This window comes from Drosophila yakuba, unplaced genomic scaffold (genome assembly GCF_016746365.2).
Source record: "Drosophila yakuba strain Tai18E2 unplaced genomic scaffold, Prin_Dyak_Tai18E2_2.1 Segkk57_quiver_pilon_scaf, whole genome shotgun sequence".
Taxonomy (NCBI): domain Eukaryota; kingdom Metazoa; phylum Arthropoda; class Insecta; order Diptera; family Drosophilidae; genus Drosophila; species Drosophila yakuba.
In genome coordinates, this window is record NW_025048821.1 from 457,757 (window position 1) to 529,845 (window position 72,089).

At 39.7% G+C, this 72,089-nt stretch overlaps 2 protein-coding genes across 2 annotated transcripts; one reads left to right on the forward strand and one right to left on the reverse strand.

Annotated features, from left to right (window-relative positions):
• Nucleotides 1-2,612: 2,612 nt before the first annotated feature.
• LOC122319677 lies at nucleotides 2,613-20,537 on the reverse strand. Its single transcript, XM_043207271.1, has 2 exons — nucleotides 20,322-20,537; nucleotides 2,613-7,556 (listed from the first exon to the last, which is right to left on the reverse strand). The coding sequence occupies exons 1-2, from the start codon at nucleotides 20,535-20,537 to the stop codon at nucleotides 2,613-2,615; spliced, it is 5,160 nt and encodes a 1,719-aa protein (XP_043063206.1).
• Nucleotides 20,538-62,194: 41,657 nt separating this feature from the next.
• LOC120322323 lies at nucleotides 62,195-63,306 on the forward strand. Its single transcript, XM_039377364.1, has 2 exons — nucleotides 62,195-62,527; nucleotides 62,591-63,306. Exons 1-2 carry the CDS (start codon nucleotides 62,470-62,472, stop codon nucleotides 62,962-62,964), a joined length of 432 nt encoding a protein of 143 aa, XP_039233298.1. The 5' UTR covers nucleotides 62,195-62,469; the 3' UTR covers nucleotides 62,965-63,306.
• Nucleotides 63,307-72,089: the final 8,783 nt, after the last annotated feature.

Below are 72,089 nucleotides of genomic sequence, written 5' to 3' on the forward strand. Positions count from 1 at the left end.
AATTATAATTTCCTAATCGCCAGTAATCTGCAAGATCGGCCACCGGAATGACAGAAAGAACGCACTGTACACATCAGCGACCTGAAGCAACAGGATCCCTCCACATGATCCTGTTGCTTCACAATAGCGAAAACAGGGATGCGGATCTGCCGAAAGAACACAGTGGAAGTATGCGGCAAAGTCAACAGGACCCGAGAATGGACAGAGCAGGTCTACGGTTTAAGCGTCAGGCTAAAGCCGGAGTCAAACCTGATACTCCGTCATACAAACACACCCGACAGCGAGATCTGGGAAGGCAGCAAGGCAATTGTTTTTTCGTGTGGCTACCACCAGAGTCATCAGTATCTACCACCTAGAATAGAAAATAAGAACTCCACCGCTTGGAGTAAAGGAATCGACAGGACCCAAGAATGCACGGAGCAGGTGGACCGTTTCAGCGTCCCGCCAAAACCGGAGAAATCCAGCGAGCAAGCCGGAATACTGATACTCCCATACGAACATCAGAATACCAGAACAACTAAAAAAGAGGAACGTCAGGAACGGGCACATACAACGTATCCCAAAATACAAGTAACTGAGGCGACCGTTTTACCGTCAGGCCAAAGCTGCAGTCAACGGGAGCATTCCGCAAGAATGCACTCACCGAAGCCAGGTACCCGAAGGGATAAAGAGAAAATTAGAACCGTTTAAGCCCGCGTCCAGAGCTGGAATCGGACCTACGGAGGATGAGAGCAACCAAGGAACCTACATACTCCCATCGAAAGGGGAGGGGCGGTACCACAAGGCATGCAGAATGATAATGTAATGAAAATAAAGATAAACAATTTTGGTCATCAAACTTACCGGAAATCAATCTTATTTGTAGTTATCCAGTGCTTAGGAAAGGGGGCGCCACAATCACATGGCAGTCGAATGGCACTGGACGATCGATGGGAAAATGTATAGGAAAGTCATGTGCTGATCATTTGTGGGCGTGGCAGCTTTGGGCGGTTTGTGGGCGTTAGAGTGGGCGTGGCAAAAAGTTTTTTGACAAATCGATAGAAATTTACAAGACCAATACAAAAATGGAAAATATTAAAACAATTTTCAAAAGTGTGGGCGTGGCAGTTTTTGGCGGTTTGTGGGCGTTTGAGTGGTCGTGGTAAAAATTTATTTGGCAAATTGATAGAAATTTACAATACCAATACATAAATGAAAAAATATCAAAACATCACAAAAATGTTTACAGCGTGCGTGTGCAGACCCTATGCCTATATTCCATGAGATGTCCCTTTATATCTATAGTTTTTTCTGATTTTTTTAAATAAAACTTAATGGTTAAGTCGGCAAATGTGAGTTAATGCACTAAATGTTTTAAATGTCTATATGCTTTATGTTAAAACATATTACGAACATGGCAACCATAAAATAAACAAATAAAAATTTGTTTTCCACCTTTCTGTTAGTGCGTCCTCCGGGTAAAACGACGTAAAATCGTCGGTCCTTTAAAAGTCGCTATAACCGGATTCTACTGTAGTTATAAACTGAAAGACATGCATCAAGGCTAAGTATAACAGGCACCCCAAGAAGCAGAAATTGGGTGTCACACCAATCCCCTCATATGCGGGCGAAATGCTGCATATAAACATCTACTCCACGGGTAAAACGACGTAAAATCGTGGGTCCTTTAAAAGTCGCTATAACCGGATTCTGCTGTAGTTATAAACTGAAAGACATGCATCAAGGCTAAGTATAACCGGCACCTCAAGAAGCAGAAATTGAGTGTCACACCAATCCCCTCATATGCGGGCGAAATGCTGCATATAAACATCTACTCAACGGATAAGAAATTATTTTAATCTGTGTGGACAAGTTTTCAACGTTCGTGTTGGTACAGCCATTACCTTCTAGGGCCATAGTTGACGTAAGCAGCCCCATATTACAATTGGTAAATTTCTTTCCAAATACCAAAACAAAATACTGCGAAATTGAGGCATCCTTCAATTCGGAGACCGTAACTTCGTTATTGAAAAAGCAATATGAAATTGACATCGTTAATGCACCCCCCTTATACGACAGCTCCAACGGGCAAGTAGAGCGATTCCACAGCACCCTAACGGAAATAGCTAGGTGCATTAAAAATACAACTCAAATATGCCTTACACTCAGCCAACGAACCTCAGAGACTGGCAATTAGAAACAGCATCGAAAAAGCGCAACAGGCTAATCTAGATAGGTGCAACCCTACTAAACAAAATCGAATCTTTGAAGGAGAAGAAAAGGCATATCTCAAAAACAACAAAAGGTTAGTGTAAAAACAAGAGCTTTTTCTTGAGTATAAATGATAAGTCGGATGGTGCTAGTTTAATAGTTAAATTTTAATGACAATTCTTGATTATTTCTCCTCACTTAAACTCCTCGTGGCTTCAACTTCAATTTTTTATCTGTCCTTGTTCTATCCTCTCTTTTTTTCAATTCTTATCTGCCACTCGTTCGCTAGTACGAGTTGGCAGCCTAGCGCAACAGCTGTTATGTTAACATCATTCAAAAAACGCGGAATTCAAATATACAAGATTATTCTAATTGGGTTTTGACCCAACATACCGGCCCCCTTGAAAGTATGCGATTGACTTTCAAGAGACAGGTAATAAGGCGAGTTTCCGTATAGGGCGGCGGATGATTCCCTTGGCAGTGCGTACGTCGGCTACACGCACGATGTTGTCCGCTCCTGCAATCGTGCTGAATATACGCCCAAGAAGCCACCGTTGTGGAGGAAGATTATCCTCGTGAACGATTACCATGTCGTTGACAGCCAAATTTGGTGAAGTCTTCGTCCAGGTTGTGCGAACTTGGAGCTCGTTGATGTACTCGTGGCTCCAGCGACTCCAGATGTGATGTTTGAGTGCGCTGACCCTTTTCCATCGATCCAACTTGTCCAGGTTGTCGTCGATTGGTGGAAGTTCCGGTAGTGCTCGGAGTGCGTCACCCACTAAGAAGTGGCCAGGCGTGAGAGCGGCCAGGTCGTTCGGGTCTGATGAGAGCGGCGTTAACGGGCGAGAGTTCAGTATCGCCTCGACGTCAGCAGCTGCAGTGGCTAACTCCTCGAAGGTTAACCTTGTGTCTCGAAGAGTGCGATTGAGTAGTCCCTTGACACTTTTTACTGCAGCTTCCCATATGCCCCCGAAGTGTGGAGCCCTGGGTGGAATAAAGTGGAAGTTAATAAACTCTGAGCGACAGAAATAGTGGATTGTTCTTGTTGTTTCGTCTTTAAACAGAAACTGCTTCAACGATTCGAGCTTGTTGTTAGCTCCTGCGAAATTTGTAGCGTTGTCACAGAATATGTCCGAGGGAAGTCCGCGTCGGGCAATAAAACGCTTTAGTGATGCAATGAAGCTATCCGTCGTGAGATCCGATACCACTTCGACATGTATCGCCTTCGTGGCAAAGCAAACGAAGACGGCTAGGTAGGCCTTGGTAGGCGGCTTACCCCGGATGCGCAAATAGACGTTGATTGGTCCGCAAAAGTCTATTCCGCATCTTGAAAATGGTCTAGATGGTGTGATCCGCTCTTTAGGCAGTTGGCCCATTAGCTGCCTTTCGAGAGTTGGTCGATAGCGGCGACAATGTATACATGAGCGAACGACTTGTCGCGCCAAGTCCCTTGCATTCACTATCCAGAACTGTTTTCTAATTAAAGCGACGAGCGTCCGTGGCCCAGCGTGATAGTTCTGTAGATGAAGATGGCGAGCGAACTGTGACACAAATGGATCCTTAGCTGGGAGCAGCACAGGATGCTTTTGGGTTTTTGGGTAGTCTGCTAGCTCCAGGCGCCCTCCGACCTTTAGCATTTGGAAGCCATCTGTAACCTGGAGGAAGAGACTAAGATTTTTAAGGTTAGTGCGAATCGGATGGCCCTTCAGGACCGAGGACATCTCTTGAGCGAAGTGAATAGTTTGAATATTCCAGACGATGCAATGTAGCGCCCGCATCAGTTCTGCTGGCGTCGGCGAAGGTGATTGGAATGGCGTTAGTTTACGGCAGCGCTGAGTAAATCTGTACACCCAAGCGATAACTAGTAGGCAGCGATGATGCGAACTGATCTTGTAGATTCCTTCAAGTAGTTGATTACTAGTCGTGTGTACGGCAAAGGCTGATTTTCTCTTTTCCAGTTGGACAGTTTCCATATCAATGTCACTGTTGTCTCGACTGTCCTTTGGCCAATGTTGATGATCTTGGCCTAGGAACTCAGGTCCCTCGAACCATATCGATTGTTCCAACTCGGTGATAGTGCAGCCCCTGGACAAGATATCAGCCGGGTTGCAGTGAGTAGGAACATGTTTCCAGTGGCAATCTGACGTGAGTTCTTGAATTTCGGCAATTCGATTGCCGACAAAGGTTGATAAGGTGGCCGAGTGTTGGCGATTCCAATGTAGAACAATTTGAGAATCGCACCATAAGAACGAAGTCGGCTTTCTGTCAGCGAAGATTCTAATGATTTTTTTGTAGAGCTGTGCTAACAAATGTGCTCCACACAGTTCTAATTTCGGCAGAGATAGCTTCTTGGTGGGAGCAACTCTGGACTTCGATGTGATTAGCTGTACCTTGGTCAGCCCATCTGATCCGATTGTGCGAGCGTAGATGCAGCATCCATACGCTCGAATGGAGGCGTCACAAAAGCCGTGTATTTGAAAGGTATGTATCGCTGATTGGAGGCAATATCGTGGTATTGCTACAGACTCCAACGACGAAAGCGATGCAAGCAGGGACATCCAAGCTGTATGAATGCCTTGGGGTACGGACTCGTCCCAATGTAGTTTTAGGAGCCACAGCTCCTGGAGGATAATTTTTGCCACTATGATAATGGGAGTAACTAATCCCAACGGATCAAACAGCGAAGAGGCTATGGACAAAATCGAGCGCTTGGTGACGTGGTCCGAATCGAATCTTGGCGAGAACGAGAACATGAATGTGTCCCGTACTTGGTCCCATTTTAGGCCAAGCGTGCTGGTTAGCATTTCGTCGTCCAACTGCAAATGTTTGACTGTAGCGTCATCGACAAACTTGCAGTGATTTGAATGCCATTTTGCGAGTTCCAATTGGCCATCCTGTAGAATCGTTGTAACTTCCCTTTTGATTTGATGTAGCTCCTCTACCGTATCCGCTCCACCTAGGAAGTCATCCACATAGAAAGACGATTTGATGGCTTTAGCTCCAATCTCCAATTTGTCCATGAATTTGTCGGCTAGATATGACAAACTGCGTATGGCTAGATACGGTGCAGCCGCTGTGCCATAAGTTACAGTATTCAATTCGAAGGTGCTCAATGGTTGCGATGGCGACGCTCTCCAAAGAATGTATTGGAATCTGCGATCCTCGGCAAACATGTTGACTTGGCGGAACATCTTGACCACATCAGCAGTGATGGCATAGCGATGTATCCGAAAACGCAGGAGTAGTGTATAAAGATCTGGCTGAATGGTCGGCCCGACCATCAGAATGTCGTTGAGCGATTTCTGGGACGTCGTCTTGCAGGATGCGTCGAAAACCACTCTGAGCTTTGTTGATGTGCTATTAGGCTTGAGCACGCAGTGGTGCGGAATATAATAATGCGGAGTGTTTAACTGTGGATGGCTCACGGGACTCATGTGTCCCAGATTTTGAAACTCCTGCATAAATTCAACATATTTGGCCCCTATCTCAGGCCTTTTGCATAGGCTGCGTTCGAGGGAGAGGAATCTCCTTTTGGCAATGTCGAATGAGGCTCCGAGAACGGTAGGTTCATCTTTAAATGGAAGTCGTACTTCCAATCGACCATCTGAATTACGTCGTACCGTTTTGGTGTAGAACTCCTCACAGTTTCGCTGCTCTGGCGTAAGTGTGATCTCAGGAGGCTCCACATGATCGATGCGCCATAGCCGTTCCATTTTTTGGTCAATTTCTGTTAATGCGATGGATGAGTACTGATGGAGTGTTCTGGGATGAGCTCGACATCGACCAGACACTATCCATCCAAGTAGTGTTTTTTGTAGTACGGGCAGATCCTTTCCTAATTTAACTTGGCCGACTGCCAATATATCGAAGAAGGTTTCCGTCCCCAAAAGCAGATCGATCCGACGAGACTTGTTAAAGCTCTCGTCAGCAAGAGATGAGTGCTGCGGAAAGTTCCACGCAGAAATGTCAATTTCCGATTCTGGATGATAGGCAATGTGGGATGTCACGCAAAAATCAAGGAGCAACTCGAATCCATTGTGCCTCGACTTGATATTGGTGGTTGCATGGTGTTTAATTCGCGTTTGTGTCTCACCAATGCTACGAATCTCGAGGTTGAGCTTGCTCCGTGGCAGTCGAAGTCTTTGAGCAAACTCCTCGGATATGAAATTCACCTGAGAACATGAATCCAGAAGCGCTCTTCCTATTTTGTAGCTTCCAGCTGCATCCTTGACCAGAATCAGTGCCGTGGCCAGAATGACACAGTCGGAACGAGACTCCGTGTGAGTATGCGCGACTGCGTCCGAAACTTGTACAGGCTCCGCTTGAGGGAGTGGCAAGGGAGCTGCGGCCGATCCTGGCGATGGCCGATGAAGCAGCGAGTGATGCGGTAGTGCACATGAGTGGCACCTCCGCGTCGACGGGCAGTTGGCTACAAGATGACCCCTGCCAAGGCAATTAATGCATAGCTTGTGGCGCTTTACTGCATTAAGGCGACTATCTAAGGCGAGATTGATTAGTTCTGGGCATCTAAAGGTCTTGTGGTCTGTCTGTGAACAGATGTTACAAGTTTGTGTGGTGCAATTGAAGGACAGACTTGCCTGATTCCTCTGCGAGCGCGACCTATGGCCACCTGGTTGACTCATAGGGGCTTCAGCAGGAGGCTTCTTATCCGATTCCAAATATTGACAATGACGTTCAACGACTCCAACGCATTTGTCCCACGAAGGCAACGTAGTGTAGTCCAGCGACTCATTCCACTTCCTCTTAGTCTCCTGGTCCACTTTGCCCATAACTATGGAGATGAGCATGGCCTCGCAAATCTGTGGCTCGGTGCTCAACGAACGCAACGAGTTGTATAATGCGGATGCATTATCGATTAGGCTGCGCAACTGCTGACCATTTGACTTGGCGACAGTTGGCAATGCGAAGAGTGACGATATGTTATCCAAAAATACGAGAGTCGGGTTGTCATAGCGCTGCTTTAAGCGGTCCAGAGCCTTTGTGTAGTTGTCTGCGGTCACCTGGAAAGCTCGAACCGTTTCAAGGGCTGGTCCTCGAAGACAGTTTAACAACTGGTTGAACTTCTCGATCTTAGACATGGATGGCTGGTGGCCAATAACTTGGTTAAACGACAAGATAAAGTTTTGGTACTCGCAGTATTTGCCGTCAAATGTCGGCAATGATAAGCGCGGGAGCTTAACTGCAGATGTGTGCCCAAAATTAACCGTAGATTCATGAATGCCGGTGCTGTTAGCGTCTGGTCCAAGTTGCTCCTGAACGCAAACCTTGGCGTGGATAAACAGTTCCTCTATTTCGAAGCGAGTATTGCGCTGCGCCTCAGCTGGCTCCATCTGCTCTATGGCTTCCTGGGTAGATAAAGCAAGTTTAAAATACGATTCCAAAATCGACAAACGGCAAGATAATTCCAACGGAGATAAATTCAAACCAGGTTCCACTGATTTGCTCATACGTGTAAGGTTTTTTCGAGCACTCGTTCGTTGAGCTTTAAGTTGCTCCAGCGAAGACATTTTTGCAGATGTTTGTTTACTTTATTTAATTTCGATCTGGATATTCCTTGCTTGACAAGGTCTGTGAGAGCGAGCGAGACGACGAGATGTAGTGGAAAATTTTCGCTCGCCAAGCCTAGAGTGCAACCTAGAGTGTTGCGACAGAATGAGGTTATGTATGGGGGTGCTCCTGGGGGCAATATGTATAGATGGAGGACCGAGATGTCGACTCCAACTATGGCGATGACACTTGGAGGATGTCCAACGATGTCCAATGATGCGGCGGGAGACCCTTGAGTATAGCCGGCACCTGCGCCGCATGTAGTTGTGGGCAAATGCACTAGCGAAAATCCTATGCGGACGCTGGGTAGACCGGCAGCGAACGCGATGCGCGAATGTACGAGAGTTTGGCAGGGCAAAAGTCGTAAAGGCGCGTGCGAGACTTAGAGCAAAGTAAAAATGGGGGCGAACGTAACCACAATCATCACCACAATTAACTAAAACGTAGCACAAGTCCTGTCACGGTCGCCAAAATGTAAAAACAAGAGCTTTTTCTTGAGTATAAATGATAAGTCGGATGGTGCTAGTTTAATAGTTAAATTTTAATGACAATTCTTGATTATTTATCCTCACTTAAACTCCTCGTGGCTATATCTTCAACTTCAATTTTTTATCTGTCCTTGTTCTATCCTCTCTTTTTTCCAATTCTTATCTGCCACTCGTTCGCTAGTACGAGTTGGCAGCCTAGCGCAACAGCTGTTATGTTAACATCATTCAAAAAACGCGGAATTCAAATATACAAGATTATTCTAATTGGGTTTTGACCCAACAGTTAGGGAATAAACTAACCGCACTCTATACAGAAGAGCGTGTAGAAGCAGACATGCAAACGTCTGTTCTCATTAGAGGAAGGGTGGTCCATAAGGACGGTGTTGCACTGGTGTGGGAACAGAGAAATTTGCCTTGACTTTCAAGTAATCTGACCGTATTCCTAATGATGGTAAAAGAAACTAGTAGGTTGACCGATTTATTGCCAGAGTCGTATATGCGAAAATTGTTAAATGTCGATACCGACCATACATACCGAAGTTACTCATAGGATCGCCACGAGCCTAAACTTTCTAGTTTAGAACACACCAGATGCCTCCAATTTTGAAATGTTAAAAATGTCGGGATCCCGATTAATAGAGTCAAACAGGCAGTTAACTAAATCATTCAAACAAAACAAAATAATATGGTTGACACTCCTCACTTGTAGTAAATACTGTAGGCTGAAAATATAATTTTAATTTAATTTTTTTCAAACAAAAAAGGATGTATATATGCATCGCACAGGGCGTCCATTTCGCTTTATTTATTTTATTTATATTAATACCCATTTACTTCACTCAACTCAAACGATTTTATACGGAGCTTGATTTAAACACGTCAGGGACCGAACTCTAAATAAAGGTTGGATATTTAAAATTCATATACACTTTTGACACAAATAAGATTTACTGTTTACTATAGATACGAAATTGGAACTTAACTTCATGCTCACCTACGCAACCCCTCCCCTTCAAAAACGATTCAAATTTTAATCAGCAAATTCAACAAATCGAATATATTTGAGACAAACCAAATTTTAGATATACAAATGGCATTTTTTCATTTTATTTGCGCATGCACTTTTGGGCCTTAATTAATCAAAGGCCGAGCATAATGATAAACAAGCTACAAAAGCGAATGCTTTTAGGGGCACATAGATCTAATACCTCGATAAGATAATTTTCCTTTGAGCTTGTGTGACACCGTTCCAACGCAGTTACAAGCGACTTCGGACTCTGGTTTCGCGCAGAATGATATCCTGCTATGAGGAAACACTTTTTACAAAAGCTACCTCTTCTACGTTTCCATTTAATTAATTTCTAAGGGGAATCCTGTTAGGCAGATGAACATCGAAAACACGCGCTCCCTTTAGTCGCTTCTTTGTGTGGTGTTTTCTTTAAAGCTGAGAAAATAGTTTGCATAGAAACGGACGGACGGACTTGGCAATATCGGAGTCGGCTGTTGATACTCATATAACATTAATATACATATAGCTTATATGGCTTCAAATCAGATACCCGTTATTCAGCTAATGGAAGTACAAAGGAGAAATTTCCACACGGACAGTTTTTGGAGTGGGCGTGGCAAAAAGTTTTTTTGCAAATCCATTAGAAATTTACAAAAGTAATAAAAAAACAAGAGAGAACGCTATAGTCGAGTTCCCCGACTATCTGATACTCGTTACTCAGCTAGTGGAAGTGCGAAGGAGAGTCTTCAGCACTGACACTTTTTGGCACTTTAGAGTGGGCGTGGCAAAAAGTCTTTTGGCAAATCGATAGAAATTTACAAGACCAATACAAAAATGAATAAATATAAAATTATTTTTCAAAAGTGTGGCCGTGGCAGCTTTGGGCGGTTTGTGGGCGTTAGAGTGGGCGTGGCAACATGAATCGACAAACTTGCGCTGCTTCTATGTCTCTAGAGTCTGTATGCTTAATCTAGCTTTTGTAGTTCCTGAGATTTCGACGTTCATACGGACGGACAGACGGACATGGCCAGATCGACTCGGCTATTGATCCTGATATATACTTTATATGGTCGGAAACGCTTCCTTCTGCTTGTTACATACTTTTTAACGAATCTAGTATACGCTTTTACTCTACGAGTAACGGGTATAAATACTAGGCAAGCCATGTGACCACTCCTCGGTTGTAGCGATTTTAACGAATATTCAATGTTTAGCTTAAATCAATAATGCTTACCATAACATCAAAAATAGTCGCTCGATGAAGAGGCCAGCTTTTTATTAAGTTTAGAAAAGCTTTCTTAGCCTCCATTGGTAACATTCCTCTAAGACTTTGATGGTGCATTGCGACAGCTTCATGTGGTATATTTGGTACAAATCTTGGTGGTAAGCAATGACTAGCGACAGCCCTGTAATCTGTTATTAATTCACTACAGTCACCAAGCTCAAGTTGGCTCTGAAGAGCAGTTAGCATAATCGCTTCCATTTCAGTTATTGGATATCTTTCACTTCTTAGGCAATGCAGTATTTGATGGTATAATAGTTCCTTTTCAACAATATCCTCTAAATTAATATAGTTGTCAAAAAATAAGTGTTTTTTGAATAGGAACATATACTGATTCTGTCGTGAAATTAATGTAGTATTTATCTAAAAGTAAATAAATGGTTTTGAAATGTTAAAATTCATTTATTTATACTCTCAATAAAAATATGACATATTATTAACAAAGTCTTTGTAGTTAAAGAGATGCAGCATATGGTAGCTAAAAAGCGAGAACGCCTCAGTTAAATTTCTGAATATACCCGTCTCTAAGCTAGTCAGGGTGCAGGGGATATGGAGAAGGATAAAAATAAGAAACATAATAAACTAAATAGACTGCTTACTAGTAAAACCTGAAAACATGCATTGTCATTGGAAATTGTGGACCCTAATATGGCGGTCAAATGTAGTATTTGAAAGTTTTGCAATCACATCCGACTGGGCTGGGGTTAAACCATTTGAAACATGAAACGCAGTCAAAAATATTTTCCTTACAACTGGGATTTTAGAATAGTGGAATTGGATGTTTTTGTTTACTCAACCAAATTATTTTTATGTAAATATATGTAACAACGCTATGGTCGAGTTCCGCAACTGTCAGATAATGGGAGTGCAAACACGAAAGTTCAATTTTTTTGCATATTAATAGAAATTGGCAAAAAAATAATACAATTACAGAATACAGTTATATAAAAAAAATTGGAAAGGCAAATAATAAAATGAAAAAATGTCATCATCTCAAATTTTTTTCAAAAGTGTGGGCATACAAACGAACACGGCTAAATTGACTCATCTATTGTTCCAGATCAAGAATATAGTTTTTTTATATGGCCGAATACTTTTCCTTCTACCTGTTACACACTTTTAAACGAATCTAGTACACCTCTTGACTCTACGAATACCGGATGTAAAAATATTATTCAAAAAATAGGAAATGAGGTAATAAAATTCAATGATGCATTGCTAAGCTTATGCTTCACACTGAAAAGTATGCGTTGCTTTTTGTATACGAACATTAAGAATTTCCTTTTAAAATAATGACTTTCGGGTCTCGTCTTTCATTTTGCAAAAAAGCTAATAAAAAGGCTTCTTAGCTCAACATTTTGGTGACCCCGACGTGATATTATGGTGACATTTTTAAGGCGCAATGGAACTGCAATATATAATAGAGTGGAACGATTAGCAGATTCTTTTTTAAGTTCTGCCTTAACTTTGTTTGACGATTCCGTTCTTTATGTGAGATTGGGGCTGATCTATGAGTTGCAACAAAAAATTCGGAAAACTGAGCGAGCTTGTTTAGTATGAAATTAAAAGCGATTTGAGTAAGAAATTTTATGATGTTATCGTAACGCTTAAGTCCTTAGTTAGCGGGGAGATGTCAAAGCGCGCCTCACAAATCCACGCCCACTCATGCCACTGACGGCAATTCCCCGCGTGATTGTGGGCATCGGCAGCGTTTACTCCGGAATAGAGCACCATCGCTGCCCCCTTTTGATCTTCTAGAATTCGCTGAAGGCTTTACCAACTGGCCGGCTTTAGAATTGTTACAAAACAGATTTGCTGATCGGAGCTTAGTTTTTCAGGCGCATGTCAATGAGATGTTGGGGCTAAGGCAAGTTTTAATGCTTCGTGAGCTCTCGGATAAATTCAAAGCTCATATTCGTGCGCTGAATGGAATGAGTTCAATAAAACAAGCCGCTGGATGCATTATCGCCCAAGCTCTTGTCCAGAAGCTGGATCCGGCGAGTCAGGCGAAATGGGAGGAGAATTTAGAGGATCCAGTCTTAAAAAATTCAGATACTACGTGGGAATCAATGGCATCGTTTCTGGAGCGGCGATGCAGAACGCTGCAAAACATTGAGTTCGCCATAGCAAGCTATGCGCCAGGCATCAGGTGGGAAGCAACAGAGCTCTGATTTGCGTCGGTCAGCGCTTCGACCTGTGCATTCTGCAATGATTCTGGTCACTCAATATATGGTGCCCAGAGCTTTAAAAACCTGACCCCAGCTAATCCATTTCAAGAAGCAAAAGGCTAGCACTATTGCATAAATTGCCTCAAGACTGGGCAACAACTGAGGCAGTGACATTCCAGCAGTTGCCGTGCATGCTTTATCTGGGAATCTTGGCCTCGCCTTCACGACAAAAAAAACACAGCCTGGTGAAACGCTTGCATCTGACTCACATCATACCGAAGAACCCTCTGCATTATCTGCAGCGCCTGCTGCTCTTCTTGCACAGGATATTGGTAAAGATGTGGTGCTTCTTGCAACTACCACCGTATTAGTGAGGAACCGTTCTGGAATTTTCGTTTCTTGCCGTGCTCTGCTCGACTCCCAACTGCACCTTTAACATCCCAATTCGCACATAAGCTTAAGCTTGAGAATGCAAAATCGACAGCTTGTGCTACTGTAATAGGAGATTCTAGTTTTGAGACAGATGGTTCGACAGTCAAAGTCAACTCGGCCGGCATCACTGCTGTTATTGCCTCCAATATTATTGAAAGTCAGCCCTGCTTAGACATTGACACTTGCAACTGGAACTTACCCAAACTTACTGATTGGCGCCAGTCTCTTCTACGAACTGCTGTGCGTCGGTCAAGTAAAGCTTCTGTCGGGATTGCCGCTAATGCAACCGACTCAGTTAGGCTGTGTTGTTTCTGTCGAGGTTGCAGTCGGTGATTAGCCACCTACAGTGTCAACGGAGAAGTCAGTTCCGGAATTCCTCCCAAAAGCCTCTCTTGGAAAATCTCCGTGTTTAAATGTATAAGTTAACTGGAGTTACTTTTTGCTTATGTCCGGCTTAATGAAAACACTTTGGAGCTTTCGAGAGGAAAGCTAAGCTTTGCTGAAGAACGTAGCCAGCGACAAAGCCAACGACGTTGCCGGGGACAGAGACGAGAGCAGTCGAGATTTGGAGATAACAAGCGTCGGTCATCGCCACGCACTAATATACGAATTCGGCTCATCACGTGCAGACCGCACTAGTCTTATCATAATTTGTACAACTACTCGAATAAACATATTGAAATACTTCGAATTATAATTAATATATCTTTTTTTTCTATATCTTTTTGTTTTTTTTTTGGTTCTATGAAACTAAACATGAATAAAACCTTTTTAATATGTACATAAGGTACTATTTGTTTTTTACTCTTGTTTTTTAATATATCTATATTATCTCTCTCTTTTATATTATCTACCTTATAGGTGCCCGTACATTTAGATTCCAGTTTATGTGCTACTTCATTTCTTAATAAAACTTGATCTTCTACTATATATATACATATATATATAGTAATTAACTCTTGAAATAACCCTAAAAACCTTTAATCCCAGAGACAAGTATGTCATGGATTTTTACTTAATAAACAATAAAAAATTTCTATCATGGAAGGCTCTAGTTCTTCCTCTATTGGAATAAATAAAACGTTTAATAATATATCAAAAACCAACCGTATTATTTTTTTTATTAAACTCTCGGTCTGAATTCGTAAATGCATATGCATAAATAATTTTTTTGTGAAATCCTTAAGTTCCTTATTATACCCGTTACTCGTAGAGTAAAAGGGTAAACTAGATTCGTTGAAAAGTATGTAACAGGAAGAAGGCAGCGTTTCCGACCATATAAAGTATATATATTATTGATCAGGATTAATACCCGAGTCGATCTGTCCGTCTGTCTGTCCGTCCGTATGAACGTCGAGATCTCAGGAACTACAAAAGCTAGAAAATTGAGATTAAGCAAACAGACTTCAGAGACATAGACGCAGCGCAAGTTTGTCATGTTTCCACGCCCTTTCTAACGCCCACAAACAGCCGAAAACTGCCACGCCCACACTTTTAAAAAATAATTTGATATTTTTTTATTTTTGTATTGGTCTTGTATATTTTCTATCGATTTGCCAAAAAGCTTTTTGCCACGCCCACTCTAACGCCCACAAAGCGCTTAAAGCTGCCACGCCCACACTTTTGAAAAATGTTTTGATATTTTTTCATTTTTGTATTAGTCTTAAAAATTTCTATCGATTTTCCCAAAAACCTTTTTGCCACGCCCACTCCAACGCATACAAACCGCCAAAAACTGTCAGTCTCTCTCTTTTATATTATCTACCTTATAGGTGCCCGTACATTTAGATTCCAGTTTATGTGCTACTTAATTTCTTAATAAAACTTGATCTTCTACTATATATATACATATATATATAGTAATTAACTCTTGAAATAACCCTAGAAACCTTTAATCCCAGAGACAAGTATGTCATGGATTTTTACTTAATAAACAATAAAAAATTCCTATCATGTATTGACATTTATTCTAACTACGCCTCCCTGATAGAAGTAAACAGTAGAGATTGGCTTGAAGCTAAAATATCTCTTTTACGCATATTCAACGATATGGGTAAACCTACAGAAAAAAAGCCGACAAAGACTCCGCTTTCATGTGCGCTGCACTTAAACTCTGGTTAGAATCAGAAGGAGTGACCCTCAATATAACAACAAGTAAAAATGGAATTTCTGACATTGAGCGATTTCATAAAACTGTTAATGAAAAATTAAGAATAATAACAAGCGAAAATGAACTCGAAAACCAATTCACGAAGTTCGAAAAAATTCTTTACGTATACAATCACAAAACAAAGCATAATACAACCGGTCGAACTCCAGCTGACATCTTCATTTTTGCAGGAACCCCTGCTTATGACACTCAACAAAATAAAGTAAATAAATTTGACAAACTCAACGAGAAAAGACATGACTTCAGTATAGATACCAACTTTAGAGAATCCCCTCTAGTTAGATAAAAAACAACTAACCCATTCAAAAAGACAGGAAATTTAAGACAAATAGATGATAAACATTTCGAAGAAACAAAAAGAGGTAGAAAGACAATACACTATAAATACAAGTTTAAAAAGAAAAAGAAAATTAATAAGAGTAAATATAATAACGATATTTCCAGGCCTATTCCTGAGCATGATAATCATGTTACGCCTCCCATCGACAATTAACACACAATATCTAGAAGTAACCCCCCTCCAGGCCAAAAACGGTTACCTAAGCTTTCAAACCGGATCAATAGATCTCAGAGCTTGGTTATAAATAAATATAAACCAGGTCCCAGCTCAATGTAGATACAGTAAAACATTCTGATTTCGAAATAAAATATGTAGAGCCTAATATAATTACAACTTGGAACCTTCCCAAGACTATCCTTAGCCAAAATTGTATCAACAGAGCAACTATAATAGAAGGCAATAACATGATAAAAGCATTTAATTGTTCTGTTCAAATAGAAGAAATATTAATTAACAACACAATGTATCTATGTAAATAATAATGTAACAAATCTCGAACCACTCGAATACATTCAAACAAAAGCAATAATCGAACAACACAATCAGACGAATAATATATTTCAAGTAATAACACTTACAACATTAATCATAATTGTTATAATTGCATTATTGTACGCTATCTATAAATATAAGACTATACCCCAAAAATTAATTGTAAAATTCAAAAATCAAACTCTAAAAAACGAAAATATTATAAGTTCTGAAACAAACAATATTGTACCCATCCAATACCCCTGTATTGTACCCTAATCTTAACGCCTGAGGAAAGACTTTTTTCTTAAGGATGGGGAAGTAACATATCCATTCTACACCCACAACTCCCCAACTCACACACTCACATTAATGTCTAAGTACAAAACCACATACACTATTGTAACAATTCATGTCTAAGAACAAAATGTAATCAAAGATCAAGAGCCCTTCGATTAAGCTTAGCTGTTATTTACGAGCCAACGTCGTACCCTACACATTCGATCACTTGGCGAGGCCAACTAAAATAACAAATCGTAAACATTTGACCACTTGGCGAGCCAACTGAAATAACAAAAACTTCCGCCCCGCAATGGTCTCAGAATTCTCCAATTACTCCTATTTTTCGGGAGCTTCTCCTCTCCAAAGCTATCCCAATCTGCCTATATAAACGCAAACATGTCCCCATAAGGCAGTTACGTTCTCAGTATGCTATCAATTGCGATAGCTTTGCTAAAGCCCATTATAATTTCGAAATCCATTATCCAACTAAGTGATAATCCAAAGGCTCTAGTTCTTCCTCTATTGGAATAAATAAAACGTTTAATAATATATCAAAAACCAACCGTATTATTTTTTTTATTAAACTCTCGGTCTGAATTCGTAAATATATGCATAAATAATTTTTTTGTGAAATCCTTAAGTTCCTTATTATACCCGTTACTCGTAGAGTAAAAGGGTAAACTAGATTCGTTGAAAAGTATGTAACAGGCAGAAGGAAGCGTTTCCGACCATATAAAGTATATATATTCTTGATCAGGATCAGTAGCCGAGTCGATCTGGCCATGTCCGTCTGTCCGTCCGTCTGTCTGTCCGTCTGTCCGTCTGTCCGTATGAACGTCGAGATCTCAGGAAGTACAAAGGCTAGAAAGTTGAGATTAAGTATACAGACTCCAGGGACGTAGACGCAGCGCAAGTTTGTCGATTCAGGTTGCCACGCCCACTCTTACGCCCACAAACCGCCCAAAACTGCCACGCCCACACTTTTGAAAAAGGTTTTGATATTTTTTCATTTTTGTATTAGTCTTGAAAATTTCTATCGATTTGCCACAAAACCTTTTTGCCACGCCCACTCCAACGCATACAAACCGCCCAAAGCTGCCACGCCCACACTTTTAAAAAATGTTTTAATATTTTTTCATTTTTGTATTGGTCTTGTAATATTCTGTCGATTTGCAAAAAAACTTTTTGCCACGCCCACTCTAACGCCCACAAACCGCCAAAAACTGTCAGTGTTGAAATTTCTCCTTCGCACATCCACTAGCTGAGTAACGGGTATCAGATAGTCGGGGAACTCGACTATAGCGTTCTCTCTTGTTTTTCCTTTTATGTTCTTCAATTATATTCCTAGCTCTTGTATAAGCTACCTCTAACCTGAACTTACTTTCCTTAGCGTAATAATAATTGGTTCTACCAATACTAGCTCGTATGGACAATAATTATGTACCATAGAGAGGGCTGTATTAAAATAAAAAACAAAATAATGAAGCCAGATGTCCCAATCGATTTTGTCAACTGATATGTATGTGGATCGTATATATTCATTTAAAGTTCTGTGGCTTCTTTCGACTACTCCTACTGTCAGATGATGATGAGCATTGGAGGATATATTTTGTATTTTTAAGTATTTGAATAAACCCGAAATTATTAAATTTTTATATTCTGTTCCCACGTCCGTAATGAACGTATTCATCGGACCGTACTTCAGTATAACAGATTCAACAAGAGAGAACGCTATAGTCGAGTTCCCCGACTATCTGATACCCGTTACTCAGCTAGCGGAAGGGAGAAGGAGGGTCTTAAACGTAGCAGAAAGTTTTTTGGCAAATCGATAGAAATTTACAACACCAATACAAAAATGAAGAAATATCAAAACATTTTTCAAAAGTGTGGGAGTAGCAGCTTTGGGCGGTTTGTGGGCGTTAGAGTGGGCGTGGCAAAAAGTTTTTTGGCAAATCGATAGAAATTTACATTCTTATACAAAAATGAAAAAATATCAAATTATTTTTCAAAAGTGTGGGCGTGGCAGTTTTGGCGGTTTGTGGGCGTTAGAGTGGGCGTGGCAACATGAATCGACAAACTTGCACTGCGTCTATGTCTCTGGAGTCTGTATGCTTAATCTCAACTTTCTAGCTTGTGTAGTTCCTAAGATCACAGCGTTCATACGGACGGACAGACAGACGGACGGACGGACAGACGGACAGACGGACATGGTCATATCGACTCGGCTATTGATCCTGATCAAGACTATATATACTTTATATGGTCGGAAACAATTCCTTCTGCCTGTTACATACGTTTCAACGAATCTAGTATACTCTTTTACTCTACGAGTAACGGGTATAAAAATTGCCTTTGCTACGGTTTGCATTTGCATTTTGTTTGTTATATGAGAGTTACTGCATATTTAATGCCATTATCCGATTTTGGTAGAGGCCCTATTGTATCTACTATCACTTCATATGTAATTGTCATTGGAGTTTTCGTATGTTTTGTTATTTTTTAAGTGTGGCATTTTTGGCATTTTTTTATGTACTCTTTTCGTCTTTGTACTATCTTTCTGTAATTGTCATTGAAGTTTTCGTTATTTTTGATGTTTTGCGTTTTTAAATGTACTCTCTTATGTCTTTGGACATAAGTTTTCAATAATAACGTCTTTTCTAGAATCGCCTTCTAGAATCTTGAATAGGTTGCTTAGGAAATTCTATTTTTTCGTTTCGCTGCGTCGGCAAAACAATTTTCTTTGCCCTTTAGATACTCAACCGTAAAATTATGTACCTCATATTCGAGTCGCATTCGAATTAATTTTCAGCGAGGGATCGTCCATAAAAATGGGACCTTATGTTTACATAATCTGGTTATGTGCCGTGACTAGTCGGCGAAATTTTTGATAAATCTCCTGTAGTAGTTGCAAAATGCAACAAAACGCATTGCGCTGTCCGCATCATGTGAAACTATCCAATTCTCTATGACATTGAACTTTTTGTCGTCTGTTAAGATTTGATCATATAAGCATTTGTGTCCCAAAAATTTGACCTTACGCATGAAAAACGAACATTCTGGTGATGTAGCTTACGATTTTCTGCATCTGTCAAAACATCAGTTAAGTTCTTGATTATGTGTTTTTCGGAACAAGCTATAACTATTAGATCGTCCATATAAAGAAATGCTTGAGAGCGCTCCAGTCCAGAGAACGCGATAGTCATCATTCTTTGAAAAGTCCATAAGTCCAAAATGAGGTCGCGTGAAGAGGTATGAACCATTGTTCATCACCATTTCTTGAACTTTCTTCTAAAAACCTGACATTAATTTGAGGCATGAAAAATATTTAGAGTTAATCAAAACAGTCATCTATTCTGGGGAGTGGAAATTTATAATGGCGATAGTCAATTACCAATCGCCACTTCTTTTATTCCGAGCCCGTAAGGTTTTTTTTTTGGTATTAACAAAAGTGGGCTATTATATTCTGAAATTGATGACTTGACTATTTTATTATTGATTAATTTTTTAACTTGTGACGTAAATTCGTCTACTTGACTATGACGATTTTTATAAGTTTGTATGCATACAATTTTTGCTTATAAAACAGGCTCTGTTTCTAGGCCGATACATCTGTATATTTGTTGCACAGTTTTTCTAATTGCGCTTAGAATTTTTTTTTGCGACTTTGCTTTCATTTATTTAATTTTCTTGCTTAATAACTAAGAATAAGTTTAGAAATCTTAACAATAACAAATTTTTAAAAAGGTTTTTTATTTTTCTAACTGATTCGTTCGTCGTTTGGTCGTATAAACGAAATTTCTTCGCTGGGATGGTAGGTCCTTTCGACAAAGGCGGGTGCGAAGAAAGCTTGCTATGGTATTTTCCTTTAAGTGGACATGTGGAATATTTAAGTTTCTTTGGATGGTTTTATTCCAAACGTACCACGGTGATCGTCCTGAGGATCTTTGATTGTGCTCGCTGAATGATGTCAATATTGCTGTTGCTTGAATTGCCCCATATCTGTAAGCAATAGGTCCAGATAGGTTTCAATACGGAATTGTAGAGTAAGACCTGGTGGTCTAGGCTGAGGGTGGCCTGGATGAGCCAGTGTAAGTTGTCGGCATTATGTCTTTTGCCGAGATGTACTCCCAGGTACATTATCTCACCTGCTCTCGGGAGCAAAACTTTTTTAGCAAAAGTGGTGGGTAACCTTGTCTGTTTAGCGTAAACGTCATGTGCTTGCTTTTGCTCATTTACTTTTATTCACTATTATGAGGTACAATGCCAGCAGTGCTGTAGCTTGGATTGGGGACCTTAAACGGCTTGGGACCAAGAACGCTGCCTTAGGGACTCCAGCCTCGATTTTATGGTCATCGGTAATGGCGGTGTTGCACTGCACTGCGAAATTTGTATCGTAGAGGTATGACTTCAGAAGTTTGAACTTTAAGGATTAGGCCGTCAAGCCAGACTTTGTCGAATGCTTGGGATATGTCTGAAAATACGGCTGTACAGTTTTCTCGATTTTCAAGATCAGTTTTTATTTCCGCTGTTATTCGATTAACCTGTTCCGTGGTTTTCACGAAATGGTATTTTTTGGGATGAGATTGTCTTCAACAATTTTGGTTATTTCTTATGGACGGAATACAATTGAGGTGTGTTGCTGGTAGGTGTTAACGGATGAGGACGGTAGCCCGAAAGTGCTTAAGGCCTCGTTATATATGGTGGCTCTTTCTGCATCACTACGGGTCCAGCCGCCGGAAGGATTCATTATCGGCAAAACGGTTTCAGTCGGTGGACGAAGAGTCGAGTGGGCTCCCCACATGATGCCTGTTGGGGAAAGTTGCTCTACGTATCGGCACCCAACGTGTTCATCCTCCGTGTTTCCGTGTGGCTATTTTGAGCTTTTGTTTTGCAGATAGAGATCTGGAAGATTGCCATTTTCTACATAATCGTCGTTTTTCGTTAACGAGTTGCTCGATTTGTGCGTTAGTCTTATTCGGATTATGAGTAACGTTCGCGATTTTAGGTGTGCAATACGAGCTGCTGCCGTAAGAATAGATTCCAGTGTACCTGTGCAGCTCTCAATATCAGATTCAGTGTTGAGTTTTGGGTTTAGCCCAATGTGTGAACTTATATATTTTTATACCCGTTACTCGTAAAATAAAGAGGTATACTAGATTCGTTAAAAAGTATGTAATAGGCAGAAGGAATTGATCAGGATCAATAGCCAAGTCGATCTGGCCATGTCCGTCTATCCGTCTGTCTGTCCGTCCATCTGTTCGTCCGTATAAACGCCGAGATCTCAGAAACTACAAAAGCTATAAAGTTGAGATTAGGCATACAGACTCCAGAGACATAGACGCAGCGCAAGTTTGTTGCCACGCCCACTCTAACACCCAAAACTTCCACGCCCACACTTTTGAAAAATGTTTTGATATTTTTTCATTTTTGTATTGGTTTTGTAAATTTCTTTCGATTTGCCAAAAAACTTTTTGCCACGCCCACTCTAACGCCCACAAACCACCAAAAACTGTCAGTGTTGAAGACTCTTCTTCGCACTTCGAAGATAGTCGGGGAACTAAAGCGTTCTCTCTTGTTTATACGTGAGCCAGTTTTTTTGTGTGAAGTCGATCTGTCGGGTGGTTTTACGTTTACTACGTACTGACAGAGGTGAAATAATACAGACGAGGTATCAGATGCCAGGTATAGCAGGCATTCAGCCCTAACCAGACTGTGAGAAATATTTTTCGTGCGAAAGTCGATCAAGTCAGGCAGCTTATTGACTTTGAATGTCATAAATTGGATCCGGAATTCTGGGCATCACAGAACGGGAGCGTCACCACGTACCTCCCGCTTGCGTCTTTGTAGTTTGGGTAAAGTTCCCTCCGCAATAGGAATCAGATTCTTTTACCATCTTGACTGGTATATCCTCCACTTCCCAGAACTTGCTGAGAAGCTTGTCGATCGAATCAGGGTCTCCTATTTGGTGCACCTGAGTCGTGAAGGATGCAGCCCATTTCGGATTATAGTATAGTATAGTGCCTCCCTTAAGAGGTAAAACAACTGTGAGTGCTCGTGCAGTCACGTAGCTGATGGCCTCTCGCGAAACAATTTAGACAGAGCTGCTTCTTTTTGATGTAGCCGGAACGCGCGTCAACTGACATTTGGAGAATGCGCGAGCTCAATCTTACCGGATGGTTCTCCTTAAGGCATAAGTCACACCCTTTCTGAGAAGTTCTGGCCTTTGTCTCGAAGGATTGAAGTTTTTTTTGAACGGCCGGAGTCGGTTTCATATACTCGATGGTCTCCAATGTCTTTTACTTTTCGCTTAGGAAAGTGTTCTGTTCCCATAAATAGAGGGTCAGCTTTGGCAGTTTGCTCGCACAAAGGAAAACCAACACACAATCCCAGTTGTCATACGTGAGAATGAGCTAGCGCGGTTAAGCACCCCTGAATCGTGGACTGTAGCTCCTTTAGAGCATGACCCAATTCTTGGGATTTCGAACTTAAGCTGTTGAGTAAAAGTCGTTTGTTTTGGAACCAATCTAGAATCGCTTCCCACGCCGAAGCGGGAGAGGGTGTTTGCGCGTTTTTAGGCTTTGCTCTGTCAATAGTTTCGCAATTTGTGCTGCGCATTACTCGGATACTGAGTATCAGTACTCATATTTGGTTTAAAGAACAGGCAATGTGTCGAGGGATTCTTCTAGGGCAATGAGGTCCGAGCATATTTCGTACTCTCTGTGCACTTTGTCCCATAGGGCTCGCACTTGTTTCATACGGACTTACAACGTATGTAAGGACGGAGAAGCTTAATCAGTATTGCTGATCTTGGCTTCGAATAAGCTTATGCGTTGGGAATTCAGTCCCAACTGCAGAGAGATTTTCGGGATTTTTCGCTAGTAAAGACTCGCTTGACGCTTTCGTCAATGGTCGGTATATGACCATCTTCAAACTGCTGGGTGGAAGGTTCCTTTCTTTCCGAGTGGATTTCGCTGCTCTGCCTTTTGGACTAGTGAACTTGGGTGCTGTGGAGAGTATGGGTTTAGTTTATGTTCTCTTCATCTAAATGGGACCAAGCAACCCGGGTCTGGATGCACAAAAACCCGTCGGAATTCGAAAAAAATCGGGATTGGAAAATTTGAAACAAATTTCTTTAAAAAAATAGCTAAAATTAAGTAGCTTGGAAAAATATATGAATCTAGCAATTAATAGCTTAATTATTTATATTCGAATTTAGGAACATACGGAAAATCATGAAATACTACTGCAAAACACAAATAAATCAGAACAAACACTGCAAAAAACCTAGGCGAAAAAGCTGATAACTCCGAAGGAAAATATTAAATAATAATCGGAAACTATTTAGATTGGTTGGATTTTATCTTTAGGAACCGGACAAAAGATTTAATTATCCAGTTAGGGAAAACCGCTAAGAATGCCAGAAAATAACCAAATAATAGCTTGAAAAACTTTTTCAAAATTACCCTTAATTAATATATAATTAATTGGATAGACTTTTAATATTTTTGTTGTTGGAATTTTATTTTTTTGTGCTTCGATTGGAGGGTTTCGAATCGTCGGCAGTGTGTCGACGCTATTGTCAGTGCAGTCTTTATGTGTGTGTACCGATATGCGTTCACCTGCTGAAGAGCAAAGAGGAGACGAGAGTACTTGCAGTTAGGCGAGCATATGTAAATCACTTACGTATGTACATATATATATGGAACTGACGCTCAGCGGAGAATAGCGCGGGAGCTTGCGTCCCGCAAGAGATTGCTTGAAAACCAAGTACATTGGATGAATTGCCGGAAAGGCACAGAGCTTAGGAAATTTTTGTTATACACTGGCATTGTAGCTCTTAAAGATACCAGATGACCAGTATTACTTATTCCTTTTGCTGCACTGTGCTTACAGGCTGCTTTCCTCTCACTTGCAACGAGAGTCAAACATAAATAATGCCCAGCAAATGTTGAATTTATTTGTGAACAATTTTCCAATTATTTATGAAGAAAGTAGTGTTTCATACAATGTTTACGGTTTACTTTATGTAAAAGCGACGATGAAGCAAATCGGAGATCCGGATTCAGGCTCTTCTTACGATTTCGAGAACTATTTACAAACTCTTAAGAGATTTGTCCGAAAGCCGACACAAATATTACAACAAATTTATAGGAAGATTGTTGAGGATAGTGGGATTCGAGTGGACAATGATCCCGTAAATTTAGAAGGTAGTGTTTTGAAGTTGAAGGGATGGAATAAGGATAGGAATAAAAGGTCAGATAGTTATTGTTATGTACTAGAACACATCCCGATTGAAGTAGATTCTTTTGAACAGGATGCAGAAGGAAGCTTTTATAATGCGCCTCTATCCTCTTTGGCTCTAGGTATTTGCTTAGTAAGTGGGAATACAGCACTCGATTTAGAAAGATTTAAGGTTACTTATACATTTTTCGTAGGGTTTACATTCTCCCTTTGTTAATTTTATTTAAATTTTATTTTGGAGGTGTTTAGTCCGTAGGCGTATTTTTCAATATGAATCGGGAATACCTTAAGCGACGGCGTTTTAGGTATCTTTAGATAAATCACCTGCCTCGGTTCGATGTCCGAAAAAAAACGTATTTAATTATTACAATATCATTTTTTATAGTTTTTTAAGATGTTTGAAGAGCCGACAATCATCCCAAAGCTCACCCAATTTGTTTTCTCCCTTGAGGGTAAGTGAACCATATAAAAATATATCAGTACTATTTTTATTTAATAGAGGATGATCTTGTGTTGGAAACCCGGTAACCCCCGACAGTTAACGACCAATTGGCCGAGACTAGCCAAAAAATTCGGGCATTGGAAACTGTGTTGGAGGAGAACACGAAGAAGTTGGCGGAGACGACCGAGATCAGCCAAAGAGTTCGGGCATTGGAAACTGTGTTGGAGGCAAACACGAAGCAGCTGGCGGAGACCACATACCAGGCTGCGAGGATGACGGCCTTGTTGGAGGTTTTCGTGAAGGGGAAGGCGAAGAATGTGGCTGTGGAAGTGGCGTTCCCAGTCACAAAGGAAAAAGACCTAGTGGCTCTAGAGCTGAACATAAGCACAGGGTCCCAAGAACGCTACGTAAGTAAAGTATTTATGGTCTAAGTGATCGTAAAATTCATTCTGTGTTTTTATTTTTTTCTTTCAGGTGGAATCAAGAACACTAATCTGAAAGCGTAACAATTTGCCGAAGGCAATCAAGGTCGTTTTGTCTGGGAGATTTTTCTGGATTTACTGGTATATTCCTGAGGAATTTTTTTTTTTTTTTTTTAAATGCTTTGCTTTTATTTATTGAATCTTCTCATTTACGAGACTAACAATAAGTGTATCAAATCTTATACTATAACCTAACTAGGAGTCATGTAGACTGAGACAGTGGCCCTGACAAGTTATGACTGGGTTGGAAGGTCTGTACGTTGCAAGCGGGTTCGGCTGGAGAGCCGAGTCAAGACCCTTGCTAGAGGATTTGGGTGGACAGATAGTTTTTCATTGTACGACGCTTTTTGCTTGTCTATTTCATCTTTTACTGCGAGAATGCCGAGGTCCCTGTGGATGTTTTGGTTACGAATATACCATGGTGCCCCAGTGATAGTTCGCAGGATCTTTGATTGGGCTCGCTGAATGATGTCTATGTTGGTTCTGCTCGCGTTCCCCCACAGCTGGGAGCCATACGTCCAGATTGGCTTAAGAGTGGAGTTGTAGAGCAGGACCTTGTAGTCCAGGCACAAGGGCGATCGTGAGTTTATAATCCAGTGGAGGCTGCTGGCTTTCAGTTTTAGGTGCAGTTTCTTGCATTTGATATGTCTATGCCATGTTAGACGTCTGTCGAGGTGGATGCCGAGATACGTTACTTCATTAACTTGGGGGATCTGCGTGCTATTCATACAGAGCGGAGGGAAAGTTTGTCTGTTAAGGGTAAACGTTATGTGTTTACACTTTTGTTCGTTTATTTTAATACGCCAGTCAGATAGCCACTTCTCGACTACCACGAGATGGTTGGCGAGTTGGGTTGTTGCACGGACTGGGCATCTGGAGCGGCTAAGGATCGCAGTGTCGTCGGCGAAGGTGGATGTTGTTAGTCGGTCACTCGTGGGAATATCTGCTGTGTAAAGGACGAATAGAGTTGGCCCAAGTGTGCTACCTTGAGCGACCCCAGCTTCGATAGTGTAGCTGTCGGAAATTGTTGTATTACATCTTACTGCGAAGGCTCTATTGTAGAGGTAGGATTCAAGGAGTTTATGGGTGTACCCGGGCAAGTGTGTTTTGATTTTATGCATGAGACCTTTGAGCCAGACACGGTCGAATGCTTGAGATACGTCGAGAAATATCGCGCTGCAATATTCCCTATGTTCGAAGGCTGTGCGAATTCCTGATGTTATTCTGTTTACTTGCTCTATAGTTCCGTGTTTTTCTCTGAAGCCAAATTGATGGGCTGGAATAATGTTGTGGGCCCCCATGTATGGTATTATGCGCGTTAGAAGGCATTTTTCGAATAATTTGGACAGGCATGATAGTAAACTTATTGGTCTGTAAGATGACGGAATCGTGTGATCTTTTCCGGGCTTCGGTATCATTATAATAATTGATTTTTTCCATTTCCTTGGATAGTAGCCGAGACTTATGATTCCATTGAAGAGTTTACAGATGACCTTAATATTAATAGCACAGTACGGAAGTTCCATTATCATTTTTGTAGTTATTAGGTCGCCGCCTGGAGCCTTTTTTGGTTTTAGCTCCCTGATGACTTTTTGATGTATTCGTCCAGGAATTCCTAATGAATTCGTCCAGGAATTCCTGATGAATTCGTCCAGGAATTCCTAATGAATTCGTCCAGGAATTGCTTATTTTTAGATATTACCGAGGAATACCTGAGGAATTCCCAAGGAATTCCTGGGAAAAATTCCTCGGGAATATCTGAGGAATTCGCGAGGATTTTCTCGGGAACTTCGAATTCCCCGCCACGAACGCCTGTTGTATGGAAATTCCTCGCCAATTTGTATGGGAAATCCCCCGGGATTCCTTGAGGATTACTGGGGACTCCCTAGGGATTCCTTAGGTAATCCTTAGGGACTGGTATGGAAGGGTATGTGCATACTTGCATGTAGAAATGCGCATACATATGTACATATCCCTTTATTCGGCATGAAAACGGATATCGACGCGGTTTGTTTCATCAGAGAGATATCCAAAAATAAAGTATACACTTTTTTTTCTTTTTTTCATATTTTGATTTTTAGGGGTTTTATCAAGGATAATATATTTGTTGCACATATGCGTCAAATGTATTTGGACGGTATGATAAAAATTTGTTTTGTATTTATGATGTTTTAAGAGCGTTTAATGACTAAGATATATGTAAAACAAATGATATGAATTGATTATATGAAAATTTGTTTCTCAGTAGAATTTTGTATCTGCAGATTATACTATCGATCATATCAACTCCTCCCATATAGCCATTATATTGTGCTACTGCGAATGGACGATCCATTTCAATATATTCTTTTTTTGCTTTGTTGTATCTAATTGCATGGTCCTTGGGAACTGTGCCCGCATAGATGGATGCCAATGTAAAAATTTTGTTGTCAACCTATGTTGTTGCTGATATATTCAATCTGTAGATGCACCGCGAGGATTTTTCTTCACGCTCATGTTTTCGGTGATTTTTAAATTTGGAATTCTGTTCCTCCTTATGGTGCCCAATGCCAGAATTCCGACATCTACCAAGTGCTTTAAAAGAGGCAATGAGTTAAAATAGTTGTCAAAGTAAAGGCGAACATTTTGATGTCTGGGCACTCCTCTAACCAATCTGAAGACAGAATTTGATGCTGCGCCTAAATCTGGCTCGTTAGGAGGTACAACATTTTCTTTGCCAGTGTCTATCTCAAACTTTTAACAAAAACCGGAAATTCCACTCAGGACATAAATCTTATATGACCATTTATGAGGATTGTTAGGATTGTACCGCTTCAAAGAGCTTCGAGCTTTTGTTGAGCAAATCTGCATCCACACATAAGAACTGCTTCTTTGGCACTTTAGAAAATCTATTATTTAGTTCATTTGGTGGATCGTGGATCGGACTGTGGCAAATTATTGCCATTGTTATTGAAGTGAATGTAGCGTTTAATTGTTTCAAAAGATTTTTGAGACATAATATTTTGGACGACTGGTATCCCAATGCTTGCGGGAAGTATTGGGTGCTTTTTGGAAGATTACAACGAATTGACATACATATTATATGGATATATGAATTAGATTGGAGTTTTGTCGAATGTAAATGTTTGTTTCATTGGAAATGTGATCAAATATTTCATTTGGAAAGAGATATGAAAAAAACTGTATGGGCTGCGAAAGTTCCATCAGTTCTGAAGTTAAAGGAGTGCTCGTAAGGAGCTGGAGTTGCTTCTCATTGAATATCAAATTGCGTTTTCTCCACAGCTAGCGATATGTGGCGGAGTTAAACCATTTCCAGAAATTTTTTCCAAAAAAGAAATACAGATGAGAAGTCACAAAAATTTAATGAAAGACGATACGCGATGTAAAAACAAGGTTATGTTGCACAACTGCACCAAATATTGAGAAGAATAATTCTACTCATTAATGTACTTTGATACAGATGTACGATAAAACAAGAAAACTACAGATAATTACCTCTGAAATACACAAGTTTTTTTTTTAATTAAGTGAAATTTAAATTTCAAACATTAACGTAAAGTGAATTCACCATTTAACAAAATTCGCGAGAAAAATGAAAAATGATAAGCGAAATTTAAATTTCAAACTTAACGTAAAGTGCATTCACCATTTAACAACATTCGCGAGAAAAATGAACACAAGCTTGGTACAACACACTGTGAAGTGTGACCGAGTCACAAATGATGTTCGCTAGGATCCCAAAGAAGGTTCAGTGTTTTAGAGTCAAAGCGTCTGACCCGTATATATAGTACTTATTATTATATACATATGGTTCCATATACATATACATATGTATGCAGAAGGCATGCATATATTAGAGTGGGCGTGGCAGCATGATTCGATAAACTTGCGCTGCGTATATGTCCCTGGAGTCTGTATGCTTAATCTCAACTTTTTAACTTTTGTAGTTCCTGAGATCTCGACGTTCATACGGACAGACAGACGGACGGACAGACGGACGGACAGACGGACATGGCCAGATAGACTCGGCTATTGATCCTGATCAAGAATATATATACTTTATATGGTCGGAAACGCTTCCTTCTGCCTGTTACATACTTTTCAACGAATCTAGTATACCCTTTTACTCTACGAGTAACGGGTATAAAAATGTATGTTGAAATGCGTTATTTTTTGTTTTATGTTTAACTCGGTACCCATGTCCGAAATGAACGTCTTCATTGGACCCTACTTTAGTATAAAATTTTCGAATATGGCTGTTGCGACAGTATTTGCGCTCTTGTTTGCAACCGGTATGGTTACTAGATACTTCGTTAAATCACATATAAGTGTGACGATGTATTCGTTGCCATATTCTGATTTCGGTAGTGGACCTACTGTGTCCACTATCACTATATCAAAAGCATTTGTTGGGGTTTCTGTGTGAGTCATTGGGGTCTTTGTATGTGTCATTGTTTTCGACATTTGGCATTTATGACATTTACGTATGTACTCTTTTATATGACGAGTCATATTTTTCCAATAATAGTGTCTTTTTATTTTCGCTAGCGTTCTTGTAGTGCCTGCATGACCTCCTTGAATTGGATCGTCATGATATGTAGACAGATTGTATCTCTTTTTCAGTTTTTATAACGGTCACCGGCTGGAGTAGCGCTACTCTTAATGATTTTTATTTTATATTGCCCGTATTTTTGAAATTAACTATTGAAATGGTTTCAAAAATTTTTTCACTCGGTGCCAATTTGAGTTGGCTGATTTTTAGTATACCGGCTTGCATTTCAAGCCTTTGGAAGAACTGACCTAAATCAAAAATTCCATTGGTATATAAATCGTCAACATCAATTCTTGCAATAACTTTATTTCCTCGTTTTAGTAAACAAACAGATTCAGTTATTCGCAAGGTCACTACTTTTCGTACTTCATCATTTGTTATGACACCGTGTACGTTGGGCTTAGATACATTTTGGATACTTTGCCTCGGCAATAGTTCCATTTGTTTCTGTATAGTTTTTATCTTGTCTACTTTGTTGCCTGGTAGTGACTTTCAGGACTTTATGTTGCATGTCTTTGAGTTCTGTTATATTTATACGCGAGAGTGCGTCTGCTACAAAATTATCTTTACCCTTTAGGTATTCTACAGTGAAGTCGTATTCTTCAAGCTCTAACCGCATGGGAGTTAATTTAGAACTGGGATTAGTCATAGAAATAGGTACGTTAAAGGTCTGTGGTCCGTTTTAATGGTGAAATGTTTGCCATAAAAGTTTGGTCTAAAATGGGTAATTGCCCAATGAATTGCCGCTAGTTCTTGATCCGTTGTACTCTTATTGCTTTCTCCCTTTGTAAATGAACGTGATGCATAAGCTATTGGGAGCTGAATTCCGTTACGGTTCTGAGTTAGAACTGCTTCGCAAGCTTGTTTACTAGCATCCGTTATAACGCAAAATTCTTTGCGAAAATCAGGATATTGTAATAATGTCGGGTGCATAAGATTTTCTTTAAGGTATTCGAATGCGTTCTGGATTCGCTTGACCAACGTCAAGTACTCCTTCTTCCATCGCGACCAAAATATTTGCTGAAGAAAGGAGATGCGCTGCCAAGAGTCAAGCCGATTATAGTTTAGGCCCGTTATATCTGGCTCGTCAAACGACGAAGGCGGACCACCATTGAGAAAATGTGCCGGAGTGTGGACGTCCAGATCGGCAGGGTTCTCTGAAATGGGAATTAAAGGTCTGGAGTTAATAACTGCCTAAATGTGGCACCAGCGTCCTCAGCTCGTCGAAGGTCAGAACCGCCGTATCCACAGCGCGTTAGAAATGATGTTTGGCCGTTTTCACCGCTGCTTCCCAAAGTCCACCGAAATGGAGCGACCGTGGAGGGATGAACCGCCAGTCAATCGTCTCCGAAAGGCGAAAATTCTGAACGGAGCCTTGATGCTCGCTGCTGAGAAATAACCTTCGAAGTTCTAGAAGTTCATTTTTGGCGCCGACAAAGTTGGTGGCGTTGTCTGACCAAATTTGCTTCGGTTTTCGCCGGGTGCATATGAACCTCTTGAGTCCGCACAGAAACGCAACTGTCGAGAGATCCTTGATCAGCTCCAGGTGCACTGCCTTGGTTGCAAAGCATATACGCAATACGCAGACGTAGCATTTAACCTCGGGCTTGTTGCGAGTATCCGACTTGTGAAAGAAGGGTCCAAAGAAGTCTATACCAGCAACCTCAAAAGCGTGAGATCCTTCCAAGCGCTCCTTGGGAAGGTCCGCCATTATGTGCTCTATCAGCCGCGGCTTAATCCGAAAATATCTGATGCATCCGTTCACGGCCTTGGTAACCGTCTTCCTCCCCCCAATAGGCCAATATTGGGATCGAATTGCACCCAGAAGAGCTCGAGGTCCGGCATGAAGATTGCTTTCATGGTAATGCGAAATAATTGCCAGAGTCACCGGATGGGACCTTGGAAGGATTTTCGGGTGGCGGTCATCAAAGTCCAACGACGAATTCCGGAGGCGACCGCCTACTCTAAGAAGTCCAAATTGATCCAGGAACGGCGAGAGCGACTATGGGACTAGATGAGGAAACTCTTCCCAGCGTTTTTAGGGACTGCATGTCCTCCCATAACTGCGCGCGCTGCACCAACCGCAGCATCATCTGAGTACCCTCTTAAATGTGTGCGACGGTGAACCCAGGATGACGAATTCCATTACAAAATTTGTAAATGTATGCAAACACTCGTTGCAGTGAGGGGTAAGAATTTGCAAATTTGGAGCTAGCAATTACATCCACGTACGGCGACTTTAGGATGAACACACTTCGACGAAGCTCAAGCACCGGTTTGTCAGGACAAACAGCTGTAGGCCAATCTCTTTCAGGCTCCGTAAGATAGGCGGGTCCATGCGCCCAGAGTGACGATTCGCTAAGCTCAGACGGCAGGGGTCCTCTGGATAAGATGTCAGCCGGATTTAAAGCTGTTGGAACATAACAACAAGTCGTGACATCTGTCAGCTCCTGAATGGCAGCAACCCTATTTGCCACAAATATGTTGAACCTGGCGGGCTCATCTCGGATCCAGGAAAGTGCCACCGTCGAGTCGCACCAACAATAGTAGCGTCCTTTAAATACTTTCAAGTCAACTATTTCCCTCATGATTTTAGCCAGAAGATCCGCACCACAAAGCTCCAGCTTTGGTACTGTTATAGTCTTCAACGGAGCTATGCGCGACTTCGAACAAAGCAAATGGCTAAAACTTTGATTCCCTTTAGAAACCACAGGCTCCATAGGCATCAATGCTTGCATCACAAAAACCATGCACCTCAAGACCAGACTCTGCGCTAAACACGAACCGAGGGAAACTAACATTACTTATTATTTCAAAACTGCGACATATATCAAGCCATTTCGTGTTATGGGCTTCCGGGAGGCTTTCATCCCAGGACAGCTTTTCCTTGCAGAGCTGCTGCAAAAAGATTTTACACCTTGTGATTATAGGACCGACCAGGCCGAGAGGATCGTAAGATTAAGCAATCGCAGACAAAACAGAGCGCCTGCAGGGTCTCAATGGCGACTGAAAGGCAGAGAACGAAAACAATAGCTGGCCGGAGGCGGGATCCCAAGCATGACATAAAGTTTTGGAGAAATCGCTACCATCTTCAAACTTCATGAACGACTCCTTGTCCTCGGCGGGCACACCCTCCAGCACAAGCGGAATGTTAGAGCTACATTTCCTTAGCTTGAGCTTGCCCTTCGCAAGAATGCCAGCCGTTTGCTGCATTATGCTGATAGCATCCTTTACCGTGCCTGAGCCGGAGATAAGATCATCCACGTAAAAATCGCGCCGAAGGATTTCTGATCCAATGGGAAACGATGCCTGCTCATCGATTGACAACTGCTGCATAGCCCTTACGGACAAGAAGGAGGCTGGTTTGGTGCCGTAGGTAACTGTGTCGAGTTTGTATACTTGAAGGTCATCGATCGGGGAGTCCCTTCATACAATGCACTGCAAATAACTATCTTCTTGCGAGACCCTTACACATCGGTTTATTTTACATATGTCTCCTGTAACGGCAACTGGGTGTGAGCGAAATCGAATTAGGATGTGAAATAGCTTGGGCTGGATGACCGGGCCAGCCATTAACATATCGTTAAGAGAGTAACCAGTGGAAGTGGCAGCTGATCCGTCAAAGACAGCGCGAAGCTTGGTGGTAGTGCTATCCTCCTTCATGACGCAGTGATGTGGTAAAAAATATCGGCACGAGCTGACCTCGGAGGCAGGCACAGGGGACATATGTCCCAGATCACGATTTTCCTTCATGAACGCCGCATATTTATTTATTTATTTATTTAAGTGAAATTTAAATTTCAAACATTAACGTAAAGTGAATTCACCATTTAACAAAATTCGCGAGAAAAATGAGCACAAGCTTGGTACAACACACTGTGAAGTGTGACCGAGTCACAAATGATGTTCGCTAGGATTCCAAAGAAGGTTCAGTGTTTTAGAGTCAAAGCGTCTGCTCAGTTAGAGTTACTTTATTCAAATGTTTCTTATGCGCTCAACTTGGGCTGAGCTGACCCGTATATATAGTACTTATTATTATATACATATGGTTCCATATACATATACATATGTATGCAGAAGGCATGTCATGTATGGTCTGACCAAAGACATTATAATAACAAGATGCGTAACGGCCATACATTGGTTTTGCACTATGCAGACACTTTTTTGGTGACGACCAAAATTGCTTTTTTTTCGCTCGCCTAAAATCGACTTGCTTGTATGAGTAAACAATAAAGGAGATCGTGTGCATGTGTGCGTGCTTATGCTAGAAGACGATTTTAGGGCCGAAATCAATTTTGATCTAAGAAACAAATTTGATTAATGTTTTGGTCAATTTCGATTCGTAACTCTAATGGTTTGAAAGAAGTTTTTTATACCCGTTACTCGTAGAGCATTTATTACCACCCATAATTGCGCGCTTTTTTAAAAATATCAAAATAAAATATAAAAAAATAATTTAAGTGAATCTTATTTGCATTTTATTTAAATTATTATGCATTATTAGGTACATAGATTGTGCTATTATTATTTCTATGTTGAATTTAAATAATTGTTATGTTAAGGCAATGCAAAACTAGAGTTTTTAAGTGGTGGCAATTTATAATAAATAATATAGATTCAAAGTCTAAGAACTTCTAAAATGAAGGGCATATTTTGTCATTTTTACAATGCATGTGCATACGTGTGCACCAATACAGTGGTCAGCTGTCGCTGTATGCGTACAAGAGAGCTGCTGGCTCTAAAGCTCTCCGCTCTCTGGCTTTTGAACAAAATTCCGAGAGAGCCTGTAGCCACTTTAAAAGCCACCACGAAAAAATCGTGTGAAAAAAAATCGTATGGCGTTACGCATCTTGTTATTCAAATGGCTTTGGTCTGACCACTTGAGCTGAACAATGCATGCTCAGCATTCCCACGCTCCGCGATCGGCTTATGTATAAGCGTAGGATCATATTACTTGAGCGCTGGAAGAACACTTGTCTAATTGTTGGTGGTCTTTTGTGTACTTGAACGTTATGTTTATTATGACAAAGTGTCACAATGTTTTGAAGATAAGTTGTACCCATTAATTTAGTATATTTATAGGGTAGATTCTACACCTCCCTTTTTAAAGAAATGACGTAATACATGTAGTCATTTAGTTCTCAATATTAATATTTTTAAAAATTTATTCAATTTTTTTTAAATGATATTGATTTTTCTTATTAATTATAAGCAATGTTTTGTCTCAAAGCATTTTTGTGTAATGACAGAATAATAAAAACAAGAGAGAACGCTATAGTCGAGTTCCCCGACTATCTGATACCCGTTACTCAGCTAGGAAAAGTGCGAAGGAGGTCTTCAACACTGACAATTTTTGGTTTGTGGGCGTTAGAGTAGGCGTGGCAAAAAGTTTTTTGGCAAATCGATAGAAATTTACAAGACTAATACAAAAATTAAAAAATATCAAAACATTTTTCAAAAGTGTGGGCGTGGCAGCTTTGGGTGGTTTGTGGGCGTTAGAGTGGGCGTGGCAAAAAGTTTCTTGGCAAATCGATAGAAATTTACAACACCAATACAAAAATATAAAAAAAACCAAAACATTTTTCAAAAGTGTGGGCGTGGCAGTTTTTGGCGGTTTGTGGGCGTTAGAGTGGGCGTGGCAGCACGCGCTGCGTCTATGTCCCTGGAGTCTGTATGCTTAATCTCAACTTTCTAGCTTTTGTAGTTCCTGAGATCTCGACGTTCATACGGACAGACAGACGGACAGACGGACGGACAGACGGTCATGGCCAGATAGACTCGGCTATTGATCCTGATCAAGAATATATATACTTTATATGGTCGGAAACGCTTCCTTCTGCCTGTTACATACTTTTCAACGAATCTAGTATACCCTTTTACTCTACGAGTAACGGGTATAAAAATGTATGTTGAAATGCGTTATTTTTTATTTTATGTTTAACTCGGTACCCATGTCCGAAATGAACGTCTTCATTGGACCCTACTTTAGTATAAAATTTTCGAATATGGCTGTTGCGACAGTATTTGCGCTCTTGTTTGCAATCGGTATGGTTACTAGATACTTCGTTAAATCACATATAAGTGTGACGATGTATTCGTTGCCATATTCTGATTTCGGTAGTGGACCTACTGTGTCCACTATCACTATATCAAAAGCATTTGTTGGGGTTTCTGTGTGAGTCATTGGGGTCTTTGTATGTGTCATTGTTTTCGACATTTGGCATTTATGACATCTACGTATGTACTCTTTTATATGACGAGTCATATTTTTCCAATAATAGTGTCTTTTTATTTTCGCTAGCGTTCTTGTAGTGCCTGCATGACCTCCTTGAATTGGATCGTTATGATATGTAGACAGACTGTATCTCTTTTTCAGTTTTTATAACGGTCACCGGCTGGAGTAGCGCTACTCTTAATGATTTTAATTTTATATTGCCCGTATTTTTGAAATTAACTATTGAAATGGTTTCAAAAATTTTTTCACTCGGTGCCAATTTGAGTTGGCTTATTTTTAGTATACCGGCTTGCATTTCAAGCCTTTGGAAGAACTGACCTAAATCAAAAATTCCATTGGTATATAAATCGTCAACATCAATTCTTGCAATAACTTTATTTCCTCGTTTTAGTAAACAAATAGATTCAGTTATTCGCAAGGTCACTACTTTTCGTACTTCATCATTTGTTATGACACCGTGTACGTTGGGCTTAGATACATTTTGGATACTTTGCCTCGGCAATAGTTCCATTTGTTTCTGTATAGTTTTTATCTTGTCTACTTTGTTGCCTGGTAGTGACTTTCAGGACTTTATGTTGCATGTCTTTGAGTTCTGTTATATTTATACGCGAGAGTGCGTCTGCTACAAAATTATCTTTACCCTTTAGGTATTCTACAGTGAAGTCGTATTCTTCAAGCTCTAACCGCATGGGAGTTAATTTAGAACTGGGATTAGTCATAGAAAATAGGTACGTTAAAGGTCTGTGGTCCGTTTTAATGGTGAAATGTTTGCCATAAAAGTTTGGTCTAAAATGGGTAATTGCCCAATGAATTGCCGCTAGTTCTTGATCCGTTGTACTCTTATTGCTTTCTCCCTTTGTAAATGAACGTGATGCATAAGCTATTGGGAGCTGAATTCCGTTACGGTTCTGAGTTAGAACTGCTTCGCAAGCTTGTTTACTAGCATCCGTTATAACGCAAAATTCTTTGCGAAAATCAGGATATTGTAATAATGTCGGGTGCATAAGATTTTCTTTAAGGTATTCGAATGCGTTCTGGATTCGCTTGACCAACGTCAAGTACTCTTTCTTCCATCGCGACCAAAATATTTGCTGAAGAAAGGAGATGCGCTGCCAAGAGTCAAGCCGATTATAGTTTAGGCCCGTTATATCTGGCTCGTCAAACGACGAAGGCGGACCACCATTGAGAAAATGTGCCGGAGTGTGGACGTCCAGATCGGCAGGGTTCTCTGAAATGGGAATTAAAGGTCTGGAGTTAATAACTGCCTAAATGTGGCACCAGCGTCCTCAGCTCGTCGAAGGTCAGAACCGCCGTATCCACAGCGCGTTAGAAATTATGTTTGGCCGTTTTCACCGCTGCTTCCCAAAGTCCACCGAAATGGAGCGACCGTGGAGGGATGAACCGCCAGTCAATCGTCTCCGAAAGGCGAAAATTCTGAACGGAGCCTTGATGCTCCCTGCTGAGAAATAACCTTCGAAGTTCTAGAAGTTCATTTTTGGCGCCGACAAAGTTGGTGGCGTTGTCTGACCAAATTTGCTTCGGTTTTCGCCGGGTGCATATGAACCTCTTGAGTCCGCACAGAAACGCAACTGTCGAGAGATCCTTGATCAGCTCCAGGTGCACTGCCTTGGTTGCAAAGCATATAAATACGCAGACGTAGCATTTAACCGCGGGCTTGTTGCGAGTATCCGACTTGTGAAAGAAGGGTCCAAAGAAGTCTATACCAGCAACCTCAAAAGCGTGAGATCCTTCCAAGCGCTCCTTGGGAAGGTCCGCCATTATGTGCTCTATCAGCCGCGGCTTAATCCGAAAATATCTGATGCATCCGTTCACGGCCTTGGTAACCGTCTTCCTCCCCCCAATAGGCCAATATTGGGATCGAATTGCACCCAGAAGAGCTCGAGGTCCGGCATGAAGATTGCTTTCATGGTAATGCGAAATAATTGCCAGAGTCACCGGATGGGACCTTGGAAGGATTTTCGGGTGGCGGTCATCAAAGTCCAACGACGAATTCCGGAGGCGACCGCCTACTCTAAGAAGTCCAAATTGATCCAGGAACGGCGAGAGCGAGGATATGGGACTAGACGAGGAAACTCTTCCCAGCGTTTTTAGGGACTGCATGTCCTCCCATAACTGCGCGCGCTGCACCAACCGCAGCATCATCTGAGTACCCTCTTGAATGTGTGCGACGGTGAGCCCAGGATGACGAATTCCATTACAAAATTTGTAAATGTATGCAAACACTCGTTGCAGTGAGGGGTAAGAATTTGCAAATTTGGAGCTAGCAATTACATCCACGTACGGCGACTTTAGGATGAACACACTTCGACGAAGCTCAAGCACCGGTTTGTCAGGACAAACAGCTGTTGGCCAATCTCTTTCAGGCTCCGTAAGATAGGCGGGTCCATGCGCCCAGAGTGACGATTCGCTAAGCTCAGACGGCAGGGATCCTCTGGATAAGATGTCAGCCGGATTTAACGCTGTTGGAACATAACGCCAAGTCGTGATATCTGTCACCTCCTGAATGGCAGCAACCCTATTTGCCACAAATATGTTGAACCTGGCGGGCTCATCTCGGATCCAGGAAAGTGCCACCGTCGAGTCGCACCAACAATAGTAGCGTCCTTTAAATACTTTCAAGTCAACTATTTCCCTCATGATTTTAGCCAGAAGATCCGCACCACAAAGCTCCAGCTTTGGTACTGTTATAGTCTTCAACGGAGCTATGCGCGACTTCGAACAAAGCAAATGGCTAAAACTTTGATTCCCTTTAGAAACCACAGGCTCCATAGGCATCAATGCTTGCATCACAAAAACCATGCACCTCAAGACCAGACTCTGCGCTAAACACGAACCGAGGGAAACTAACATTACTTATTATTTCAAAACTGCGACATATATCAAGCCATTTCGTGTTATGGGCTTCCGGGAGGCTTTCATCCCAGGACAGCTTTTCCTTGCAGAGCTGCTGCAAAAAGATTTTACACCTTGTGATTATAGGACCGACCAGGCCGAGAGGATCGTAAGATTAAGCAATCGCAGACAAAACAGAGCGCCTGCAGGGTCTCAATGGCGACTGAAAGGCAGAGAACGAAAACAATAGCTGGCCGGAGGCGGGATCCCAAGCATGACATAAAGTTTTGGAGAAATCGCTACCATCTTCAAACTTCATGAACGACTCCTTGTCCTCGGCGGGCACACCCTCCAGAACAAGCGGAATGTTAGAGCACCATTTCCTTAGCTTGAGCTTGCCCTTCGCAAGAATGCCAGCCGTTTGCTGCATTATGCTGATAGCATCCTTTACCGTGCCTGAGCCGGAGATAAGATCATCCACGTAAAAATCGCGCCGAAGGATTTCTGATCCAATGGGAAACGATGCCTGCTCATCGATTGACAACTGCTGCATAGCCCTTACGGACAAGAAGGAGGCTGGTTTGGTGCCGTAGGTAACTGTGTCGAGTTTGTATACTTGAAGGTCATCGATCGGGGAGTCCCTTCATACAATGCACTGCAAATAGCTATCTTCTGCGAGACCCTTACACATCGGTTTATTTTACATATGTCTCCTGTAACGGCAACTGGGTGTGAGCGAAATCGAATTAGGATGTGAAATAGCTTGGGCTGGATGACCGGGCCAGCCATTAACATATCGTTAAGAGAGTAACCAGTGGAAGTGGCAGCTGATCCGTCAAAGACAGCGCGAAGCTTGGTGGTAGTGCTATCCTCCTTCATGACGCAGTGATGTGGTAAAAAATATCGGCACGAGCTGACCTCGGAGGCAGGCACAGGCGACATATGTCCCAGATCACGATTTTCCTTCATGAACGCCGCATATTTAACCCTCAAGCCTGGGTGCTTTGTAAGCTTCCTTTCCAGCGACAAGAATCTCCGCAAAGCCTGAAGATCTCCTAAAGAGTCCAAATGGAGTTTTAGCGGCAACCTTACCGAGTAATCGCCAGCTGGCAGTTGGGTGTAATTTTTTACAAAGTGGGCCTCGCAATCTAGCTCCTTCTTAGTGGCTTGAACTATTGGGCCGGGACAATTTTCTACCTCCCAAAAGCGCTGCAGAAGTAAATCAAGTTCAACATCAACGCCGTTTTCCTTGCTGGCTGAAGAAGGAACGCGTGAAGCTATTAAGGCGCTACCGCAAGGGCGCGCGCAGCCTCCAGACACAACCCAGCCCAGACGAGTTTTTTGAAGCAGTGGCAGTCCTGGCAACAACTTTATCTGACCTACGCACAGCAGCTCATAAACCAAGCTAGCTCCTATTAACAGGTCAACACGCTGAGCTTTATGAAATTCCGGGTAGGCGAGCTGCAGGTTTTTTTGGAATCTTCCAGTCCCCAATGTCCACATTAAAACTTGGCTGGCGATCCGTGATATTGGGAGCGATAACTGCTGTTATGCTCGTTGAGAAATGAGAAATTGGAATCCCCGATTCCAGTTACGGAGCCGGACGACCTCGACCTCTTAAGTTGCAGTTGATTTGCAAAACGAGAGGTGACCAAGTGCAGTTGAGAGCCAGAATCTAACAAGGCCCTGCAGGGAACGAACAGTCCCGACCGATTCTGCACTGGAACGGTTGCAGTGGCTAACAGCACAAGGTCACTACCGAGATCCTGGGCAATTAGAGTAGAAGAAGTCGAAAGCGGGGCAGAAGGCTCAGTGTGGGAGCTTGAAGACACCGGAACATGTGGCTGCGAGGAAGGCGGACCATCTAGATGGAGCAGAGTATGATGCCTGATTCCACAGGTGCGGCAGCGGCTCGAGCTGCATTGCCGTAGCTGATGACCTGTCTTTAGGCAATTTAGGCAAAGTGCTAGTCTCTTTGCCTCGCGCAGACGATCTACTGGCGCTAAGTCTCTAAATTGCGGGCAATAATATATGGCATGCTCTGCACTATGGCAAAGCATGCAACCAAGAGAATTTTGGGTGGTAGCAACTAGCGTCGAACGATTTCTGCCCACCTGAACGCCTGGAGCATAGGTTGCAAGGCGCAATCCACGGCCTCCAAAGTCCTACATCGCTGCTCCAGGAATGCAGCCATCGATTCCCACGACGGAATAAGGTTGGCAAAGGCCGGATCCTCCAAGCGCTCCTCCTACTTAGCTTGGCTCGCCACATCCAGCTTTTGCAGCAGCACTTGCACTATGATGCAGCCAGCGATTTGCTCAGTGGTGCCCAAACCCTTCAACGCACGAATGTGAGCGTTAAACTTGTCCGACAATTCCCGAAGCGATGCCACTGAACCATTCCGTACTACCTTTAAACCCAGAATCTCGGTGATGTGCGCCTGAAAAACGAGACGCCGATTATCAAACCTTTTTTGAAGCAACTCTAAAGCGTCTTCGTAATTGCATTTTGAGATCTCCAATGATCGGATAGTTTCCAGCGCTGAATCCCTCAAGCATGACCGCAGATGGTGAAATTTCTCAATGTTTGAGAGGTCCGGATGGCTGTCGATTATGCTCGTGAACACGGAGTAAAAATCCGTCCAGATTGCGTAGCCTCCGCCAAAGGTTGGCAGCTGCACAGGCGGCAACGGCATCGGCCCCGGCCGCGGCTGCATTTGATGACTACTACACTGGTGGGGCACAACACCTTCCGCAAGCGTTGAGTGCGGCGCGAAATGCACATTGCGTTTGGCTATTTCCGCGCGCACACTAGCCTTGAATTCAACGATGAATTCATCGAAACTTTCGCTCATTTCACTGCCAATTTCGTCGAAATCCAATTCCTCTAGTTCTGTATGCAGAACATTGAAGGCACTTTGCAGCTCATCAATCTGCTCCAGCCTCACCGTAAAAGTAGGTTCGTCGTATCCGCTTAGCGTCTCATAAGGCAGCGACGTTTGTAGCCTCTGCAACCTGCTGAACAGCGCATTGGCTTTGCGCTTTTAAAAGGTCACCCTGTTTTTGTCACTTTCAGCGGGCATAGCAACAAATCGCTTTTAATTCGGTTCAGCGGGAAGATGAGCACAAAATAAATGCCGAAAATGCAAGCGGAGTCAATGCACGTAACGATATATGTAGCAATGTATGCATGTATATATGTAATGCTAGCTCGCTTAAACACAGCCACTATCACCGAAATCACCACTCACTTGTCCAACCGATTGCGATTTAATGTATTAATATTTATTTATAAACGGGATAAGTGCATTAATTAATGCATGCAAATTAACACGATCACGTCGGGGTCACCAATGTTTAGCTATTGAGCTTTTTCAATAGCTGTTGCGAATAATAAGTAGCCGAAGAAAGTTTGTTTATTTTCCGATACTGTTTATTTTGTGAATTGTTTACGGCAGATAGGGCCGACAAAGAGCGATATCAAATGCATAAGTTGAGTCTTTGCCGAAAAACGAAGAAGTGACAATTGGCGGGACAGACAGCCGAAATGTAGCGCCCAAGCTTAACGTAGGTAGATAACAAAGAGAACAAGGAATGAGCGCCGTACAGAATATAAATCGACGATAATAGTTGCAGATTGCTACAAATCGTCTTGCGCTGTCTGCAACATAAGGGACAGAATAATTTTTGATGACGTCATATTTCTTGTCATCTGGAAATACTCCCTTGTCTGTGTATTTGTGACCTAGGAATGTCACTTCGTGCATGAAAAATGAACATTTTTCTGGATGCAACTTTAGGTTATATTACATACATTAAAAAAGTTAGTTACGTTTTTAATCATGTGTTTTTCTGAACATTCTATCACCATTAAGTCATCCAAATAAGGAATGACATCAAGTCAAGGCATGAAAAGTATTTAGCTCGACCTAGTTGATCTAAAATGTCATCAATTCTAGGGAGTGGAAATTTGTCAGAAAGTAGTATTTTATTTATTTGACGATAGTCAATTACTAATCGCCAATCAATATGGCTATGCGGGCTTCTGTAGTTTTTTATATAAATGGGTTCATCATCATTAAGTCTTAATGTTTGTTTATAAAAGTTGTTTGTTGATATTGGTTCGGTTTCCAGTCCGAACACATCACTATACTGTGTGCATAATTCAGTTAATTGATTTTTGAATTGGTCTGGAAAATTTTTCTTTCGTTTTGTACTTTGAAAGTACTTGTTCGCTTCTATTTTTAGTGTTCGTATTATGAATGTCATAATCTTTTAAATTTTCGTATTGGATTTTGTTTACTTTGACCAATTGATCGAAATTAGTTGTATTTAGAAGTCGAATGTATAAATGTTTGGATGCTGCTATTGTATTTGCAACATAAATCCCATTGTGTATTTCCTGATTAGGCACAAATATGTAATCATTTACAGCATTAATGTCTATTTTTCAAATAACTTGTGATCGGGATGGCAAAAGAACTGTATTGTTGCCAGCGCTATATGTTATCGGAACATATATTGGATATTTTAAATTTTGGTGTCTAATTATAAACCAGTCTTCACTTGGTTTGAGATCTAGTTGGCAATTAAATTTCTTTATAAAATCAATGCCTATTATTCCATTACATGGTATTGCAAAATTTGGGTCTACCAAGCTAAATTCATGTGGAATAATATATTTTGTTGATTGGAGATCTATTGAGGTTGTTCCTCGAGACTTTATCACACCTTGGCCTATGCCTTCGATGTTTATTATTTTTTCTGTTGGAATTTGGAAGTTATCAGAATTTACCTTCAGAAGTGAGATATCTGCACCACTATCAATGGGAAATGTTAGTTTATTTTCAGTTGAATGATTATGGAAAGTTTCGAATATATTAAGACTATAATTGATGGAATGAACTTTAACATTTATTGGCTGTTTCCTAAAGGGTTCTGTGAGTTTTCCGATGTATTTTGCGCGATTCTCACATGGCTATTATTATTATTATTACCCTGGTAGTAGATTCCGCGGCCTCTCCCTTGGCCTCTCTTCTACCTCCACTGTTATTAAATTTATTATTGTTGTTGTTATTGCTGCCTCGGTTGTAATTGTTGTGGTAGTTATTTCTTCCACGATTATAACCTCGGCCTCCTCTATTATTATTATTTGCACCTCGTCGATAATAGAGTACAGTGTTACTCTGACCTGTTATCTCTGTGCAACTGTTTACAAATTCGGAGATGGCATCATTCATGTTTGTGAATGTGCCTGCTCGCATGATAAGTTTTACCTTATCAATGGAGCAATTCTGTGTCAATGCTTTTGCAGCTGTTGTAGTGCTGTATTTATTCGCTAAAGACTGGCTGAGACCTTCACTGATATAGGCACCTTCAAGGGCCTTTGTCAGCTTCTCCACCTCTTGGGTGTATTGGTTATTTCTCTGTTGTAGAGTGAGAAGCTTGGCAGATATTACTTCTACCGATTCTCCTTTTACTGCACTTGACAGTTGTGTAATGATTGCAGCAATTGTCTGCTCATTACTTATAAGGTTTCTTACATGGCCTTAAGGTTTAGTTTTTATTAGGCTTATCTGTCTAGTAGACCTAGAGCATCCAAAAAACTTTGTAGATTTTCTGGTTTACCATCAAACTCTGGTATCAGAGATGTGGCTAGCCTGATAAAGTCTGTCACTGTCTGTGCCATTTCAGAAATTGTTATTGTTTCGGATTTAAATTCAATTCGGTCGCTTCCTTCTAGTGTTTCAATGTCACTATCGGACTCAGCGCCGCCTGATTGTACAGATTCGTCTAGTTCTTTGAACTGGTCTGGGTTGAATCCAACCAATTGACTTAGACTTTCTGGTACATCTATCAGAAGATGCCTTCTTTTTCTGATAAATATTTAATCTTGTGTTTAGGGATTTTATAACCTTCAAACATTTGTTATTATGTTCAGATGTGAGTCTATTTGCATATTTATTTACTAATGTAACTATATTATTATATTCTTCTACTACTATCGCTATATGATTTTTCAAACCTGTAGCGAAATTCGTTCTTGTCGTAAAAAAAAAGTTTTTATAAAGCTTTCTTCTACTCTATTTTTTTTTAAATCTGGTCTAAACGATTTGCCCTATTCATATAACGTTTTCTGATGATTTTGATATGCTTATATGCACATATAATAAAAATAATGTCCAACCGCATTGTTAGTAAAAAAACCTAACAGATATTAGTGTTTTTCAAGCAGCGGTTTCCCGCATCGGCTTGGAATTAGAAATTAAAGCTAAGGCAAATTGGGTCATTGGCATTTATTTATGCAGCCCGTTTGTGCTTCTTTGGTTCCTTCCTTTTCTGCCTTGCCCGGTTCTCAGCTATTATGAGTGGGCGTGCTCCATCTACAGGGTTTTGCTGCAGAGCTTCTTCTAACGTTGGCAAGTCCCTTTGTATCGTGGGCTGCGCGTTTAAAAAGTGTGCCTCCTTGTACTTGTACTTGTTATTATATACATATAGTTCCATATACATATAATTAAATAATCGCAATACTCATATGTAAAAAAAATATAATTTTATTTTACTGAATGATTACAATATTTTTAGTTGAGAAGAACACCGACCGATTATAATTAGGTCTCAAACTGAACTCTAATAATTACTCTGATTTGATTGACGTTCAAGCCTCGGTTTCGAGCTTTTCTAATATGGACTTTAGACTTTAGGGTTCTGATCAAATGAAGAGAGAAAGCTTTGGAGTTGCTGACTTTAATAGTCTGTGTAGGCATGTGCTTAAGTCTTAGGGACTTATGGATATGTCACTCCCCCAATCATTGAATTTGGCCTGTCCTCAGGTCGTTAAATTTGGATATATCATAACATTGTTTTCTGGTTGAATATTTTCCTTGGCATTAGTTTCAAGGTGCGGATGTTCTTCTTTTTGTTTACAATATTTGACAATAATTTTCTTAGGTATATTTTTAAACTTATATGCTAAATACAGAGTCAAACTAATTATCATGATGACAAAAGTTGTAATGCATATAATTTGGAAAAAGTTGTAGTGTTTTACATGCAATTTTATCATTTCTTTTGTTTCTAAGTGATTTATTGGTTCTAAGCGTGTAACATTGTTGGTGATATAAATCGTTTGTGTAAAATCTGCTACATTATTAGAAATTAGGAATTCATCTATTTGCATGGTACAATTTTTAATTTTAATGATGTTGTTTCCTGATATTAATATTTTGTTGTTGATACAATCTTGGTTGACAACTGTTTCAGGAATATTCCATGTTAAAAGTATATTTGGTTCTATATAATTTATTTGGAAATTTCTTTGGGTTTTAATGTATTTGCATTAAGTTTGCTCTTGTTTAATAAGTCCAACAATACATTTGTCGAATATTAATTTATCTGTATCTTTATGAAATACTTGGTTATTGAATACATAAAACTTATCGAATATTTGCTCGGTTAGAATATAGTTATGTTCATCTGGGTACGGAACTATTTGAAATATCGGAACTTTAGTGACCTCGCTAGGAACGTGGGATATAATCATAATTTCGTTCGTGTCTGTCTTGAGCCAAGTTGATGTTTTTATCTTTAGCATTTTCTCCGAATTTATGTGTTTCAAATAATCATGTTTTAGTAATTTTGGGTTAAAGATCCCTAATCTGGTTAATTGCATACCTAACTCGATGTCTTCTATGTATTCTGTAAACTGCTGTAGGTTGAATATCAGTATCGCAATTTGTTAGTTCTGTTCTTTTTCCACCTTGAGCCTATTAATTATGTCTATACCGCTGTTAATTATGTCGATAACCATGTTTAGATCATGGGTTTTAACGGAGTCTTCTGACATGTTATTAATTTTTTCCTCTAACTCCTCCCTGTCGTCTTCATCTAATGTACCAAATAAGTATTTATATGCCTTCCCTTCTACGTTCAAGAGACCTCTTTTGCTTCTGTTAATAATTCTTAATCCATTTATTTCCCGTTTTAGTTTATCGACTAAATATTGTATCTGAGGTACATTGGGATAGTCATTTGCTTCAGTTACTAGATTTTCGAACATAAGCATTGTCTTTGTTATGTTTATACTCAAATAGTGGTATTCGTAGCTGGTTGGAATTTCCATCGTTCCGGTTTGGAATATAAGGTATCCATTTTTCGCACTTATTGGGTTTACTTCGATGTTGCTGCATTTGACCATAGTGATAAGTGATAACATGCAACTAAGCATTATTAGAAATATATTGCGTACTTTGCGCTTCTCTGGCTGGTCTGGAATTATGGTATTTACTCTTATTAATCTTTTTTTGTTTCTTGAATTTTGATTTATAATGAACGATTTTCCTGCCGCGGTTTGTTTCCTCAAAATGTTTACTGTCTACTTGTTCAATTCTTCCTGTCTTTTTAAATGGATTGGTGATTTTACTCTTCACGAGTGGAGCCTGTCTATATTTTATATCAACTTCATAATCATGCCTATTCTTATTAAGATATTCGATCTTATCAATTTTGTTTTGTTGTACGTTAAAGTCTGGGCTGCCTGCATATAAAAAAATGTCTGCCGGAGATCGTTTTGTACTATTATGTTTAGTTTTATGATTATAGACGTATAAGATTGTTTCGAACTTTGTAAACCTATCTTCGATATTTTGTTCACTACCGATGATTCTTAGCTTTTCGTTTACGGTCTTGTGAAATCTTTCTATATCGGATACACCATTTTTGCTGGTTGTTACAGAAATTTGTACGCCTTCGGATCTTAACCAATTTTGCAAAGCTATGCACATAAAAGCTGAGTCTTTGTCTGCTTTAATTTCTTGTGGCTTTCCCATATCATTGAATATTTAAGTAATGGCTCTTTTCGCTTCTAGCCAATCTCTACTTTTTACTTCAACTAGGGAGGCAAATTTTGAATAAATATCAATACAAGATAAGAAGATCTGGTTACCCGTGAGATAAAAATCTATCACGTATTTTTCCCTTGTGTTAAATATTTCTGGTGTTGTTTCAAATGTCAATTTAGTGTCTCGATGTTCTGTTTTTGCTAGATTACAGATTTAACATTCATTAATAATGTTTTGAGTTAGCTTTTGACTATCTGGGAATAGTATTCTTCTTTAAACCAATTAATGGTTTTTTCTATACCTGGGTGTAAAACTTCCTTATGTCTCTTTAGGATTAAATCCTTAAATTCCGCATAAGTTAGTATATCAATTAGCTTCGTGGTACATCTCAATAGTTTTGTGAAATTGTTAGGGCTTATGATTTCGGTAAATGCCCTCTGGAAGATCATAAAATCCTCATCATTAGGAAAGTAAATTGCGCTTTTCTTGGTGCACACATATTCCTTAATGAGGGTTTTGGTGAGTTCAAGTGTCATTTCTTTATAGATTATTTAAATCTTTAGTTTTTTAAAGTAGTGGCCTACACTTATTGGGTCACTATCGCCTTTTTCTATCTCTATTTGTCTAGAGAAGAAATTGATTGGTCTTTCTGTTATGGATATATAATTTAAGTTATCTTCATTACCACTATGTATAGTTGCGTGTGCGCTATTTGCGACTTCGCCAACCATAACTTCTTCTATCTTTGTGCGGGAAAGAGCATCCGCGACATAGTTTTCTTTGCCTGGAAGATATTTTATTTTATAATCGAATTCATTAAGTTTGATTTTCCACCTTTGTAATTTCATGTTTGGCTCTTTGATATTATTCAGCCATACCAATGGCTTGTTATTATCACTCATTATTTCAAATGTCCTGCCGATTAAGTATGACCTGAAATATTTTGTCGCCCAAACTATAGCTAACAATTCTTTTTCAATGGTAGCATAGTTGATTTCGTGTTCGTTCAGCGTTCTGCTGGCATAACAAACGGGCTTATGATTCTGTGAGAGCACTGCACCAATAGCTAAATTACTCGCGTCAGTTGTTAGAGAAAAAGGCTTTGAAAAATCGGAGTAGATTAATTTCGGATCTGAAGTTATCAAAACCTTTAGTTTTTCTAATGATTCGATGTAGTCTTTACATTTAATATCTATTACAGCACCTTTCTTAAGTTTGAGGGTCATGGGTTTAACTATCTTGGCAAAGTTAGGAATGAACTTGCGATAGAACCCACATAATCCCAAAAATGATTTTATCTGTTTAGCTGTCTTAGGTAACGGAAAATTTGTGATTGCAATGGTTTTGTTTGGGTTTGTTTTAATGCCATTTGTTGTGACAATATGTCCCAGGAATTTAGTTTCTTTTTTCATGAATTCACATTTGTCTAGCTGCAACTTTAAGTTGGCGTCTCTCAGTTTCTCAAAGACTTTCTTTAGAGATAAAATATGTTCCTCCAATGAAGTGGAGTAAACAATAATATCGTCCAAATAGACTAAACAATCTTTGTAAATCAAATCTTCCAAAACATTATTCATACATCTCTGAAATGTAGCTGGAGCATTCTTTAGGCCAAAAGGCATACGTGAATATTCGTAATGCCCATGCTTAGTTGAAAAAGCTGTTTTTGCAATAGAATTTTCGTCCATCTGGATTTGGTGAAAACCTTTAGCTAGATCAATGGTGGTAAAATATTGGCATCTACCCAATTTATCCAATATCTCATCCATTCGAGGAATGGGGAATTTGTTATTAACAGTTATCTCGTTTAGATTCCTGTAATCAACTACCAACCTAAATTTTTGTTTCCCAGAGGCGTCTGCCTTCTTGGGGACCACCCAAATAGGAGAACAATAAGGGGACTTCGATTTGTGAACGATCCCTTGCTCTATCATTTCTTTGATTTGTTTGTTGACTTCTTGGTCAACACTTTAGGGGTACTTATAGGGTTTACGGTATACTGGATCCTCATGCTGAGTCTGGATGACATGTTTAATAGTACTGGTGAAGGTCAAATTTTCGCCTTCCTTGTACTGAATGTCTCTATATTCGTATAGAACTTTCTTTAAACATTCAATTTCCTCTACATTTAGATGTTCGAGTCTGTACTCGTTACATTCGCGTAACTCATTGTTGATCGCGAAGTTGACTTTATCGTTGTCAACGGACATGGGATCGAGATGTGTTACATCTTTGTCCACTGTGTCACTAACAACTTTTGAAGTGAGGCATTTTGGTAATGCGGTCTCCTTCTTCTGTTGTTGATGCTTTGGCTTAAGGCACTTAGGTGCGGTCTTAACCTTTTGCATCTTTGGATTGATTTCCGCCACTGAAGCAGAATCATCCTTTTGCTATGGGTCGAGGCATTTAGATGCGGTCTCGCCCTTATTTTCTCCATACACAAACTTAAAGGTTCTTGAACCTTAAGTTACCGTCTCGTTATCATAATCTATCTTAGCTTTCGTATCCTCTAGATACTTTCGACCTAACAGGAAATCATAATTGTCGGAATATTTGTGGATATAGAATTTCTGAACAGACGGACATACTGAAGTGGGTTTCATGATTATGCTTTTCTTTAATTTTATTGCCCCTTTAATGGTATACACTGTTTGATCTTCTTCTTTTTCTTCTAAATTTTCAAAATTTTCCCTTATGATATTGATGGATGAACCTGTGTCGATCATTCCCTTGTAAATTTTGTTATGATAACCTATTCTTACATGGGGACTGGTACGTCCTCCTGTGTCACTTGAGTGTCCGAGGCAGTTTGATGAAAATTTACATCCATTCTGCTTTGGCCACTTTGACTTTCGCGTTGTCTTTTTACCGGCATCTGACCGTTAGTATTATTTGAAGTTGAAGGTTGGAAATTAAGGGAATTGTTAAGAGGATTGTTTTGTTGGCCTTGTGTTAACTCCCTTCTAAACGTGTAATAATTTCCCCTTTGATTAACCGGTATGGGACGATTGGAGTACTGATTTTGATTTATTGTAGGTTGATTAGAATTTTGATGTTGCGTATTGTTATTCTGATTCGTTCCAGGATAATAATTGCTGTGATTGTAATTTCTATTATTGTAATATCTTTGATTATTGCTTTGACTATGATTTCCCCTGTTCCTGCGTCTGTTCCCTTCTGATCTATTAAAACGCTGATTTTCTGGACTGGCGTCATAGAGGCCTAGCTTCATTGAAGCTTGTTTTAATTTATAAATAGTATCAATATCTTTGCGTGCCAATGACATATAAATTCTATCCGGCAGTTTTCGATCTATTACAGATTTAACAGTTCTTTTTAACATTTCATTGTAATTTGATTTATCTACAGGGTCGCTTTCTAATTCTAACTTGTCAAACATAATCCAATATTGTGATTCGAGCTTCTCGATGAACTTACAGATGCTTCCGGGGTATGATGTATCCTCCAGTTGTCTTATAAGTTTTATGTAGGGCCTGTGATCCTTGAATGCCATCGCCAGGACCGTCTTTGTATCCAGCCATGTGTTTACTCTTTCTTGGGTCACGACCTCCAATGCTGCATCCACTAGTAACCGTTTCACTGCTCCGTAGATAACGTGTGCTTGTCTGGCATCTTGGGTAGGGTATAAGTTGAGTAGCTGCTCGACCTGGTTAACAAACACAGACAGCTTGCCAGGTGTGCCATCGTAGTAGTTCAGTTCTTTAATTTGATTTAATAATTGATTTAGGTGGGTTTCCGAAAGTTGCGGAACTGCCATGGTGTATTTGTATAAGTATTTGGATACACGTTGTTTATTTAAATTCTTTGTTTTAAGTTACGGAATTAAAAATTTTAATTAATTTTGTTTCCGACCGCACGGGATTTTAAATTGTCTTGCAGATGTTACTGACCACACGGGATTTTAAATTGTTTTGCAGATGTTACTGACCACACGGGATTTTTTCTTGAATACTACTTTCACGTAGATTCTTTTGCGGATCTCAAAATAATTTTAGAATCACTGTTTTAATTCGCCGATCCTGGATAGCTAGTTGTATAGCGTATCCTTCAATGGATCAGTACCGTACTAAAAGGACTCTTTATTTAACAGATCCTACCGACTGCGCCAATTAAATAATCGCAATACTCATATGTAAAAAAAATATAATTTTATTTTACTGAATGATTACAATATTTTTAGTTGAGAAGAACACCGACCGATTATAATTAGGTCTCAAACAAATTACTCTGATTTGATTGACGTTCAAGCCTCGGTTTCAAGCTTTTCTAATATGGACTTTAGACTTTAGGGTTCTGATCAAATGAAGAGAGAAAGCTTTGGAGTTGCTGACTTTAATAGTCTTCGCATTTCTCTTGGGTTCAAGTGCATTCGCTCTTGGATACAAGTGGTCTTAGATTCTTATAATTTTGTTTATTGAAATCTAATACTTCTGTTTTTCGGGATTGCGAGTCCGAGCTTTGAACGTGGGAACGCAACGATGATGCGAGGGCTTAAGCATAGATTGTTTAAATTAGGCAACGGATGTTTAGTCTACCAGTGGGTGACTTATCAGGTATCTGGTATCTGTTGGGTACATCCAGAGTTGTGTTGGGTGTGTGGGTGTGTTTGGGTGTACATGTTGTATGTGTATTAGTGTGTAGGCATGTGCTTAAGTCTTAGGGACTTATGGATATGTCACTATATAAATATGTATGCAGAAGGCATAGGGTAAGATATGCTACAGCTTGTTATAGAGCTACATCAAGCAAAGACTTTCACTTTCGAGGTGTGTACTCAAAAATATTTGCTTTTAAACGGTATGTTGCAGATATGCATCGCGGCCGGATAAAGGGATATACATACATATGTAAATTAAATAAAGCCTTTAAACTGAAACAAATAAAATACAGCAACTTCACTTTCGTTACATATTGATATTCAATTTTTGAAATTGTTGTATTGCAGTTATTGTACAACAATTTAGAATTGTTGCTGCAATTGTTGTACACAAATTATAAAGTCGTTTACTCTGTCAGTAAACTCTTTCGCTATTTGATTGTTCCGCTTTGGTGTTAGCGGATGTGAGATTACAGCTATTTTTTCTGTCGCTTAGCAAAGAAGTCGACTGATCTTTGTGCGTTGAGTAGTTTTTTATTTCGTGGAGCCGTTTGTTCCGTTAATGTTTTGTTTTCTCAGCTGAGCACTTACATCTTACGTAGCTTTTACCCTGTATACGTAGGTAAAAGGGTATATAGGTCGAACTGTTAAGTTGTACATTGAACAATAATTTTTCTTGTTGATTGAAGGATATCGCTTACCATTTATTCCCATTAAAGTCAGTAAGCTTGTAAATTTATGTTTCTAATCATGCAATGAAGAGGATTCCAAACCAGCATGCAGCTCTAAGCGCATGGCAATAATGGTTAAGACATTATTAGATCACCTGAAATTTGTTATTGAGCGCATGAAGACTTCATTTAAGCAAAAATAATATCTTTCAAAGAAACCAGCTCAAGTGTCGTGTTTATATATATTGATATATTGAAAAGGCAATGGGTATTCAAACTCAATTAGAGAGTTATGATCCGAGTAATGCCACAAGAGGGCCGCTTGAGGATTTGTGTGTTGCCACCAAAGCTTTGTTAGTATTATTATTATTATTATTGAGAAATTACCGCGTAATTAAAATTATGCGAATAATAGCTATAGGTTTTGGTTATACATATATACAAGTGAGGTTCTTATTTTAAGTTTAATTACTATGTATGATATTTATGGGTATGATTGTTTATATTAATTTTGTATGGTAAATTTTTGTATTCTTTAATAATTCTCTAATTGTTTGTTTCAGGAGTTTGTCTGTCTTGCTGAAGGGTAGGGCAGTCGAGTAATGTACATATGTTGTAATGTTATCTTAGTGTTGCATGTTGTGCAGATTGGTGGTGGAGTTTTATTAAGTATGTGTCTGTGGGTTAGGTTGGTGTTCTAGTCTTATTCTTGTGAATTTTATTGAGTCTGCTCGTGAGATGTTTTTCGTCGGGGTGCTGTCGTGGCTGATATTTTTATAGTGGATTTAGGAGTTGTTGAATATTGAATTTTTAAAGGTTTGAGTGTTTCGTTTGATGTGTTCCAAGATGTCTGATTTGTTAAAGTTTCTTTGAGTAATCAGAGGAAAATTATGTGCGTTTTTCGCTCGTTTCCTGGAATTCCGCAGTGTCCTTGGACCCATAGCATTAGGATTTAGAATATTTCTGATAGAGGTGGTAGTAGTTTTGGCTATCTATATTTCCAATTTCTTTTAGAGCTGAGAGGGAATCTGTGCAGATTGCAAATTTTTCTCGTTGTTTGCTGGCGTGGTTGCATGCCAGAATGGCTGATATTTCGGCTGTATATATGGCGGAGTATTGTGGGAGTATATGGTGGTAAATAACATCTTTATCTATATGAGACTTCGTTAGCTGACTTGGATCCATCTATGTAAAGAAAGTGTCTGTATGCTAGTGTATTTTTTAATTCCTTGAACTTTAGTTGGTGCCGTTTCTGCTTTCGGTGAGGTGTGTAGTGCGGTGTTAGTGTTTGCTTTACTGTTTTTTCTTTCCTGCATGTTATAGGTGATACATAAATAATAAGTTTTTTTAATTGTTCTATTGTGTTGTGTAGTGAAGAAGGGAGTTTTGGTATTCGTTTGGCATTATTAATTTTGTTGTAAATTTTTTCAATTGGTGAGAACTTGGAGTTGATGCTTTTTTGCGTTGCATACGTGGTTCTATTTTCTATTAGCAGTATGTTAGCTTTATTGGGGTGGTGCGAAAGGCATTGAAGGAGATTCTGAGTGGTAAATCGTTCTTAGTTTGCTCAGGGTTGATTTCGGTTGATTTCCATAGATTTGTACGCTGTAGTCTATTTTGGACATTATAATTTATTTAACCACATATTATTATTATTATTATAATAGATAGAGCAGTTTACAAAACTAAACTAACTTAAGTAATATAGCACTGGCTGCAGGGCCTCTGGCTATGTTGGTTTACAATTTTTATTTATTAATTTATTTTTTAAATCTAATTAATGGCTAGTTGGTTAAATGATTACTGTGTTTGTTGTTGTACATTTGTTTTTTTTTTGTTTTAAATTTGGTGGTATAATTCTGTTTTTTTTAGGAAACGTATGATTTTTTGTATGTTTTCTGGGTTGGGCTTGCTAAGAAGGTCTAGGGGGTTAGTGTTGCTAAATATGGCTTGCTTGGTTTGTATAAGGGATGGACATGAGTTCATTATGTGGCTTATTGAAAGATCTCCTTGGCAAAAAGGGCAAACTGTTATAGGATTTGGATTTAGGTAGTGTTGGTGGGTTATGTTTGTGTGTCCTAGTCGAAGTCGTATTATTTTTATTTGGTCGAGTCTGGTCCAATTTTGGCGAGTTTGTTTAAGGTAATCGCAGGTGTGTGTGTTATTTATGTTAAGTGATTGGTACCATTGATTGCAGTTTATAATATTTTCTTTTTGTTTTGTCGCTAGTTCAGCTTTAAGATGTCTTTTTATATCTGTGTTGTTTATGTTTGGGGTGACAATTAGTGGCATATTGCTTGCTGATTTTGCAGCTTGATCGGCAAGTTCATTTCCTATTATTCCTGAATGGCCAGGAATCCACATTATTTTAATTTTAGGGGCATGTTGTGTTATTAGGGATCTGATTCGGTTTGGGTAAAAGCTGTTGTTATTCGGGTTTTTGATTGAGTCTATTGCTGATAGGGAGTCGGAACAGATAACAAATTTACCTCTTCGGGTTTTAATTAGTTCTATTGCTTCTAGTATGGCAATTGTTTCGCAGGTGAGGACGGATGAGTATGGAGGCAGTATGCCCTGTTTCAAGATGTTTGTGTCAGTTGTTATGGCGAATGATATAATGCAGTTAATTTTTGAACCGTCGGTGAATATGAAACTATGTGGCTTTAGTTTATTTTTTGTGTGTTCGAATAATTTTCTGTATGATTCTGGGGATGTTTCTTGTTTCTTGTGGCCTCTGAGTGACGTGTCTATTAGGTTGGGGAGGTCCCATGATGGCTTGTATTTATGGAGTTTTATTGGTTTGTAGGGTAGGTTAAGTTCTAGGCTGAGTTTGATTGTGTGGTCTATTATTGATAGTGTTTTCTTTTTAGATTTTTTGTGCTTAACAAATTTGTGAATTGGCGTGTTTTTCGAAAAGATTAGGTTTTGGGATAGCTTGGCTATTTGAAGGTCTCGTTTCATTTCTAAAGAGGGAACATTTGATTCGTATAGTAAATTATTTATTGGGGTAGAGCGATAGGCTAGGCTCCGAGGGCTAGGCGGATTGCGGAGTTAAATGGTGTTTTTAATTTGTTTAGAATGCTTTTGGGAGCGTGGCCGTATAGAAACAGGCCATATTCTAATTTGGCGATGACCGTTGCTTTTGCTACATTAAGTAGTGTATACGTGTTGCAATTGAATTAGAGACTGGATAGACATTTTATTATGTTTAGCTTATTGTAGAGTTTGGGTAAGAGTGAATATATGTGTGTGTTCCATTTATATTTGTTGTTTATAGTTATACCTAGAATTTTTAGGGAAGTAACGGTAGGAATTTGGATGTTGTTGCAGCTTACCTTGCAAGTACAGTGATGTTTTTTACATATGTGGAGGTGTTGGCATTTTGATAGGGATAGCGATGCCCCTGAGTAGGAGCCCCAATTCCCTATATCATTTAAGAGGTTGTCTAGGCTGATGTTTGTGTTTTTTTTAAAATTTATTATAAGGAAGAAGTCGTCGGCGTATGCGTTAAATTTTATTTCTTTGTATAGGGATATGATATTAGATAATTTATTAAAAGCTATGAGAAAGAGTATTACGGATATGGTGAACCTTGGGGGATTCCATTGGATAGGGGTAGTGGGCTTGATGTATGCGGACCGACACGGACAATTATTTTTCTGTTAATCATAAAGTTTTTTATGTAGTTTATAATTTTTGGGCCTGTTTTCCATTCCTGCAGCTGGTGGATTATGGAGTGCACACCTACTCGATCGAAGGCTCTTGAAAAAACAAGAGTGACGAGGGAGGTGTGCATTTTTGACTTCGTTATGAGATAGTCTACATAGAGTAGACAGTCAGAAGTCGATTTGCCTTTTTTAAATCCAAATTGGTTTTCGTTAAGTAGGTTGCTATTTGTCACCAACCACCAGAGTCTTTTAGCTATTATTTTATCTAGTGTTTTTGCTATACAGCAGTTGAGAGAAATGGGTCGGTAAGACGTAGTTTTCGTTTTGTCGGTGTTAGGCTTGAGGATTGGGATGATTAGGCTTGTTTTGTAGGCTTGAGGTATGTGGCTATTAAATATTTCATTAAATAGTTTTGTTATTCTGTGTTTTGTTGTGGGGGAGCTATTTTTTATCATTTGATATGAAATTCTATTGAATCCTGGAGCTGATCCTTTTAATGTTTGTAGCGCTGAGATGAGTTCGAGATATATGTTTTTTTCAATGGCTGGGGCTATTGGAGAGGGGGTATAGTTCTGTAGGTTGTTTCTGTATTTATTGTTTCGGAACTCCTCTGAAAAGTTCCAGTCGCCGGAGAGTTCAGAAAAGTGTTGTACGAATATGTTAGCAATTTCGTTGCTAGCTAGTGTCGTTTCGTTGTTTTCTGGGCTGGATATGGCATGATTTGTTTTATTGGGTTAAGTCCGCAGAAACGTCTTATATTGGTCCATATTTTGGATGAGGGGGTAGTGGGATTGATGGTTGAGGTAAAAGAGCTGGAAGCTTCTTTTTTTCTTTTATTTAATTCGTGCCTAAATTTTGCGTTTTTACGTCTATAGTCAATAATGTTTTCTAGGGTGATTGTACGGTTTAATTTTTCCAAGCAAGTTGCTTTTGCTTTCGCAGTTGGTCGAGGTGCTTGTTCCACCATGGAACCCTGTAGGGATGTGCGTTTGGTGAGGTTTGTGGGATTGAGAGGTTTGCGCTATATAAAATAATTCTATTGATTTGGGCGGCTTCTTTGTTTACGTTTTGGGAGGTAGGGTATTTCACGTTTATTTGTTGTGTATGTGCGCTGTACTGGTCCCAGTTGGCTTCTTTTAGTTTAAAAAGGGTCTGTTGAATTTTTGTGTATTAGTCGTTGGGAATAGGGTCGTGATGATAGGAAAATGGTCGCTGCCATGAAGATCGTTTAGAATTTTCCAGTTTGCGTGAGGGGCTAGGATTGGAGAGCAGAGTGTGAGGTCGATATGTGAGTAAGTATTGTGTGTTGAAAAGTGTGTGGGAGATTTGTCTTTTAGTAGAATAAGGTGTGTATTGTCGATGAATCTTTGAGTTATTTTCCCTCGTGTATTTGTTGTTGGGGAGCCCCAAGACGGGTGCCATCCATTGAAATCTCCCGTAATTAGAGATGGTGTTTGCTGGATGTTAAATGTGTTTAGGAGTGTCTGGTCAGAAATGTTTTTGGTAGGGAGATGTATGTGGAAAATATGTTTAGTTTTATTTTAGATTGTATGTTTATGGCTATTGCTTCTGGATCGCTTGTGATATTGAGGATAGTGTATTGGATTGACTTATGAACTAGTAGTGCTACGCCCCCAAATCTATTGGTGGCTATATTGGTTAATAGCTTATAGTTTATTGGAGTTGGAATGATATTAATGTGTTGTATGTGGGTTTCTTGGAGGGAAATTATGTGTGGGGAGTATTTCTTAATGAGAATAAGGAGTTGGCTGTAGTTGTTTACATATCCTTTTAAGTTCCATTGGATTACAGTAAGGGACATTTGGGAGGAGATAAAAGCTTATAACTTAGTTTAAGGGTGGTGTTGACGGTTTTAGTTTAAGCTCTGTGTAGGGCTTAAGATTCTATATGGATTCGCTATCGCTGTTGTTAGTGTGTTTCTTTTTGTTTAAAGTTTTGGCCTTTATTTTGGATGCTTTGAGGTTAGTAGATAGGTTATTAGACTTATCTTTTGAGAAAATTTTTATTTTTAGGTCCTCTGTGTGTTGTGATGAGTATGGCGTAGATGTGGGGTGGTAAGTATCCATGTCTTCTGGTTTGTCGTAGCAGTGATGGTGGTGGTGTTGAAGCGGTTGGTTTGACGGAGGAGTTGTTTTGGCTGGTCCAGTTGTTGTTGTCTTCGATGAAGTGGTATGTGCTGTTGATGTGGGTGTGATGTACGAATTTTGCGATTGGATTGTGTGTGTATTTGTGTCGATATTAGGTGCTTGAGTGTTTGTTTTCATCTGTGTTGTGCCGTTTGTGAGTGTTTTGGCATAGGAGTCTCGCAATTGGAAGCCGTGTCGTTCAAAATAAATACGTTGAGCAGTTTTATGGTCTACTTTTTGTGTGGTTTTAATGGCTGTTAATTCCTGGTTTTTTATAAAAGTGGGGCATTTGCGATCAAGTGGGCTGTGTTGATGGTTGATTTCTGGGTTGTTTCTGCAGTTTAAGCAGTTTTTTTCGTTTGTGCATGTTTCTCCGTCGTTTGTGTGTTTTACTTCTGAGCAATTGGTGCAGGTTTCTAGGCTTTTGCTGGTGCTGGGTGGCCGAAGCGAAGGCATTTTTTGCATCGGAGTGGAAGTAGAATATAGTCTCGTACTCGGACTGTTTCGTAGCCGATTCGTAATATTTCAGGGAGTTTGTGTGATTCAAATGTTATAATGATCAGGCCGGTTTCAATTAAGGTGGTGTTGTTGCTATCGGAGTTAGAGTTGGGGTTTTGTCGTTTCATTATTTTTTTAACTTCAGTTACTTTTTGTGGTTTTAACTCTTGTAGAATTGTGTCTTCGTCGATATATCTAAGGTCGTTGCAATAGATAACTCCCTTGGAGAAGTTTAATGTTTTATGTTCAGTTGCTGTTACTTCCACATCTGCGATTGTTGTTAGTTTAAGGAGTTTTCTGGCTTGTAGTTCATTTTTAGTTTTTATTAATAGGCTGCCGTCTCTTGTACGTTTGCATACCTCAACTTCTCCTCCACAGGCAAAGTCCACAGATTTTTTAATGATGAAAGGTGATATTTTTTCAAACGAGTTGTAATCTTTCCTTTTAATGACAATAAATTTTGGGTTTCCTAATTGGGATTGGTAAGATTTTGCGGTGAAATTATGAATGTCTGGTGGGTCTGTCATGATTGTTAGATAAGGGCTTCAGCCCGAGTTATAGGTTTTGGTGTTTTTGTTGTTGTGTTTTTTGTTTATCTTTGTGGTTTATATTTGTTTGTGCAAAGTTTTGCTGATAAGAGTTTAGGGCTTGGCGCGAAGCGAGGCTTTAAACTATAGTGGCACGACTTATCTCTTCGGAGGTTGAAGTTGTACTGAAGCCCCCAAAATAATTTTGCAATTATTTGTTGAAAAAAAATTGCTGGTAGTGCTGCCAACCTATCGCAGTGGTTGATCTGGTCCGAGGGGCGATGCCAGATCAACGGCGCTGCCAGGTCTGCGCAGGAGATCTGATAGGAAACGAAACCATACAAAATCTAATTAGAATTAGAAATCATACAAAATTCAAATTACGAGTACTGTGGAATCGCCGTCCACTTCCTCTACACCAACAAAAACCATAAGAATTACTGTTACATCAACTCTCTGCACAAGAGCGAGAGTCGGTTTTTGATTTTGCTGAGCTAGCAACTACTATCCCAAACAACAATACCAGAAGAAAAAAAACACTAAAGAAAACAAAACAACACAAACTATGCAAAGTCTAGCCTGGTTATATTCAAATCAAGCGTAACCAAAGCCTCCAAAGCAATTAAACTGGAAAAAGGACAAAATGAACCGCAACAACAGTAACAACGCTCTGCCTGGCCTTCCTAATGAAAGTAGGTACGCAATTTCGGAAGATAACACATCGCAGCACAAGAAGTGGATCCGAAAGAAATGAAGCCATCACGAATATACCAATGTAAAAAATATTCAAATGTAATAGTAAATTAAATATCTGCGCTCATGAGAACATGTGTTGACTTTGTGTTGACAAGAATTTTTATAAGCCTTAATGCAAATGAAAAAAAAAAACGATTTGAATGCTAGCGAATTCCAGAGATTTTATTTTTTTCTTCGAATGATTTGGCAGCGATGGGGTACGAAAACGAAAGTGATAATATTACAGAGCGAACAGCATAACCAACGGCAAAGATGCAGGCGAGAATACAAGAGAGCGCGATCTGCAGCTGATCCGCATAGATAAAGCTGAGGTGCCGTGGTATCATTGTTTTCTCTCAATGTTGACAACAGCTGGACATGAGTTTAGGTGCTGTTGGCGACTGCAAGACCCGAATTACTCCCCCCGTTGGAAGCAAGGCTTTCTACCGCATCCTTAAGGGGAAGCAGATACACCTTATTCACTGTCCGCTTCGTCAATTGTGTTGGTGTCCTTAGCACAGTCACTCGGGCGACTCCAGGGTCCCTGTCCACCATTCGTTAAAACGTCAAGATCGGCAGGGTTTTCTTAAATTGATAATAAATGTCGAGAATTCACTTCTCAGCTCACCGAAGATCAAAATGGAAGAGACAAGTACTTTGACTATAATGCTTCCAACAATTTGTACCGTTGTACCAAATCCGTTTAAGGCGCGAGTATGGGCGTTGAATTTATCCGACAGCTAACGAAGCATTGCAACGGAAACGCTCTGCACTGCCCTTAGTGATTTGCACCTTAAATACACACTAATCGCCGATTAGGACATCTGTTTTGTAACAACTCCAAAGCTACAGCATAGTTGCCCTCCGAAATTTTCAGTTAGCGAACGGTTTCCAACGCCGTATCCCTCAAACACGATTGGTTTGTGGGGTATTGTAGCTCTTAAAGATACAATTAATGAAGACTATTCCTTTTGCTGCACTGTGCTTATAGGCTGCTTTCCTTCACTTGCAAAGAAAGTAAAACATAAATATTGCCCAGCAAATGTTGGATTTATTTGTGAACAATTTTCCAATTATTTATGAAGAAAGTAGTTTTTCATACAATGTTCACGGTTTACTTCATGTAAAAGAGACGATTAAGCAAATCGGAGATCCGGTTTCAGGCTCTTCTTACGATTTCGAGAACTATTTACAAACTCTTAAGAGATTTGTCCGAAAGCCGACACAAATATTACAAGAAATTTATAGGAAGATTGTTGAGGATAGTGGATTTGAGTGGACAATGATCCCGTAAATTTAGAAGGTAGTGTTTTGAAGTTGAAGGTATGTACGCTTTGAAATAAAAGGCCAGATAGTTATTGTTATGTACTAGAACACATCCCGATAGTCCTTAGGCGTATTTTTCAATATGAATTGGGCATACCTTAAACGACGGCGTTTAAGTTTGTTTAGAAGATTCACCTGCCTCGGTTCGATGACCGAAAAAAAAAACGTATTTAATTAAAGTATAATAAGAAAAACAGATAAAATACAATATCATATTTATAGTTCTTTTAAGATGTCTGAAGAGCCGACAACTAGCCAAAAGCTCACCCAATTTGTTTTCTCCCTTGAGGGTAAGTGAACCATATAAAATCTTATTGCAGTCATTTTTATATCAGTACTATTTTATTTAATAGAGGATGATCTTGTGATAGAAACCCGGCCACCCCCGACAATTAAGGACCAATTGACCGAGATCTGCCAAAAAATTCGTTTTTTGGAGACGGTGTTGGAGGCCAACACGAAGAAGCTGGCGAAGACGGCCGAGATCAGCCAAAAAGTTCGGTCATTGGAGACGGTAATGGAGGCCAACACGAAGCAGCTGGCGGAGACCACAAACCAGGTTGCGAGGATGATGGCCTTGTTGGAGATTTTCGTGAAGGGGAAGGCGAAGAATGTGGCTGTGGAAGTGGCGTTCCCAGACACATCGGAGGAAGACCTGGTGGCTTTAGATCAGAACATAAGCTCAGGGTCTCAAGAACGCTACGTAAGTAAAGTATATATGGTCTAAGTGATCGTAAAATTCATTCTGTGTTTTTATTTTTTTCTTTCAGATGGAAGCAATAACAAAAATTTTAAAGAGCAACCATTTGTCCAAGACAATAAATGGCGTTTTGTCAGAAACGCTCTTGTGCGCCTACAACATAGACGGCCTAAACGGGAAAAAGTCTTTAAAAGCATTTCCCAAATTCTTTTCCGTTCTGATTGGTATGTATATTTGTTATTTTGCTATAATCTAATAATATTATTATTAAATTACTTTTCGTTACAGAAAGCATAAGCACATTAGAAGGCCTTGGCCCACGCACTGGCATGTGTAAAAAATAGTGCTAACAAAAAAGAAAAAAATTAGTAGAATAATAAAAAAATAAAAGTTTAATTTACCATTTAAATACATTTTTTAATTTTTTGGGAGATTTATCGGAATTTACATTGGGAATTCCTCAGGAATACCTCGGGATAATCCTCGAGAATTCGTCCAGAAATTCCAGAGGAATTCCTCGGGAATTCGTCCAGGAATACCTGAGGAATTCGTCCAAGAATTCCGGAGGAATTCGTCTAGGAATTCCTGGGGAAAACCCCTTGATTATTATTCGATATTCTCGAGGAATAACTGAGGAATTCCCAAGAAATTCCTTGCTTATTTTTAGATATTCCCGAGGAATACCTGAGGAATTCCAGAGGATTTCCTCGGGAATTTCGAATTCCTCGCCACGGACGCCTGTTGTATGGAAATTCCTCCCAGATTTGTATGGAGACTTCCCCGAGGATTCCTCTAGGAGTCCTGGGAACTCCCTAGGGATTCGTTAGGGAATCCTTAGGGACTGGTACTGAAGGGAATAGAGTTGTCTTACTTGTGTGTGAAAACAATAAAGAAGATAGTGTGTATGTGTGCGTGCGTGTGGTAGAAGACGATTTTCGGGCGGAAATCAATTTTGATCTAAGAAACAAATTTTATTAATGTTTTGGTCAAAGTACCTCTCATTGCCTTCTAAAATTTCAGAAAATTATACGGAGTATTCTTGCTGCTGTATTTCTTTTTTTCAATGCAAGGCTGATATATAATCGAATCGAGCTCTATTGGCAAGTCACATCAACTCACATCATCATCTGATTCGCAATTAGAGTTTTGGGAAAATTTTAAAATGTGTAAGGATATAAGCTTGGCAAATATTATATTAAATTCATTAACTGAAGGATTTCTGTAGTTACCACCTTTTGCTCGAACGCAAGCAAATATATTTTGGGGATCCTGGTTAACTCCACTTGTTAAAAAGAAAAAGTGGTCTGTGTGGTCCTTAAATATATCTTTGACGAATCCAAATATAGCTTCAGTAGTTTGGATCAAGCCATCAAGACAATATATATTATATCCGTGATATTTTACGCTCTTTAGGTATTCCTGCATTTCCTTTAGTTTATGCCAAACAGTATTGTTTACTTGAAGTGCGCATTTCATGGGGCTTATAAAATAATTTAACTGAATCTTATTTGCATTTTTTAAATGGTGACAATTTATTTAAAGCAAGAGAGAACGCTATAGTCGAGTTCCCGACTATCTGATACCCGTTACTCAGCTAGTGGAAGTGCGAAGGAGATTCTTCAACACTGACAATTTTTGGCGGTTTGTGGGCGTTAGAGTGGACGTGGCAAAAAGTTTTTTGGTAAATCGATAGAAAATTACTAGACTAATACAAAAATGAAAAAATATCAAAACATTTTTCAAAAGTGTGGGCGTGGCAGCTTTGGGCGGTTTGTGGGCGTTAGAGTAAAAAGTTTTTTTGCAAATCGATAGAAATTTACAAGACTAATACAAAAATGAAAAATTATCAAAACATTTTTCAAAAGTGTGGGCGTATCAGTTTTGGACGGTTTGTGGGCGTTAGAGTGGGCGTGGCAACATGAATCGACAAACTTGCGCTGCTTCTATGTCCCTGGAGTTAGTATGCTTAATCTCAGCTTTCTAGATTTTGTAGTTCCTGAGATCTCGACGTTCATACGGACGGACAGACGGACATGGCCATATCGACTTGGCTATTTATCCTGATCAAGAATATATATACTTTATATGGTCGGAAACGCTCCCTTCTGCCTGTTACATACTTTTCAGCGAATCTAGTATAGCCTTCTACTCTACGAGTAACGGGTATAATAATATAGATTTGAAGTGTAAGAACTTCTATAATGAAGGGCATATTTTGTCATTTCTACAATGCATGTGCCTACGTGTGCACGAATACAGTGGTCAGCTGTCGCTGTATGCGTACAAGAGAGCTGCTGGCTGTGGCTTTTAAACAAAAATTTCGAGAGAGCCTAGAGCCCGAAAAAATCGTTTGGCGTTACAAATCTTGTTATTCTAATGTCTTTTGTATAGCCACTCTTTGGCTGGTTAAATGAACGTTAAATGAACATAGCCTTTACGTGACGTTGGAATATGCTTGACGAATTTGATAGACCGAAAGATACTTGCAGAAACTAAAACTGCCCTCAACTTCTGCGTGGAAGAGTCCGTTTATTAAGTCGATGAAACTGAAAACCATTGCGTTTTGTAGTCTGTCGAATTGATTATCGGTTTAAGGTAAGGGAAAGTGATGTCTGATTATAACTTTGTAAATTCGCCTTTAGTCGATACACAAGAGATGAGATCCGTCACGTTTTTGGACTAAAACAACTGGACTGTTGTATTCTGACTCTGATGTTTCGATGACGCCGTCATTAAGAAATTCATCGGTTTGATTGTCTATAGTGCATCGTTTGCTTGTTTTTACTCATGCTCTTGTTTTTACAATTCATGTTTTCACATGTATGTTCCTTGGCAGCACAGTTGTATCAATTCGTATCTCTGTAGAGTACTAAAACCTGTCACTGTTAAAATTTCTCCTTCGCACTTCCACTAGCTGAATAACGGGTATCAGATAGTCGGCGAACTCGACTATAGCGTTCTCTCTTGTTTTGTTGTGTATTTTTTGTTAAGCCCCCAAAATTATTATTATTATTATAATAGATAGAGCAGTTTACAAAACTAAACTAACTTAAGTAATATAGCACTGGCTGCAGGGCCTATGGCTATGTTGGTTTACAATTTTTATTTATTAATTTATTTTTTAAATCTAATTAATGGCTAGTTGGTTAAATGATTACTGTGTTTGTTGTTGTACATTTGTTTTTTTTTTTTTTAAATTTGGTGGTATAGTTCTGTTTTTTTTAGGAAACGTATGATTTTTTGTATGTTTTCTGGTGAGCTTGCTATGAAGGTCTGGGGGTTAGCGTTGCTAAATATGGCTTGCTTGGCTTGTATAAGGGATGGACATGAGTTCATTATGTGGTTAATTAAGAGATCTCCTTGGCAAAAATGGGAAACTTTTATTGGATTTGGATTTAGGTAGTGTTGGTGGGTTATGTTTGAGTGTCCTAGTCGAAGTCGTATTATTTTTATTTGGTGGAGTCTGGTCCAATTTTGGTGAGATTGTTTAAGGTAATCGCAGGCGTGTGTGTTATTCATGTTAAGTGATTGGTACCATTGATTGCAGTTTATGTTTTCTTTTGGTTTTGTCGCAAGTTCAGTTTTAAGATGTCTTTTTATATCTGTGACAATTAGTTTCATATTGCTTGCTGATTTTGCAGCTTGATCGGCAAGTTCATTTCCTATTATTCCTGAATGGCCAGGAATCCACATTATTTTAATTTTAGGGGCATGTTGTGTTATTAGGGATCTGATTCGGTTTGGGTAAAAGCTGTTGTTATTCGGGTTTTTGATTGAGTCTATTGCTGATAGGGAGTCGGAACAGATAACAAATTTACCTCTTCGGGTTTTAATTAGTTCTATTGCTTCTAGTATGGCAATTGTTTCGGAGGTGAGGACGGATGAGTATGGAGGCAGTATGCCCTGTTTCAAGATGTTTGTGTCAGTTGTTATGGCGAATGATATAATGCAGTTAATTTTTGAACCGTCGGTGAATATGAAACTATGTGGCTTTAGTTTATTTTTTGTGTGTTCGAATAATTTTCTGTATGATTCTGGGGATGTTTCTTGTTTCTTGTGGCCTCTGAGTGACGTGTCTATTAGGTTGGGGAGGTCCCATGATGGCTTGTATTTATGGAGTTTTATTGGTTTGTAGGGTAGGTTAAGTTCTAGGCTGAGTTTGATTGTGTGGTCTATTATTGATAGTGTTTTCTTTTTAGATTTTTTGTGCTTAACAAATTTGTGAATTGGCGTGTTTTTCGAAAAGATTAGTTTTGGGATAGCTTGGCTATTTGAAGGTCTCGTTTCATTTCTAAAGAGGGAACATTTGATTCGTATAGTAAATTATTTATTGGGGTAGAGCGATACGCTCCGAGGGCTAGGCGGATTGCGGAGTTAAATGGTGGTTTTAATTTGTTTAGAATGCTTTTGGGAGCGTGGCCGTATAGAAACAGGCCATATTCTAATTTGGCGATGACCGTTGCTTTTGCTACATTAAGTAGTGTATACGTGTTGCAATTGAATTTGAGACTGGATAGACATTTTATTATGTTTAGCTTATTGTAGAGTTTGGGTAAGAGTGAATATATGTGTGTGTTCCATTTATATTTGTTGTTTATAGTTATACCTAGAATTTTTAGGGAATTTGTAGGAATTTGGATGTTGTTGCAGCTTACCTTGCAAGTACAGTGATGTTTTTTACATATGTGGAGGTGTTGGCATTTTGATAGGGATAGCGATGCCCCTGAGTAGGAGCCCCAATTCCCTATATCATTTAAGAGGTTGTCTAGGCTGATGTTTGTGTTTTTTTTTAAATTTATTATAAGGAAGAAGTCGTCGGCGTATGCGTTAAATTTTATTTCTTTGTATAGGGATATGATATTAGATAATTTATTAAAAGCTATGAGAAAGAGTATTACGGATATGGGTGAACCTTGGGGGATTCCATTGGATAGGGGTAGTGGGCTTGATGTATGCGGACCGACACGGACAATTATTTTTCTGTTAATCATAAAGTTTTTTATGTAGTTTATAATTTTTGGGCCTGTTTTCCATTCCTGCAGCTGGTGGATTATGGAGTGCACACCTACTCGATCGAAGGCTCTTGAAAAATCAAGAGTGACGAGGGAGGTGTGCATTTTTGACTTCGTTATGAGATAGTCTACATAGAGTAGACAGTCCGAAGTCGATTTGCCTTTTTTAAATCCAAATTGGTTTTCGTTAAGTAGGTTGCTATTTGTCACCAACCACCAGAGTCTTTTAGCTATTATTTTATCTAGTGTTTTTGCTATACAGCAGTTGAGAGAAATGGGTCGGTAAGACGTAGTTTTAGTTTTGTCGGTGTTAGGCTTGAGGATTGGGATGATTAGGCTTGTTTTGTAGGCTTGAGGTATGTGGCTATTAAATATTTCATTAAATAGTTTTGTTATTCTGTGTTTTGTTGTGGGGGAGCTATTTTTTATCATTTGATATGAAATTCTATCCTGGAGCTGATCCTTTTAATGTTTGTAGCGCTGAGATGAGTTCGAGATATGTTATGTTTTTTTCAATGGTTTGGGCTATTGGAGAGGGGGTATAGTTCTGTAGGTTGTTTCTGTATTTATTGTTTCGGAACTCCTCTGAAAAGTTCCAGTCGCCGGAGAGTTCAGAAAAGTGTTGTGCGAATATGTTAGCAATTTCGTTGCTAGCTAGTGTCGTTTCGTTGTTTTCTGGGCTGGATATGGCATGAATTTGTTTTATTGGGTTAAGTCCGCAGAAACGTCTTATATTGGTCCATATTTTGGATGAGGGGGTAGTGGGATTGATGGTTGAGGTAAAAGAACTGGAAGCTTCTTTTTTTCTTTTTTTTAATTCGTGCCTAAATTTTGCGTTTTTACGTCTATAGTCAATAATGTTTTCTAGGGTGATTGTACGGTTTAATTTTTTCCAAGCAAGTTGCTTTTGCTTTCGCAGTTGGTCGAGGTGCTTGTTCCACCATGGAACCCTGTAGGGATGTGCGTTTGGTGAGGTTTGTGGGATTGAGAGGTTTGCGCTATATAAAATAATTCTATTGATTTGGGCGGCTTCTTTGTTTACGTTTTGGGAGGTAGGGTATTTCTCGTTTATTTGTTGTGTATGTGCGCTGTACTGGTCCCAGTTGGCTTCTTTTAGTTTAAAAAAGGGTCTGTTGAATTTCTGTGTATTAGTCGTTGGGAATAAGGTCGTGATGATAGGAAAATGGTCGCTGCCATGAAGATCGTTTAGAATTTTCCAGTTTGCGTGAGGGGCTAGGATTGGAGAGCAGAGTGTGAGGTCGATATGTGAGTAAGTATTGTGTGTTGAAAAGTGTGTGGGAGATTTGTCGTTTAGTAGAATAAGGTGTGTATTGTCGATGAATCTTTGAGTTATTTTCCCTCGTGTATTTGTTGTTGGGGAGCCCCAAGACGGGTGCCATCCATTGAAATCTCCCGTAATTAGAGATGGTGTTTGCTGGATGTTAAATGTGTTTAGGAGTGTCTGGTCAGAAATGTTTTTGGTAGGGGATGTATGTGGAAAATATGTTTAGTTTTATTTTAGATTGTATGTTTATGGCTATTGCTTCTGGATCGCTTGTGATATTGAGGATAGTGTATTGGATTGACTTATGAACTAGTAGTGCTACGCCCCCAAATCTATTGGTGGCTATATTGGTTAATAGCTTATAGTTTATTGGAGTTGGAATGATATTAATGTGTTGTATGTGGGTTTCTTGGAGGGAAATTATGTGTGGGGAGTATTTCTTAATGAGAATAAGGAGTTGGCTGTAGTTTTTACATATCCTTTTAAGTTCCATTGGATTACAGTAAGGGACATTTGGGAGGAGATAAAAGCTTATAACTTAGTTTAAGGGTGGTGTTGACGGTTTAGTTTAAGCTCTGTGTAGGGCTTAAGATTCTATATGGATTCGCTATCGCTGTTGTTAGTGTGTTTCTTTTTGTTTAAAGTTTTGGCCTTTATTTTGGATGCTTTGAGGTTAGTAGATAGGTTATTAGACTTATCTTTTGAGAAAATTTTTATTTTTAGGTCCTCTGTGTGTTGTGATGAGTATGGCGTAGATGTGGGGTGGTCAGTGGGGTGGTAAGTATCCATGTCTTCTGGTTTGTCGTAGCAATGATGGTGGTGGTGTTGAAGCGGTTGGTTTGACAGAGGAGTTGTTTTGGCTGGTCCAGTTGTTGTTGTCTTCGATGAAGTGGTATGTGCTGTTGATGTGGGTGTGATGTACGAATTTTGCGATTGGATTGTGTGTGTATTTGTGTCGATATTAGGTGCTTGAGTGTTTGTTTTCATCTGTGTTGTGCCGTTTGTGAGTGTTTTGGCATAGGAGTCTCGCAATTGGAAGCCGTGTCGTTCAAAATAAATACGTTGAGCAGTTTTATGGTCTACTTTTTGTGTGGTTTTAATGGCTGTTAATTCCTGGTTTTTTATAAAAGTGGGGCATTTGCGATCAAGTGGGCTGTGTTGATGGTTGATTTCTGGGTTGTTTCTGCAGTTTAAGCAGTTTTTTTCGTTTGTGCATGTTTCTCCGTCGTTTGTGTGTTTTACTTCTGAGCAATTGGTGCAGGTTTCTAGGCTTTTGCATATTGGTGCTGGGTGGCCGAAGCGAAGGCATTTTTTGCATCGGAGTGGAAGTGGAATATAGTCTCGTACTCGGACTGTTTCGTAGCCGATTCGTAATATTTCAGGGAGTTTGTGTGATTCAAATGTTATAATGATCAGGCCGGTTTCAATTAAGGTGGTGTTGTTGCTATCGGAGTTAGAGTTGGGGTTTTGTCGTTTCATTATTTTTTTAACTTCAGTTACTTTTTGTGGTTTTAACTCTTGTAGAATTGTGTCTTCGTCGATATATCTAAGGTCGTTGCAATAGATAACTCCCTTGGAGAAGTTTAATGTTTTATGTTCAGTTGTTTACTTCCACATCTGCGATTGTTGTAAGTTTAAGGAGTTTTCTGGCTTGTAGTTCATTTTTAGTTTTTATTAGGCTGCCGTCTCTTGTACGTTTGCATACCTCAACTTCTCCTCCACAGGCAAAGTCCACAGATTTTTTAATGATGAAAGGTGATATTCTTTCAAACGAGTTGTAATCTTTCCTTTTAATGACAATAAATTTTGGGTTTCCTAATTGGGATTGGTAAGATTTTGCGGTGAAATTATGAATGTCTGGTGGGTCTGTCATGATTGTTAGATAAGGGCTTCAGCCCGAGTTATAGGTTTTGGTGTTTTTGTTGTTGTGTTTTTTGTTTATCTTTGTGGTTTATATTTGTTTGTGCAAAGTTTTGCTGATAAGAGTTTAGGGCTTGCGCGAAGCGAGGCTTTAAACTATAGTGGCACGACTTATCTCTTCGGAGGTTGAAGTTGTACTGAAGCCCCCAAAATAATTTTTGCAATTATTTGTTGTTGAAAAAAATTGCTGGTAGTGCTGCCAACCTATCGCAGTGGTTGATCTGGTCCGAGGGGCGATGCCAGATCAACGGCGCTGCCAGGTCTGCGCAGGAGATCTGATAGGAACGAAACCATACAAAATCTAATTAGAATTAGAAATCATACAAAATTCAAATTACGAGTACTGTGGAATCGCCGTCCACTTCCTCTACACCAACAAAACCATAAGAATTACTGTTACATCAACTCTCTGCACAAGAGCGAGAGTCGGTTTTTGATTTTGCTGAGCTAGCAACTACTATCCCAAACAACAATACCAGAAGAAAAAAAACACTAAAGAAAACAAAACAACACAAACTATTCAAAGTCTAGCCTGGTTATATTCAAATCAAGCGTAACCAAAGCCTCCAAAGCAATTAAACTGGAAAAAGGACAAAATGAACCGCAACAACAGTAACAACGCTCTGCCTGGCCTTCCTAATGAAAGTAGGTACGCAATTTCGGAAGATAACACATCGCAGCACAAGAAGTGGATCCGAAAGAAATGAAGCCATCACGAATATACCAATGTAAAAAATATTCAAATGTAATAGTAAATTAAATATCTGCGCTCATGAGAACATGTGTTGACTTTGTGTTGACAAGAATTTTTATAAGCCTTAATGCAAATGAAAAAAAAAACGATTTGAATGCTAGCGAATTCCAGAGATTTTATTTTTTTCTTCGAATGATTTGGCAGCGATGGGGTACGAAAACGAAAGTGATAATATTACAGA

Bases quoted from the DNA above. Each gene is read 5' to 3' on its own strand.
- LOC120322323 (XM_039377364.1), top strand. From the start codon at position 62,470: ATGTCTGAAGAGCCGACAACTAGCCAAAAGCTCACCCAATTTGTTTTC. The intron at 62,528-62,590 runs GTAAGTGAACCA...TTTATTTAATAG, and splicing joins ATTTGTTTTCTCCCTTGAGG to AGGATGATCTTGTGATAGAA.
- LOC122319677 (XM_043207271.1), bottom strand. From the start codon at position 20,537: ATGTACCTGGGAGTACATCTCGGCAAAAGACATAATGCCGACAACTTA. The intron at 7,557-20,321 runs GTACGTTTGGAA...TTATCTACCCAG, and splicing joins TCCTCAGGACGATCACCGTG to GAAGCCATAGAGCAGATGGA.